Genomic DNA, 70,482 nt, shown 5'->3' with positions numbered 1-70,482 from the left:
GTATCTGACACCACCTCTAATGACTGTTGCAAATGGGTTGTTTCCTGCTCTGAAACAGGAGTCACACATTCTGCAGATCTTCTGTGAAAGACACCATTTTTGACTAGAAATTGGGCTTGCTTTCTCTTTATAACAGAATAGAATCACCATTGCCCACTAGTGTCACAAGTAAAAAGTGGCCACAAATCTCCCCACTCATGCCCTTTGCATTTGACTTTGTAGCTCCTCCTTTCAAGGGGTAGCACCAGTTTCCCCACCCCTTGAATCTGGGCTAGGCTTGACCAATAGAATGTGGCAGACGTGATGCTGTGTTAGTTCTGAGTCTAGGTCTTGAGAGTCTTTGTGTCTTCCGTTTGCTTCCTTGGAAAGTTTCCACTGCCATGGGAATAAGCCTGGGCTAACCTGCTGGAGGATGAGAGCCTGCACCAAGCAGACCACAGGCATCCATCCAACTCCCAGAAACAGGGCCAACTACCCAATCCACAGTTGACTTCAGATGCATGGTTTAGGTCATCCAAGACCAAAAGAACCATCCAGCTGACCCATGGATCTGTGAGCAACAACAAAAGTTATTGTTTTAAACTATTAATATTTGGAGATATTTGTTACATAGCTGTCTTTGTCCTTTTGGGCTTCTGTAACAAATTACCATAGACTGGGTGGCTTAAACAATAAATATTTATTTCTTATAGTTCTGGAGGCTGGGAAGTCCAGGTTCAAGATGCCAACAGATTCTGTGTCTGGTGAGAGGTCACTTCCTGGTTTGTAGACAGCTGCCTTCTTGCTGTATCCTCACATGGCAGAAAGAGTCAGAGCGCTCTCTGGGGTCTCTTTTATAAAGCCACTAATCCCATTCATGAGAGCTCCACTCTCATTACCTAATCACCCCAAAGGCCCTACCTCCTAATTCCATCACATTCGGGATTCTGTTTCAACATACGAATTTTGGAGGGGACAAAAACATTCAGTCTATAACAACAGCCATAATTAACTGATACACCACGGGTTCTTCATTCCTTCTCTTAGTGTGACAATAAAGGTCTTGGAACATTTTAACCCTTTGTCAGCCAGTCCTCTTTCAGAACATTGTGCAGAGCATGAGAAATCTTTTTGTTGTCTGTCCCCACTGCCCAGGAAGCCTGGGGCTCAGGCCTGTGGATGATTAAATAATCCCCTTTCTGGCAGAGGATGGGAGCAATGATGGTAAACACCTAGGAAGTGCTTGGCACTGAGTTTGATAGGGAACAAGGGGAGAGTGTTTCTTGTTATCTATTCTGTTTTCTGATGTTCTAAAATTCCCACTTTATAAAAATAATCAAAGTGTGGTTTTCGTCAAGAGAGAAGAGGCAGCTGTAATTCTGGCTGTCAAATTGATAGACAGAAACAGAAGATGTTGTAAGGAAATGGAGAAGAGGGAGAGACAAGAAAAATGAGACAAGGAAAGACCTGGGAGATGCATAATATGTGGGTTTGGGAAATGGAAATGGAGACTGAGATAGAGACCAAACTGAGATGAAGTCGCTGGAATTCTGAGAGGTGTAAACTGAGAAACACCTAGACAGGTGTGTTGGGGGTCCCCAAGACAACTCTCAGGTTTAGAGACTTACTAGAAGGGCTCACAGAACTCAGAAAGGCTGTCATAATCATGTTTATGGTATGTTACAGTGAAAGGCTAGAGATTAAAATCAGCAAAGGTAAAAGGTGCACAGGGCAGAGTCCAGGAGAGACCAGGCACAAGCTTCCAGTGGTCTCTCCCAGTGGAGTCATAGGACAGTACTTATTTCTTTCCAGTACATCATGTGATGACATGCATGGAGTACTGCCAATCAGGGAGCTCACCTGAGCCTCGGTGTCCAGGGTTTTCACTGGGGGTCAGTCACATAGGCATGAAGAACCCAGGGACCATTATTCTGTCTACCACACTGTACAATGGAAAGTTAGAAAGAAAAAGGTATAAACTCCTGGTAACTGCAATGACATGATGAAACTCTAGAGCATTTTACTGAGTGAAAGAAGCCGGGTCAGAAAAAAAAAATTCCTCATACTGTATGTTTCCATCAGTATGAAGTTCTAGAAAATACAAAGTAATCTACAGTGTCAGGAAGATTAGTGGTTTCCTGAAAATGAAGGTGGAGGGAGTGAGAGATAGATTACAAAAAGCCACAGAGAAACTTCTGGGTATTATGGAAATGTTAGCTAAATTGACTGTAGTGATGGTTTCACATACATATTTCTTTTTTTAAAAAATTTCTTTATTTAATTAATTTATTTTTGGCTGCATTGGGTCTTTGTTGCTGCGTGCGGGCTTTCTCTAGTTGCGGCGAGCGGGGGCTACTCTTCATTGCGGTGCGCGGGCTTCTCACTGCAGTGGTTTCTCTTGTTGCGGAGCATGGGCTCTAGGCGCGTGGGCTCAGTAGGTGTGGCTCGCGGGCTCTAGAGCACAGGCTCAGTAGTTGTGGCGCATGGGCTTTGTTGCTCCGCGGCATGTGGGATCTTCCTGGACCAGGGCTCGAACCCATGTCCCCTGCATTGGCAGGTGGATTCGTAACCACTGCGCCACCAGGGAAGCCCCAGCGCTTCGTATCTTAATCTGTTCAGGTTATTGTGAAATGCTTAGAACAGCCCCTGGTACCAGACAATGGCTTGATGAGTGTTGGCTATTATTATTATTATTGCTGGTGGTGGTGTTTTCCGCCAGCCTTTGAGAGGCCCTCTCCTTGATGCATCCTCCAGAGTTTTCCTCCCAGTCTCCCCGTGGTGCTTACTGCCACCTCCTGTGTCTCAAATTCCACAGTGCCGAAAGTTCTGGTGAGCCAGTCTAGCCAGGATCGGACGCCTGTGTGGATCTGCTGCTGATACTTCACAACATCCTGCCTCAGAAGCCACTGTGCCCACAGCTGAGAGCCTCGGCATGGGTTGCTAACATCTGACTGGCGCTGGGCTTCCTATGGCTGCTGGCAGGCTGGTGGTTGGCCACAGCTATCCCTCCTTGGGGTGTGGTGGCTACAGCCCCCTACTCAGTCCTGTCCCTCCAAATGGGGTCAGCTCTGAACGATCCTAGGGACTTGGGGGTCACAAAACCATGAGTCTATATGCCACTTGGTCACAATCCTTTTCTGCTTTCCCTTTCCATTCTGTAAATTTTAAGCCTCTCAGGGCTACTTAAAACAACAACAATCTGGGACTTCCCTGGTGGTGTAGTGGGTGAGACTCCTATGCTTGCAATGCAGGGGACCCGGGTTTGATCCCTGATCAGGGAACTAGATCCCTCATGCGTGCTGCAAACTAAGAGTTCGTGTGCCGCAACTAAGACCCGGCACAGCCAAAATAAATAAATAAATAAATAAATATTAAAAGAAAAAACCTTTTATTGAAATATAGGACACAGACAGAAAAGTTCACAAACCATAAAGGGGCAGCGTAATGAATTTTCACAGTTGAATGTCTCTGTGGGACCAACATCTTGATCAAGAAAAAGAATGTTTCTAGCCCCCAGATTCCTCTCTGCCCCAGTGCCCCTTACAATTTCTACCCCTCGAAAATTACCTCTATCCTGACTTATGACACCAAAGCCTAGTTTTGTCTGCTGTTGACCTCATGTAAACAGAATTATACAGTATGTACACATTAGTGTCTGGCTTCTTTCATGCAGCGGAATCACTCTGAGATTCAGCCATGTTGTTTGTTGCATGTATGAGTTTTTTTCTTTTCTTTTCTTTTCTTTTGGCCACCCTGTGTGGCATGCAGGATCTTAGTTCCCTGACCAGGGATCGAACCCGCACGCCCTGCATTGGGAGCATGAAGTCTTAACCATTGGACCGCCAGGGAGGTCCCCTAGTTTTTTAAATATTAGTTTTTGCATTCTTCTCTGCTGCTATATAGTATTCCATTGTATGAATGTACAATGTATTTATCCATTCTACAGCTGATTGGATACTTTTAGGTTGGATTCCAGTTGTTGGTTATTATGAATAAAGCTTCTACGAACATTCTAGTACATTATTTTGCTGGACACATGTTGGGTTCTCTATCAGGTAAATACCTAGTAGTGGGATTGCTGGGTCATAGGTTAGGTGTGTATTTAGTTTTAGTAGATGCCATCTTTCTTAAATTAAAGCAGCCCTTCCTGATGCTGTTTGTGACTTCTAATTGTCCTCTAGGATGTATTTTCCCATTTGTCCACTGGAATAGAGTTTTAACAGGACACGGGAACATCCAGCTCAAGACCAGGTTTTTCAGCCTCCCTTGCAGTTAGGGTGGTCAGGTGACCATGTTTCAGGCAATGGGCTGTGAATGGGAGGCCAAGGTACCACTTCTGAGTCTCATCCTTAAAAGGTTTGGGCATCTGTGCCCCATCTTCTTTTTTCCCTTTCTGCTTGGATGTGGTGAGAGCCGGCACAGCCACCTTAGACTCCACAGTGGAAGCCATGAGTTACACTGGTTTGTGAGCGAGAAATGAACTTAAGGGGAATAGTCAGACATGGGTCTCCTGGTCAAATTGTGTGTGTGCCCTGGCATGGAGCGCTGTCTGGAAAAGACACCTCTTTATAATTCACAAGGGTTCTGGCTGGGCTAATGGTGGCTCCAGAGCAGTGCTATCCTATAGAAATATATATTTTACATTTATTTATTTTATTTATTTATTTTTGGCTGTGTTGGGTCTTTGTTGCTGCACGCGGGCTTTCTCTAGTTGTGGCGAGCGGGGGCCACTCTTTGTTGTGGTGCGCGGGCTTCTCATTGCAGTGGTTTCTCTTGCTGTGGAGCACGGGCTCTAGGCGCGCAGACTTCAGTAGTTGCAGCATGTGGGCTCAGTAGTTGTGACTCACAGGCTCTAGAGCGCAGGCTCAGTAGTTGTGGAGCACAGGCTTAGTTGCTCCACGGCATGTGGGATCTTCCTGGACCAGGGCTCGAACCCATGTCCCCTGCATTGGCAGGCGGATTCTTAACCACTGCGCCACCAGGGAAGTCCCTATCCTATAGAAATATAACGTAAGCCATAAATGCAAGCCTCATAGGTAATGTTAATTTTTCAAGTGGCTGTGTTAGAAAAGTGAAAAGAAACAAATGAAATAATAACATATTTAATAATATAATTATATATTAGATTAATATCAACAATATAAACATGTATTAATATATTATAGTCACAGTAAGATGTTAATATTATAACATAATGTTTTAAAAATTAAAAAAAATTATTTAAAAATTTTTTATTGGAGTGTAGTTGATTTACAATGTTGTGTTAGTTTCAGGTGTACAGTAAAGTGAATCAGTTATACATATACATCTATCCACTATTTTTTAGATTATTTTCCCATATAGGTCATTACAGAGTACTGAGTAGAGTTCCCTGTGCTATACAATAGGTTCCCATTAGTTATCTATTTTATATAATGATCTAAAATATGTAGCAATAACAATAATATATAGTTGACCCTTGAGCAACATGGGTTTGAACTGGGCAGATCCACTTACATGCGGGTTTTTTTCCAATAGATATAGTACCTGTACTTTACTTTTACAGATTTTTAAATTAACTAACTGTGGGGAAAAGTTCGTGTTCGATTAGAGATCACAATATGTGGAATCAAAAGAACTAGAGTTCGAGTCCTCATTCTATCCCAACTGTTTCCACTTCCTGCCCTTGGGTGAGTCATTTATCAATTCCTTTGTTTTTGAGGCAGAGAGAGCAGTTCTAGGGTTTTCGACCACATGGGGGTCAGTGCCCCTAACCTCCACTTTCTTCAGGCGTCAACTGTAATTAATAATATATTATACTTAACACAATTTCTCCAAAATTGTATTATTTGAACATGTAATACAAGATAAAAATTGTTGAGATGTTTTACAATCTTTTTTTTTTTTTTTTTTCCAGTAAGTCTTGGAAATCTGGTGTGTGTGTTATACTCAGGGAGGGCACATCTCAAGTTGGACTCACCACATTTCAGTTACTCAGTAGCTGCATGTGGCTGGTGGCCTGCTCTATTGAGCCGCCCAGGTCGGGTCTTGAGGAAGAGGATGAAGAGACGCCAGCATAAAGGTTGCTAATACTGAGGACGATGTATGCACCCCCTCTGCCCTGCAATTCCATTTCTAGAGAGTTATCTGCAATAAGTCCTCGTACACGGGCACCAGGATGTATGTGCAAGGGTGCTTACTGTGATATGGACAAAAATATTGGAAACAACCTAAAGTTCCACCAACAGGGAAGTGATCAAATAAACAGGTTTCAAACTAACAGTGGACTTACGATGCTGTTACAAAAGCACGAGGTGTTTAAATGTACTTACAAAAACATTATTCTGAAAAAATAGTGATAAAAACACATTATTGGAACAATTGATGAAATGTGAATGAGGATGGTGGCTTACATAAGGTGTTATCACATTTCCTTTCTGCTTTTACTATCCCAGCCACTTCCCTTTAAATTGGAAATTACATCAACGTAAAAAGTTATAAGAATTATTCTGAGAGGCAGTTCATAACTTCGCTAAAGGTCCAGGACATAGAAAATGTTAAGAACTCAAGATTTGAAGGCAATGCACAACTTTGGTCCAAAAATCTTTAAAAAATCAAGAGGGTGTGACCTTGCATCCTGAGTCTCCCACAGCTCAGTGGCCCTCTTTTTTTTTTTTTTTTTTTTTAAATTAATTAATTTTTGGCCGCGTTGGGTCTTTGTTGCTGCGTCCCGGTTTTCTCTACTTGGGGGCGAGTAGGGGCTACTCTTCGTTGTGGTTCGTGGGCTTCTCGTTGCGGTGGCTTATCTTTGTTGCGAAGCACAGGCTCTAGGCGCGTGGGCTCAGTAGCTGTGGCGCACGGGCTTAGTTGCTCCGCGGCATGTGGGATCTTCCCGGCCCAGGGCTGGAACCTGTGTGCCCTGCATTGGCAGGCGGATTCTTAACCACTGCGCCACCAGGGAAGTCCCTCAGACGCCCTCTTGAGGTCAGGGTTGGTATAACAACCACGCGTTCTTACCAGCACCAAATCCCCACAACTAGACCTTCAAAATCCTCCCCGAGTCACGTCCACAACACATGGCTTCATTTAGTAGAACAGAAACTTGCCGAACATCGTGCACTCACATATCCATTCCCAAACACAAACACCACATTTGTAAAAGTCTGGGTGAATACACTCCAAACTGCTAATAGGAGTTTCAGAAGGTTAGCAGTCAGGGGATTTTTCAATGCTTTTTTGGGGGGGTGGGGGTGAGGAGGGCATTTCTGGATTGTTCAAATGTTTACAAGGTGCGTGGATCATCTCTGCAATAAAAAGAAAGCTAGATCTTCACAAATTGAAGCTTGCTGGAGAAAAATACTATTTGTGGAGGAATGATGTGGGTGGTCTACAGGAGAGTTGCAGACAAGCATGGGAAAAATGAACCTGTTTCTGCACCCGTCGTAATAATCATGCTCATTGTGATAGACTGAAGAATGGTTCCCAGTGATGTCTGCATCCTAATTCCTGGAACCCAGGGCATGACTTTATATAGGAAAAAGGACTTTGCAGGTAAATTAAGGATCTTGAAATGGGAGATTATCCTGGATTATCTAGGGGGTCCTTAAATGTAATCACAAGGGTCCTTAAATGAGGGAGGCAGAGGGAGATGAGACACACAGTAGGAGGGAAGGAGATGTGACCGTAGAGGCAGAGATTGGAGTGATGTGGCCACGAGCCAAGGAATGCTGGCGGAGACCAGAACTTGAAGAGGCAGGAACAGATTCTGCTCTGGAGCCTACAGAGGAAGTGTGGCCTTGGCAACATTTTGATTTCAGATTTCTGGCCTCTAGAACTGTGAAAGGATACATTTTTGTTGTTTTAAGCTACTCAGATTATGGCGATCTGTTACAGCAGCAATAAGAAACTAAATCAGGTAGGATCCTTCCCTGCCCCAGACTCCAGCATGTTTCCACAAGAACCCAGAATGGGGCTGGAAAGGATGGTGGTGGCTCTGGGGGGGTGCGTACCAACTTCGAAACTTTAGGGGGGAAGACGAAACAGTCCCTAAGTGCTGGGCCACCTCCACAGACCTGCTTTGCCTCTCTGGGCCTCAATGGAACCTGGTTGGGAGGCTGGGTCTCACAATCTCTGTTTCCAAGGTTTAAGCCAGTTGGACCCCTGAGATTTTCCACTGCTACCTGGGGCCATACAAGGAAAGGGAGAGATCATCTCAAATGGGGCAAACCAAGGCCTGGAGAGGGGCCGAGCCTAGATGGGGCGGGGGTCTCTTTCGTCTGGCTTCCTCCCTCCTGGGACCTGGGACTTCCTCAGGTTTCGGAGCCCCTGCCTCCTTCCTGTGGCTGGGAGGAGGTGATCGGGGCTCTCTGGGTGTGTGCCCCGCGGAAGGAGCCCTAGACCAATGAGAACCCCAGAGGGGAAAGACGGGTCATTTCCTTTCCGCCTATCTGCAGACTCACTTGGGGCTTTAAAAACCACAGCCCTCAGGCGGGAGGGAACCTTTGATCAGCGGAGAACCTGGGAGAGACCTGAATATGGTGAGTCTTGGCGGGGGGAGTGGGGGGCAGACACCCTCTACCTGTGCGCTCTCCCTTCTGGGCGCTGTCTGCTCGCCCCAGTCGCCCCTTCTTGCTACCTCTCCCCCTTTCCTTCCTCCTCCTCCCTGCCCTCCATCTCCAGCCCCCCCCTTCTCCCCTCTCCCTCATCTCAGACTCTCCCACTCCAGGTCTGGGAGGCAGCTAAAGAGTTAGATTGTCAAGGGATTATTGGGCCCACGATTAGCTTCGACTTCTTTTTCTTTCTGTTAAATAGCTCCAAATCCCTAAAGGGTATTCTGTGAAACTCCCTTCCCTCCCCAGAGCTTCAGATTCATTGTAGCTTCCCCCAGAGGCAACGGTGGGCACCAGTTTGTGGTGGATCCTTCTGGAAACAGTCTACAGGTGCTCCAGGGCAGCGTAGGGAAAGAAGTAAAGAGTAGTTTGACACGAGGGTCATACTGAAATGGGGTTCAAACCCTGCCTTTCCTGTGTAATAGCGGGCGAGACCCGTCTTTCTGAACCTCCTTCTCCTTATAGCGAAGATGGGGATAGTAACCCTACAGAGCGGAATCTACATCATAGGGTCGTGGAGAGAATTAAATGAGATAATACACAGAAAGCTCTTACAGCAGTGCCTGGCATACAGTTGGCCCTCAATGCTTGTGACGTGTCTATCCTTTCTCCGCCACCCACCCTATAAAGGGAAGTCTCTTTTACACATTATCCTACGTCTTTTTTTTCTTTCATGAATAACATAGTATATTATTGCCCAGCATTTATTGAGCGCTTACTGCATGCCAGGCACTGTGCTAGGCACTTGACATTTACGAATTTTGACTTAAACAATCTGTGAGGAAGGTATCATCCCCATGTATTTCAGGGAAATTGCCTCTTTCCTTTTATCAGCTGTGTGATATGCCAGTGGGAGTTTCCATCTCTTATCAAAGGAGATTTAGGCTGTCCAATACTTTGTCTTTAAAACCAAAATTAGGGAATTCCCTGGTGGTCCAGTGATTAAAACTCGGTGCTTTCACTGCCGAGGGCCAGTGTTAGATCCCTGGTCAGGGAGCTAAGATGCCACAAACCGTGTGGCAAAACCAAACCAAACCAAAACAAAACCCAAATTACATCTTTGGACCCACATCTGGGTTTCCAGAACTGCAAATGCTGAATCCAAGGCATGGGCAATTTTTATTTTAACAGACATTGACAAAACTTGTACCAATTTACATTCCTCATCTACAGAGCATGAGAGTATCTACTTGTCTAGACCCCCATCTGCATAGTTATATGGAACTTTTTTATTTTTGCCAACCTGAAAGGCAGTTCATTGCATCCTCAAAGGATCCGAAGGCTTGTCTTTTTCTCGTGGTTTTTAAAACGCGAGTGCTTATGTTTCTTCGTGCTCAGGGATGTTGAGTCACAAAGATTGCAAATTCAAGAAGATAAATCTGAGTCGAGATGCTCACCTCCACCCTTGTATCCCATGTCTCAGAGGATGCTATAATGGTTTCAAGTGGTTCTGTGTGTGGATTGTTTAAAGACGTTGTGTCCATGTAGGAACAGGGAGAGGGGTGTTCCGGAAAAAAGCAGACTGTGCCTTCTGCGTATTTTCTAGCTCTGACAGCATTCCTATGTGAGTCTGTTATTTCCACTGTAATGGAGGGGACAGTTGGCAGGACTTTCCCGCTGTGAGGATGGTGAGACTGAAGCCCAGTGAGGGAGGGAAGGGGCTGGGGCAGAGTTTACCACCCACCAGCTGCTTGACTGTAGCCATGTCATGCCTCTTTTTTTAATATTTATTTATTTATTATTTATTTATTTATTTAGCTGTGCTGGGTCTTAGTTGTGTCATGCATGCTGAATCTAGTTCCCTGATCGGGGATCGAACCCAGGCACCCTGCATTGGGAGCACGGAGTCTTAACCACGGGACCACCAGGGAAGTCCCCTGTCATGCCTCTTAAGTCTTTCCACTTTTCTTCCTCCCCCGGGCATCACCCCCATCGAAGCCCCCATCTTCGCTGGCCTGGGTCCCTGCCTCTGCCTCCTCTCTGGTCCTCTTGCCTCTAGTCTTACCTCCTCACAGCAGCCAGAGGGATCTTTCTAAAGAGAAACTCTCATCTAGTCCCTCTGCAGCTCCAAGACCATCCATGGCTCCCCATTACCCCAGGATAAAATACATATCCTTTAACACGGCATCTTTGGCTCCTCCAACCTCGTCTTGGCTACCTGCCAGCCACGCTGATGTTCGTTCATTTTTCTGGTGTGTGGACACTCCCTCCCTGTTACCTTGTGGCCTTTTGCCTTGAATGCATGCCCCTCACTCTCAACACACTTGAGGTCTGGTAGCCTCTCAGAGAGGGCTCTGGAGTTGGACTCTCAGAAGTTCTCTCCTACCTCTGCCACTTGCTAACTGCGAGGACTAGGAAAGGTCTCTTAAGCTCTCTGTAGCCTCAGTCTTCTCATCTGTAAAATGGGTGTTGCAATGGCAACGATGCTCATAGGGTCGTCCTGTGGATTAAATGAGATGATACATGGAACTCCCCTGGCGGTCCAGTGGTTAAGACTCCGCGCTTCCACCGCAAGGTGCGCAGGTTCAATTCCTAGTTGGGGAGCTAAGAACCCGCCTGCTACGTGGCCTAAATAAATAAATAAATAAGCGAGCTGTTATGTGAAAAGGACTTAGAACAGAGCTTGGCAATTCTGAGTTCTTTTCTCGTAAGCATCTTCTTCACCCTGTTCTCCTCCGATCCATTCATGACTCCTCACTGCCACCACCGTAGTGCAAGCCACCATCATCCCTCACCGCAGCTAGACAATCCCAACCTCCTTTTCTTGTCAGCTTCTGATCGGGAGCCCTTTCTCCACACAACAGACAAGGGCTCTTGAAATGAGCCTGTGAACTTAGGAACAATAAGAGTACCCTGCCCTTGGGGTTGTTGTGGCATAAATACTGTGCTTAGGGAATTGACGAACTAACACCTGGGAAGCACGGAGAACAGCGCCCGGCACTTAGGAATCACTTAGGAGCCCCAGACCTGTGCTGTCCGAGACGGTAGCCACCAGCCACATGTGGCTGGTGAAATTTAATTAAAATGACGGAAAAGTAAAAGTTCACTTCCCAGACGCATCTGCCACGTTTCATGCACTCAACAGCCACAGGTGACTGGTGGCTTCCATCTTGGATGGTGCACATCTGGAACATTTCCATCAGTACAGAAAGTTCTGTTGAATGGTGCTGCGGTTTTATTTCACCAAGACCCTTCTCCTGGTCCCACACCAGGCTGGATTCTCTATTGAACACACTCAGTTCCCATCCCTGGGGATTAATTTCTCTCTCCCAGTAGACCATAACCTCTCCAAGGGCAGGTGCCAGGTATGTCAGGAACAAATCCCCTAGCCTGTTAATATTTGTGCAATGAAGAAATATTATTAGAATCTTTCCTAGACTCCTAGAATGGTAGAACCATGAATTCTTTTGTATAGTCTATATAACATCCATTCTGGGGGGAAAGGGCGGTGCATTCACTGCTATGGCTCTACATAAAAGAAGAACAAAAGCATATATGGTAAAAGCTTCCTTCCAATGCTTACCCTCCAACCCACTACTTCCCCTCCCCAGGGGGAATCACTGTTACAGATTTCCTCTGCCTGCTTCTGGAACTAGTCTGTGCATACAGAAGCAAGCACACACACACACACACACACACACACACACACACACATACACACACACACGGAGAGATAGAATGATAGAGACAGAGGGGAGGGAGGGGGAGGAAGGAAGGGAGAGAGAGAGGAAAACTGAGAGAGTGAGAGAGAGAGAGAGATTCCTCTTTTGTAGGTAGCGTGCTTCACGCACTGTTCAGTTCCTGCTTTTTCTATTTCACCCTAGATCTTGGAGCTCTTTCCACACACATCCTTACGTAAACTTCCTCATTCTTTTGACGGTTGCATAGTATTCTTTTGCCTGGATGTGCCATCATTAATTTAGTCAGTCCCCTCTTGCTGGATGCTTCGGCTATTCCCATTCTTTGTAGGGATGCTGCAATGGCAGAACTTTGCAAGCCTTTTTTATCGGGAGCATCCTAGAAATCACAAAGGGTTAGAATCAGCATCTTTTTTTTTTTTTTTTTTTTTTTTTTTAGAATCAGCATCTTTTTTCTGCACTTGTGAAGTCAGTGAGAGGAAAGGGCCTCGTGAGTTCATTCCAGAAAAGGAGCTTGTCAGCTGATGAGAGGGGTAATGGTGAGCGTGAGAGCAGGGGGTGGGGAGGCTCCCCTTTTTGGGGTCTGGGTTATTCTGCAGCTAAGCATGGCCGAGAGCTTGTGAAACGAGCAGGGACAAAAGTTAGCTTCATGTATCATGTCTGAGGTGGACATTTAAAATATTTAACATCCTGCTAAGGTGCAGAGCCCCCCTGAGTAGGGTCTGGGGCCTCTTGCCATGCTTGGCATTAACCCTTTCGTGATCCGAGCATGGGAACTGGGAGTGGGGGTCCCAAAGTAGAAAATGGGAGGCCAGGGTGCTGGGAGTGGGGATGGTACAGGTGGGTGGCTCAGGGCAGGGGCTCGTTATCAATGGAAATAATTCAACAATTTTAACTTTTCTGAAACATTTTCACACTTACAGAAAAATTACAAGAATAATACAAAGAACTTCCATATACTCTTTACCCAGATTCTCCAAGTTTGCTTTGTCTGTCTATCTATCTATCTATCTATCTATCTATCTATCTATCTATCTATCTATCTATCTATTTATCATCTACTGTCTTTTTGTCCTGAACCAGTTGAGAGTAAGCTGCAGGCATCATGTCCTTTGCCCCCCACATGTCTCGGTGTCTCCTTCTCAAGAACAAGGACATTCATTTACACGAGCACAGCACAATGATCTATGTCAGGAAATGTACTGTTTGGTGAGATACTATTATCTATATCCAAACGGTGCAATACTAGATAATATTCAAACTTGCTCAATTGTCCAAATAATGCCCTTTAGAGTGAATTTGTTTTTCCTGCTCCAGACTCCGGTCCAGGATGTCACATTACATTTGGTTGTCCTGGCTCTTTAGTCGCCATTCATCTGGAACAGTCCTTTGGTCCTTTCTTGTCTTTATGACACTGGCATTTAAATTTTAATTCTGTATAATTCACGTAACATACAATTCACCATTTTTTAAATTAATTAATTAATTTATATTAATTATTATTGGAGTTTGGTTGCTTTGCAATGTTGTGTTAGCCTCTACTGCACAACAAAATGAATCAGTCATACACACTAATTCACCATTTTAAAGTGTACCATTCAGTACATTCAAGATGTTGTCCCATCACTATCTTTATCTATTTCCAGAACCTTTTAATCACCCTCAAAAAAACCCTGTACCCATTAAGCACTCCCTCCCTGATTCCCTTCCCCCAGTCCCTGGCAATGACTAGCACGTTCCCCATCTCTATGGATTTGCCTATTCTGGACGCCTCATGTAAATGGAATCGTACGATATGTGACCTTTCGTGTCTGACTTCTTTCACTCAGCATAATGTTTACAAGCTTCATCCACGTTGTAGCTTGTATCAATACTTCATCCCTTTTTATGGCTAAATAATATTCCACCGCATGGGTATAGCTACCCTGTTCATCCACTCATCAGCTGACATTGACATTTTCCCTCTGAATAATTTAATCACTACTATGGCTCTACCAGCAAGTACCCTGGACCATCAGCCCGATTGACCCAGTTGACCTTAGGGTAACATAAAGGAACTAGAAATAAAAAACAGTTGTTCAGAGAAAGATCTGAGCTCTTCAATAATTGTAAGATCGATAAATAATAAGAGCATTGCCATTTCTCATCTCCCTATTGTGTACCAGGCATTTTGCCAGGTGCTTGAACATTTTTCATCTTATTTAATCCGCGAGCTGGGTGTTTAGTGGGTATCAACCTCAGCCTGCAAATTTAGGTGCCCTAAGAATCCAGCTCTTATTATTTCTGTAATAATGATTTCTATTTTTCTCTATCTCCTTTCCCTGGGTTGGTGACAAAGTCACCTTAAGGGGTGGGCTCCAAGGGCCACAGAGCTCACCCCTCAAGTGTCCTTACCCCATTGACAGCCCCCCTGGAGATGCCCAGGGGCAGCCTGCCTGGGTTTGCATCCCAATCTAAACAGAGTTGAATTCCCATCTATGTGACTGGAACAGGCTACTTGATCTTCTGGCGCCTCTGTTTTCTCATCAATAAAATGGACATATTAATAGAACCTACTTGTAGGGTCATGGTCAGGATTGAAAGAGCTAATGCTGTGCTTGGAGCATAGTAGATGCTCAATCAATACTGTCTACTTTAGTATGATCATTCCATGTCCTGCATGGGGATTTTTCTGCTGTGTCTGGTGCCTCTGGGTTACAGTTTTGCATCCAAGGCTGTTTGCAGCTCAGCTGCTACCCTTTCTCTCTTGGGGCGGTATGACACTTCCAGGCAGCTCTGTCTGGGGAAGAAGTGCTCAAGACTTTTCTGTTCTTTATTTTATTACGGAAAATTTCAAACACACAAAAATAGAGAGAATAATATTGTGAATGCCCAATGTACCCATCACCCAGCCTCCAGCAGTTATCAACACTTTGCCATTCTAAGTCATCTTTGGTCCTCCCTTCTTCCCTTCCTTCTTCCTTCCTCTCTCCTTCCCTCTAGCTATTTTTTTTCTGGAGTGTTTTAAAGCAAATCCAAAACATCCTATTTCACTTGCTAAGTATCTCTATCAGAAATAGCCTTCCCCCACTTTTTGAAAACATAAGCACAGTATCATATCACCCTCAACAAAATTAGCAATAATTCCTTAGTATCGTCAAATATTCAGTCCATTTTTAAATCTCCCAGATGGTCTCTAAAATATCTTCTTTCCCATATGATTATTCCAATTGGATCCAACCAAGGTCTCCATTTTGCCTTTGGTTGATATGCTTCTTAAATCTCTTTTAATCCATGACACTTCCCGTTCCTTCCCCTGCCCCTTTTTTAAAAATCTTTTGACCGCGCTGCACGACATGTAGGATCTTAGTTCCCCAATCAGGGATTGAACCTGGGCTCCCTGCATTGGCAGCGGGGAGTCTTAGCCACTGGACCGCCAGAGAAGTCCCTCCCCTTCCTTTTTAAAAATGCCATTTATTTGTGAGAGTAACAAGACCATTTGTCCTGTAGAGTTTCCTGAGTTCTGATTGGGCTGATTTTGTCCCTGTGGTGTTATTTATCGTGTTCCTCTCTCCTCTGATTTCCTGTAAACTGGTAGTTTTAGATCTAGAATCTTGATTAGATTTACCTTCATTTTTTTTTTTTGGCAAAAATTACTTCATAGGTGGTGCCGTATCCTTTCTACTGCATCACATCAGATAGAGCAAATGTCTACTTGCCTGTCTTCTCAAGGTGCTGAGGTTGGCTGGAGGGTTTGCGGTGCCAGCTCAACCTATTTATTATATTTATCAGTTTTTCACCTGATGGTTTTATTAGATGTTGTTGATTGTCATGCAGAGCCATGTTTCCTTAAGTCTATCATTCCTTCTGCAAGTATTATTTTTAGATTCTTTTCTAAAAAAGGCCCACCCACATTGACTCTTTATTTCCCTGAAATATACTCTGTACAGAAATGGCAGGATAAGTGCTTGATTCATTCCCTTTCCAGAATAAAAATGTGACCAATGGGTTTATTTGCTTTTATTACCATTATGAACTCATAGATCTTTATTATTAATGTATTTTATTGCATCACAGTTATTATTTATTATTATTATTATTATTATATACTCAAATTGTGCCATCTTTTTGACTAGTGAGAGCTTTTTCAGGCTGTCTCTTTGATATGTCCCTATCATTATTTAAATTTTTTTCTTACTTTCTAGTGTGAGCTGTTCTGGGCTCATCTTGTATATTTTCTGTCCCAGAACAGGAATCAGCCTTTCTCCAAGGAGCCCTGGTTCCTTTGAATGCCAGGTGGTAATTAAAGACCACAATCTGTGCGCTAAGATACCCCTTGTTCTTGAACTCATATGCTTCTCTATTCCTTTCATCCCTTCTGCCCTGCCTCTAGCAAGGTACAAGTCTATTCCTTATTCTTATTTCTTATTCTTCCTCTTGCTGCCCCTAAATATTTTCTCTCTGCTCTGAGACTGAGGTTTTGGAATAATGATAGCTAAAACTGAAGGATTGCTAGGAGTTAACCAGGAATGAAATGGAGGCATGAAGCAGTAATGGAACTTGCAGAGGGCCATGTAGGCTTCAAGTAGGACAGTCGGGATCTGGATCCTAGTGTCGTGCTGAGCCATCCTGGTACCCAGGGCAGAATGACACATGTGTGCCCCTATCTACACTTAGGAAAATATCCTTCCATAGTTTGAACCAAGTAGAAAAAGTAAATAAAGCTGTACCAACCCCCTTCCCAAAACAACCCCTCCTAAAACCCCATGACTATACATAAAGCCCCACATTGCTTGACATGTTTGCACGCCATTGTCAACCTGCAAAAACCCGCCCAGCTGGGAATGAAAACTGTGGACTGATCTGCAGGTTCCTCTTGCATAATAATGCAGGGTCATAAACCAAACAAACAACTGCAGCAGGTTGCCTTTACTTAAAATTAGAATTTTTTTCCACTGTGGTTTTTTTTCTGGGGGGGGCATTCAACTTGATTCTTTAAAATATTGCATTAAGATATTGTGTATCTTCACTTTGCTGTACACCTGAAACTAACACAACATTGTAAATCACCTACACTCCAATGAAAATTTAAAAGATAAGTAAATAAAATTTAGGGAATAGCTCAGAACTTGGGCTATCAATTTTGGATTTATGTGCATATGATTATCAGCTTATTCTCCTCTAAGTATTAAAGTGCAGAATTAACTTTAAAAAAAGATATTATGTATCTTGATGACCGGTGGTCCCTGTCTACCCCGTATGCCTGAGTACATGAGGCCCTGCTGAAACACTGCTGACTCTGGGTAGCTGCTCCCAGGCAGAGCACAGAGCTGCCTCAGTGGGTGGGAGGCAGCAAAAGGGGGTGACGCTGCTGGTGGTGGTGTTGGTGGGAGAACTACCTACTCGGTAATATCGTCTCAGTTTGTTGGTGACATTAAAGATGTCTAACAAGCAGTGTGTCATGCGTACTGGCCAGAGTGGATAGCGACCACAGTATTGTAGCAGGCCTAGGCTTTAACCATTCGGTTGCTAGATTCTGGGGAAGTCCAGGGACTTCAGGGGGAGGTGGCAGGATGGCACGGAGACCCATTAGCATGGAAGGGTTTTCACCACTTTAATAAGTGGTATGACACCCCAGCTGGCTCTCAGCCGGCAGCATCCCCATTTCCCCGGGAGAAACCTAAGACTTAAAGAAGTGGAGTGATGGGCTTTGAGTAGCTCTGATGGGCCCCCCTGCCACCTGTCTGCAGACTTATACCATCCCTGCTTCTCTGATTCCACCCAGGACTCCATGACTAATAGCACCCCTGATTACTACGATTATAGCAACTGGACCGATAACCCCAACATACTGGTGGATGACTCTTCCCAAACCCGCAGGCTGAATGCTCCAGATGTGATCGCCCTGGTTATCTTTGCAGTCGTCTTCCTGGTGGGAGTGCCAGGCAACGCCCTGGTGGTCTGTGTGACGGGGTCCGAGGTCAGGCGAACCATCAATGCCATCTGGTTTCTCAACCTGGCGGTGGCTGACCTCCTCTCCTGCCTGGCGCTGCCCATCTTGTTTGCATCCATTGTCCAGCACAACCACTGGCCCTTCGGTGGCGCTGCTTGTGGAATCCTGCCCTCTCTCATCCTGCTTAACATGTTTGCCAGCATCTTGCTCCTGGCCACGATCAGCGCCGACCGCTTCCTGCTGGTGTTTAATCCCATCTGGTGCCAGAACTATCGAGGGGCCCGCTTGGCCTGGGTGGCCTGCGGTGTGGCCTGGGCCTTGGCTCTGCTGCTGACCATACCTTCCTTTGTGTTTCGTAAGGTCCACGTGGAGCACTTCCCACCCAAGGTGATGTGCGTGCTTGACTATGGTAAGGACGGTTTATATACAGAGAGGGCCGTGGCCATCGTCCGGCTGGTCGTGGGCTTCCTGGGCCCGCTGGCCACACTTACAGTCTGTTACACCATCCTTCTGATCCGGGCGTGGAGCCGCAGTGCTACCCGCTCCACCAAGACTCTCAAGGTGGTGGTGGCAGTGGTGGCCAGCTTCTTTGTCTTCTGGCTGCCCTACCAGGTGACAGGGATGTTGCTGTTTTTTTTCCACAAGGCAAACTTCAAATCCGTGTCCACTTTGGATGCCCTGTGTGTCTCCATAGCTTATATCAACTGCTGTATTAACCCCATCATCTACGTGGTCGCAGCCCAGGGCTTTCATGCCCGGTTCCTCAGGTCCCTCCCCTCCAGGATCCGGGATGTGTTGGTCGAAGAGTCCGTGGGCAGGGAGAGCAAGTCCAACACGTTCTCCACGGTGGACACCCCGACCCTGAAGAGCCAGGCGGTGTAAGGCGAGGCCTCTCTGGCCACCATCTTTCCGGCGCTCAACCAAACTTCCGGTCCATTCACATTGCTTATTGGATCTTGGCGAGGTGGGTGACGGTTGAGTGAATTCGCCTCCATGCCTTCCATCTTTCCCGGCCTTGTCCTTCCTCTTCCAGGCAAACCCTTCTCATCACTCAGCATTTCCAAGATTAGCACGTCCTTCTAGGGACCCGCAACCTTTCTTTCCATCCAAGGCCTTTGGAAAACAAACAGCACCCAATATACCTGGAGTCCTTCCATAGAACAACACGTTCGTGTGCAGAGAGTGTGAATACGTTAGATTCATAGAACCCAGACAAACATTCAAACCTTGAAGAAAAGAGTTCTATATTTATTTTATGGAGAGTTGGCAAAAAAAAAAAAAAAATGTGACTGGCGTCTCAGAAGTTATTCTTGTTTAGTACAAAGCAAAAGTCCACGGACCTATCTCAGCTTTTGGAATTGAGTTGATTTAAAGAAAAACAGTAAGTTAGTATGTTACTTCACTGGGTTAAAAAAAAAAGTATTAAGTAAAAAGATGTTATATGGTTATGGCAAAAAGCAAGCAGTGAGGAAGACACCTAGGGTTGGGAAACATTGGTTGGGCCCCTCCAGGGAATGGGGTCCCAGGGGAATTTGCTGTTTTATGTTGTCAACTGCTGTTTTGTTTGCACTGAAAAAAAAATTAAACATTTTCTTTTGACCTCATTTAAATTCTCATGCCGTTGGGCTGTAAGTAGTAAAACGGAGTGATCCTGGGTACCTTTGACCTGTTTCCTGCAATAGGCACGTCTTGCAAAATGACATTACAATAACACAACCAAGATGTTGACATGAATACAGGTCATTGTCGTCACTGCCAGGATCCCTCGTGACACCCTTTTCTAGCCACTCGCACTGCCTTCTACCCTCCCCAGCCTTGTCCCGAACCCCTAGCAACCACGAATCCTCTCTCCATCTCTGTGATTTGGTCCTTTCAAGAATGTTATATCAATGGACTCATACATATATAACATACAAAACATGTAACCTTTGGACTTTCAAAAAAACTAGTACGCACCAGTTGAAAAATGAAAATAAAAAATAATAAATGTTGAAATGTTGCGTTGTTTATAACTGACTTGGAAATATTCCTGCTTAGTGTTTTGTGTGTGTGTGTGTGTGTGTGTGTGTGTGTCCACATTGGCTAGAAATATTGTACAGACCAACAGAAATATGATGTGAGCCACGTAAGTAGTTTAAAACTTTTTACTAGCCACGTTAAAAATTTAAATGAAAAGGATGAAATAATAGTAATATATTTAATAATGTAATGCAATGATATGTTATATTAACAATGATATGAATGCTATATTAATTATATTATAATAATTTATTATATATTGTATGATTATATGTTACGTGAATATCTATGTAGTATATAATATTATATAATAATTTTGTTTATAATTATATAATATATAAATATGTAATATAACAAAATATATAACATATATCAATACTATATTAATGTATATATGTATGAATATATTATAGTAATATTAGTGCTATTAATATATTTATATATTACTATATATAAAGATATCTAATATAAATTGATAAAATAATAATATAATCAATAATATATTTTTCTTAACTCAGTATATTGAAAATATTTTTATTTTGACATGTAATCAGTGTGAAAAATTATTACTGAGGTCTTTTACATTCTTTTTTTAATTGAAGTATAGTTAATTTACAATGTTATGTTAGTTTCAAGTGAACAGCAGAGTGATACAGTTATACATATATTCTTTTTCAGATTCTTTTCCATTATAGGTTATTACAAGATATTGAGTATAGTTCCCTCCTGTGCTATACAGTAGGTCCTTGTTGTTTATCTATTTTATATATAGTAGTGTGTATATGTTAATCCCAACCTCCTAATTTATCTATCCCCCCACCCCACTATCTCCTCTGGTAACCATAAGTTTGCTTTCTATGTCTGTATTTCTGTTTTGTAAATAAGTTCATTTGTATCATTTTTTTTAGATTCCACATATAAGTGATATCGTATGGTATTTGTCTTTCTCTGACTTACTCCACTTAAAATGATAATCTCTAGGTCCATCCATGTTGCTGCAAATGGCATCATTTCATTCTTTTTTATGGCTGAGTAATATTCTATTGTATATATGTACCACATCTTCTTCATCCATTCATCTGTCAATGGACATTTAGGTGGTTTCCATGTCTTGGCTATTGTAAATAGTGCTGTTATGAACATTGGGGTGCATGTGTCTTTTCTAATTAGAGTTTTATGTGGATATATGCCCAGGAGTGGGATTGCCAGGTCATATGGTAACCCTATTTTTAGTTTTCTAAAGGAACCTCCATACTGTTCTCCATAGTGGCTGCTACATTTTACATTTTTTTTTTTCTTTTGGTACTGTCTTCAAAATCCTGGATGTGTTACAGTCACAGCACGTCTCCATTCAGGCTGGCACATTACAAGTGCCCAGGGAGCCACACAGAGCTGGTGTCCCCTGAATCCGACGACCACATAGATATCGACTCCCTCCTTCTTTTTGCAAGAGCTGGCTGGGTCCAGGGTACAGCCTTCAGCATGGGGCGCTGGGCTGGGATTTTGCCTAATTCCGATGGGAAACATAGCTGAATCCTGCTACTACAGTGTTCTCATGTCTGCCTTGGGGACAACTTTTATTTAAAGATGCTGTCTGAGCACCTAGAGTGACAGATGCTCTGCAGGACTTCCAGAAGAGGTTGTGGGTGGTTTTTGATAGTAAATGTTGGTACCTGCGCAGACCCTCTAGCAGCAAGATTGTTGGGGGAAGACCTGAGCCCCAGCTACCTTCAGGTCTGATACCCGCTGTAAAGATGCTGGCGATCTTGGATGTCCCTTCTACCTGGTCAGCCCACAGCCCTCCTTCCACCCTCCTCCCAGCTGCTTGGGCCTCCTCCCTGGCTGGTTCCAGGCCGGCTGGGTATCCTCTCTCTCAGTGTGATCCTTCCCTGCCTCCTCTGCAGACTTTCTTCCTCTGCCCTGAAATGTTGGCTTTCTAGAGGTCTCTTGAACAGGCTTCCTACTTTTGTGACTTCATCCAGTACCTTCACAGTTCTCTCTCTCTCTTCAGGGTGTGGCCTCCGTACCTACTTTGCCCAAAATGATCTCAGCATCTTCTCTCAAACCTCTCCCTCCCTTTGCATTCCCCAACCCAGGGGGTGCCCTACCGTCCATATAGTCACCCAAGCCTGCACTTGGGACCCATGCTGGACGCCACCCTCTTCCCACCCCATGCCTTTCATGGTCCAAGCCCTCCATCCTCTCCCACTTGGATCCCTGCTCCTTCTCCTGCCTGGTCTCCCAGCTGCTTGGTCTGTTTTTAAAAGACCACCCCTATCGCTATTCTACCTTCCTTTAGGGTGCAGCCTCCTCCAGGAAGTCCTCCCTGACTTCCCACCCCTATGCTCCATCTCTGTTCCTGGCCATCCTCTGGCTTTCCTGGTTTGGGCAGTGGGCTGCAGGCAGTGGGGTCTTTCCTTCACGCTGATTTGGAAAGGAGATGCTTCCCAGAAGCTGGACCCCACAGCGGTCTTCTAGAAACACTTGGAGGCCAACATGTGGGATCCAGGTGTCTTCTTCAAGGCATCCTCAGCCTGGTGTTGATCAGTGCTGCCCAGGAGGGAAGTGGGTTGAAGGGCCAGGCGATTGTGAAATCTGGAGCCTGGGAAATCTGCTAAGTCAACAAGTTCTAAAGAGGAAGTGGGGAAAGGAAGGGAATGATGGGTTTGGCTGAGTTGGCAGTGTTCTTACCTTCACTCCCACCCCCCCAAGTCCCCTGTCACGGCCCCACCCGTTGCTCAGATCTGGCTCCCCAAGGCCTGGGGGGTCAGAGACTCCCGCCCTGCATCTGTGCCATGTGACCTTCCCAAGCACCCCATCTCCAACCTCCAGGACGGTATTACTCCAAATTCTTGTTGTCTGATATGAATATAATGCAAACCACACGCATGATTTTACATTTTTCAGCAGACAAGCAAGAGACAAGCAAAGAGAAACAAAAAGAATCAGGTTAAAATGAATTTTGGTGCTATATTTTATTGAACCAAAGATATTTCAAGCACTGTCATTTCAATATGTGATTGGTATAAAAAGTTATTGAGAGATTTTGCATTCTTTTTTTTTCATGCCAAGTCTTCGAAATTTGGTGTGTATCACAGCATCTTTCATCTCAGATCCAGCTCATTTTTTTTTCTGGTTCTTATGCAATATATTCTTTTAACTCTCTAATTATAATTTATTAATTATAATAAATCTTTTTTCTTTACCTCTTTGCACTATTTCTGTTTTCACACAGTTGTTTGGTTGTCTTGTTTATTTTCATCTCTGGTTTCAACTTAACATTTTTCTTCCTGTGTCCGGTTATCTTTTTTGTTTTTTGAATTTTATTTTATTTATTTTTTTATACAGCAGGTTCTTATTAGTTATCCATTTTATACATATTAGCGTATACATGTCAATCCCAATCTCCCAATTCATCCCAATCCCCCCCCGGTCACTTTCCCTCCTTGGTGTCCTTACATTTGTTCTCTACATCTGTGTCGCTATTTCTGCCCTGCAAACCAGTTCATCTGTACCATTTTTCTAGGTTCCACATATATGCGTTAATATACGATATTTGTTTTTCTCTTTCTGAATTACTTCACTCTGTGTGACAGTCTCTAGATCCATCCACGTCTCTACAAATGACCCAATTTCTTTCCTTTTTATGGCTGAGTAATATTCCATTGTATATATGTACCACATCTTCTTTATCCATTCGTCGGTCGATGGGCATTTAGGTTGCTTCCATGACCTGGCTATTGTAAATAGCGCTGCAATGAACAATGGGGTGCATGTGTCTTTTTCTCTGGGTATATGCCCAGTAGTGGGATTGCTGGGTCATGTGGTAATTCTATTTTTAGTTTTTTAAAGAACCTCCATACTGTTCTCCATAGTGGCTGTATCAATTTACATTCCCACCAACAGTGCAAGAGGGTTCCCTTTTCTCCACACCCTCTCTAGCATTTGTTGCTTGTAGATTTTCTGATGATGCCCATTCTAACTGGTGTGAGGTGATACCTCATTGTAGTTTTTTTTTATTTTTTAATTTATTTATTTTTGGCTGCTTTGGGTCTTAGTTGCTGCACGCGGGCTTTCTCTGGTTGTGGTGAGCAGGGGCTACTCTTTGTTGTGGTGCGTGGGCTTCTCATTGCGGTGGCTTTTCTTGTTGCGGAGCACGGGCCCTAGGAGCGCGGGCTTCAGTAGTTGTGGCACGTGGGCTCAGTAGTTGTGGCGCACGGGCTTAGTTGCTCCGCGGCATGTGGAATCAGACCAGGGCTCGAACCTGTGTCCCCTGCATTGGCAGGCAGATTCTTAACCACTGCGCCACTAGGGAAGCCCTCATTGTAGTTTTGATTTGCATTTCTTTAATAATTAGTGATGTTGAGCAGCTTTTCATGTGCTTCTTGGCCGTCTGTATGTCTTCTTTGAAGAAATGTCTATTTAAGTCGTCTGCCCATTTTTTGATTGGGTTGTTTGTTTTTTTAATATTGAGCTGCATGAGCGATCCGGCTCATTCTAAATGCTCAGTAGCCTCATGTGGCCAGTGGCTACCATATTGGACAGCTCAGGGCTAGAATATCTTGATTAACGTTCAGATCATCTACAGAATTGTAACATCTAACAGCTGGAGTTTTATACTTCTAACACTTGAAGATTCTGGTGTGACATTCTAGAATCCTGTGATTCAAATAGTCTGTGGCTAATGTTGTAGGATCCCTTGGGTCAAATCACCTATGATTCCAACTTTCTGAAAGTCTGCGATGCCAGCAATTCAGCCTTCAGAGTCTTTGAACTAGATCAGGCGTTAGCAAACTCCAGCCTGTGGGCCAAATCCAGCCCACTGCTTGTTTTTGTGAATAAAGTTTTATTGGAACACAGCCATGCCATTCAATCTGTGGCCGCTTTCATTCTACCAGAGAGATGAATGACCTCTTGGCCAGCAAAAACTAAAACATTTACTCTCAGTTCTCTCACTGAAAAAGTTTACCCTTGATCTAGATAGTCAAAGATTCTAAGATGGATGGTGATTTTACAGATGCTAATTTGTTGTACTTTGTACTTTACACAAGTTACAGGCACTCTTTTCTATGCATCGGATATCACGTAATAATATGTATTGTTCAAAAGAGACTGGTTTCCCCATCTTGGCCACTCACTCTCTTGGGCTTCTAGAATTCCATTAGGCTGCACTCCATGAAATTACCAGACTTCATCCTATTTTAGGGTGAGGGGGTATAACAGTTTATTTATTACTTAGAAAAACTTGTAAGATACACATAACATAAAACTCACCATTAGTAGCATTTAGTATATCCACAATGTTGTGCAATTGTCACCACTATGTAACTAGTTCCAGAACATTTTCACCACCCCAAAATAAATACCCCATTCCTATCAAGCAGTTACTTTCCATTCACGTCCTCCCTTCCCCTCAGGCCCTGGTCATCATTAATCTGCTTTCTGTTGCCACGATTTGCCAGACTTCAACCTCTTTTGACTCACAAAACTGGCAATTTCATATAGGTCAATTTAATAACCTTCTAAGGATGTCCTCATTGTAAGTTTCTCCACTGTTGAGGGGCTGGTACTCAGAATCTCGCAGGGTATCTGTAAAACGAATCCCACTCCCCCAAAAGCCCCTCACTTTTCATAACAGGTGTGTCCCTGTCCCCGTTCACAGCATCCCCCAGATCCCCAGGTAAGATCCCCCAGCTCCAGAGACACCAGAAAGCCTTAGCTTCCCAGAATCTGAGAAACGTATGCCCGAGACTCAGTGACCGAGGAGTTTAAGATCAAGTGATCTGGGCTTCCCTGGTGGCGCAGTGGTTGAGAATCTGCCTGCCAATGCAGGGGACACGGGTTCGAGCCCTGGTCTGGGAAGATCCCACATGCCACGGAGCAACTAGGCCCGTGAGCCACAACTACTGAGCCTGCGTGTCTGGAGCCTGTGCTCCACAACAAGAGAGGCCGCGACAGTGAGAGGCCCGCGCACCGCGATGAAGAGTGGCCCCCGCTTGCCACAACTAGAGAAAGCCCTCGCACAGAAACGAAGACCCAACACACCCAAAAATAAATAAATAAATAAATAAATTTATTAAAAAAAAAAAAAAGATCAAGTGATCTGAGAAACACACCCCTGTAAACTCAAGATCAGAGAAGGTCTGGGACTTCCCTGGCAGTCCAGTGGTTAAGACTTCGCCTTCCAATGCAGGGGGTGCAGATTTGATCCCTGGACGGGGAGCTAAGATTCCACATGCCTTGAGGCCAAAAATCCAAAACATAAAACAGAAGCAATATTGAAACAAATTCTATAAAGACTTTAAAAATGGTCCAGATCAGAAAGATGAGAGAAAGTTTGAGCCGATAAAAGACAGTGCCTCACTGGACACCACCCCGCCCCTGCCAATGCCCACCCCCCCACCCCTGCAATGCTTGTTCCATGTTAGTTTCTCTTTCTGACCAGGGTGGGTTCCCACAGGGGCCTGGGGCTGGTGGGATGTGGGGATGAGGAGGCCCCCCCCAGAACATGGTGGAAGGGGGTGGTCTGGGGCCAGTCTCGGCCAAGACTGGGTCACGCAGAGACACCCCAGCTCACGCTGCGAGTTCTAGTCTCTTGACAGAAAAATAACTTCCTTTACCAACATGAGTTTATTCTCCAAACAACAACAAAAGAAATGTATAAATAGGGCTTCCCTGGTGGTGCAGTGGTTAAGAATACGCCTGCCAATGCAGGGGACACGGGTTCGAGCCTTGGTCTGGGAAGATCCCCCACGCTGCGGAGCAACTAAGCCTGTGCGCCACAACTACTGAGCCTGCGCTCTAGAGCCCGTGAGCCACAACTACTGAAGCCCGTGAGCCACAACTACTGAAGCCCGTGAGCCACAACTACTGAAGCCTGCACGCCTAGAGCCCGTGCTCCGCAGCAAGAGAAGCCACCGCAATGAGAAGCCCTCGCACCGCAACTAAGAGTAGCTCCCGCTCGCCGCAACTAGAGAAAAGCCCACGTGCAGCAACAAAGACCCAACGAAGCCAAAAATAAATAAATAAATAAAACTAAAAAAAAAAAAAGAAATGTATAAATGTGCCCCCTCAACCTCTAAAGCATACACACACAGTGGCACAAACACTGAAAACCGCTGAATAAAGGGTTCCGAAGTTGGAATAAATAAGGGTCACTTCCTCTTGCTAAGTCTGTCTTCCTAAAATGTAAGTTTACAAAATTGATAGCATATGCTTTTTTTTTTTTTTTTGCATATGCTTTTTATTACTGCTAATTTAACAAACATGTACACAGCATCTCCTGTGTGCCAGGCGCTGTTGTGTGTATTTTATTTTATTATTATTATTTTTAAAGGTGATTTTCTTTCTTTTTTTAAAATTTATTTTATTTTATTTATTTTTATTTTTGGCTGCGTTGGGTGTTCGTTGCTGCGCGTGGGCTTTCTCTAGTTGCGGCGAGCGGGAGCTACTCTTCGTTGCGGTGCGCAGGCTTCTCATTGCGGTGGCTTCTCTAGTTGTGGAGCACGGGCTCTAGGCGAGTGGGCTTCAGTAGTTGTGGCATGCAGGCTCAGTAGTTGTGGCGCACAGGCTTAGTTGCTCTGCGGCATGTGGGATCTTCCTGGACCAGGGCTCGAACCCGCGTCCCCTGCATTGGCAGGTGGATTCTTAGCCACTGCACCACCAGGGAAGCCCTGTTGTGTGTGTTTTAAATCTCTTTACCCATTTAATGCCCGTAGCTAAAACGTCCATTTCACAGATGAGGAAGTTGAGGCTCAGAAGGGTTGAGGCCCAGAAACTCACCAGTGGGAAACCTGGAATATGTATCTTATCTCTGTGGCTCTCAAATCCATGCTCTCAGCCTCCGTGCTATGCTTGGAAGGAGGTTAGGAACCACTATGCTCAAAATCTTCACATTTTATTTATTATTATTATTTTTAAAATGTTTGGCCACACCGCGCGGCTTGCAGGATCTTAGTTCCCTGACCCGGGATCGAACCCACGCCCTCGGCAGTGAAAGCACAGAGTCCTAACCACTGGACCACCAGGGAATTCCCCAAATCTTCCCATTTTAAAGAGGGAAAACAGAGGCTCCACAGAGCGGATAGGACTTGTTTGTGTTTTGTCTGCCTCTGAAGCCTTAGGCCCTGTGCTGGGCACCCTTGGCCTTTTGGTGGAGGCTGTGACCCTGAGCTGTCTCCCTCAGAACATGTGAGGTGGGAGGAATACTGATCTGTCTTCAAGGCTCTGCAGAGGGCAGAAGGGAGGGGCTGGGTGCACAGTTGGAGTCTGGGGCGGGGATGCGGGTAGCAGACAGTGGGGACTTGGTGAGGAAGACCTCAGAGGGCCCTGCAGGGACAGTGAGTCTAGGCCAAGACCCCCAGGCCTTGAAGGTCACACCACATGTAGATCTGGCTTCCAGGAAGCTGGTGACATTGAGATTGTTGTTGTTGACACTGGGTCAACCCTCCACCCACCCGAGCCCTCTCCAGTCTCCCCTGCTGCCCAGTAATTTTGGGATGTGTGAGTCATGGGAAGAATCCAGGACAAACACACCCTGGGAGTAGGAAAAGGCCATTCCTGTTTTTCGCTGCTTAAGAGCATTGGCTGGGACCTGTGAGGTGACAGTGCCCCGCGGAGTCCCCTAGGAGCCCTGGCAAACGGGACCAGCTTGCAGGAATCCGCTAACTGCCAGACTCGGGGGAGAGACTGCAGACTTCCCAGGTCCTGCTGTGGGCTTGCATTGTGCTCCCAAGTGGTGTTTGGCTAAACTGGGGACCATTCCTCAAGAGACGGTAAGGATGGAGGGAAGGAGGGAGGGAATGATGGTGTGTGTAGGGGGCATTTCCCAATCCTGGCCTTTTATTTTTATTTAAAATTGTTTTCATTTATTCATTTTTTAATCCTGGCCTTTTAGACTCATTATTTTCAGAATCTGGGAATCAGAACTAGAATTTCAGGAGTGGAATCTTATTGCCATTGCACTGGAATCCACATCAGAATCCCAGACTCTTGGAATTTACTTGGGCAGTCCAACAGAAAAAGCCTTTGTCAAATGGTCCCGTCCACGGCCACACTCAGGTGTGTAGGAAAACAGCCCTTCCCAAACCTGCAGCTTCTGGGGAATCCACCAAACAAGCCCTTTGACTCAGCGATTTCCCTTCTTGAGAAAGATCCTTTAACTTTATTTTCACATAGAACACACACACAGAAAAGTACGCACATGAGGCTTGAGCAGTTCTGCGTATCTCCACAAGCTGAGGACACCCAGGGAACAGGCATCTGGGTTAAGAAATAGCCCGAGCCCAGCCCCAGAGTTCCCTCCGCCTGCGCTCACTCCCCATCCCCATAGAATTCTTTTGCCCATTTTTGAACTTGAGGAGAAAGGGATCATTCAGTAAATTCTCCTGTGCGTTTGCCTTTCTGTCCTCAACACCATATTTATGAAGTCCATCCACATTCTTGCATGTGGTTTGTTCATTCTCACTGTTATAGAATATTCCGCGATATGTTTATTCATTCTCCTGTGAGTGAATATTTGGATGGTGTCCCATCTTGGGCCACTGGGAACATTCTGGTACATGTCTTTTGGTGAGCATATGCATGCTTCTCTGGGAAGGGGAAAGTTATCATATGTCTGGCTTTAGTAGATGCTCCCCACGGTTTCCCAGGGCAGAAGTTCCAGCCAGACTGGCTGATACACAAACACACGTGTGCTAAGAGCATGCACAAGGGCCCTTGTGATCGCAAGGAACTGAAGTGACCCCTTTGCTTCTCTGTGCCTCAGTTTCCCTCTTCATTCTTTTTGTTTGTTTGTTTTTAAACATTTAACACATTTTTTTTTAAGTATTTGTTTATTTATTTATTTATTTATGGCTGTGTTGGGTCTTCGTTTCTGCGTGAGGGCTTTCTCCAGTTGCGGCGAGTGGGGGCCACTCTTCATCGCGGTGCGCGGGCCTTTCACTATCGCGGCCTCTCTTGTTGCGGAGCACAGGCTCCAGACGCGCAGGCTCAGTAGTTGTGGCTCACGGGCCCAGCTGCTCCGCGGCATGTGGGATCTTCCCAGACCAGGGCTGGAACCCGTGTCCCCTGCATTGGCAGGCAGATTCTCAACCACTGTGCCACCAGGGAAGCCCCCTTTGTTTGTATTTTTAATGACAGTATCTTTATTGTTGATTTTCTGGCTGTAAAACAAATGCATTGTTTAAAAATATTAGAAGTTTAGTTACGTACTTTTCTCACAAAATAGTATTTCGTGGATGTATTTTCATGTTAATACATACATCATTACATACTGCGTTAAAAATAAAAATAAAATGATGGCATTTTTCAGCTTCTTCCATTAAAGGCAAAACTAACTCTTCTTTTCTTCCTTTCTTCCTTCCTCCCTCCCTCCCTCCCTTTCCTTCCTTTTTCTGTTGAAGTATAGTTAACTTACAATGTCGTTTTAGTTTCAAGTGTACAGCAAAGTGAGTCAGTTATACATACATATACATATATTCTTTTCAGATTCTCCCTCTTCATTCTTTTACTCAACTAATAAATATCAGCTAAGCACCTGCTGTGTGCCACATGCTACTCCAGGTGTCAGAGATACAGCAGAGCCCAAAGCAGGGAACAGCTGACACTCTGGAAAATGAGCATAGTAATTGTACTTACCTTATAGGGTTGTTCTAAGGGGAATGCTTGGTACATGATAGAAGCTTGATAAATGTCATCTATTACCTGAATGCTTATAAAATAATAATAATGGTAATTGTTTTATCTGTAGATGTACATATAGAAATATAATTTATTTGGTGTATAAAATAATAAGAAGAGAATAATGATACCCATGATGATTCTTAAATGTCCTTTAGTCTGAGGCTAGTTAATAAGCACAAAATGCCCAGCCCGTGGATTGATTTTGATGTTATTGTGAAGAAAGGAGTGGGTGTGTCCGGATGGGGAAACAGATCTAAGACATTAAATTGAAAAGATTAAGAGACGGCACAGGGGGTGTTGAACTTTCCCATTTCTGTATAATGTATTAAAAGGGAAATACCATAGACCGACTGAGGTGCTTACACACAGAAAACTCAGATCTGAACCGGAATGAGCTGGAAAGGGCGGGGTCTCAGGGTGGGGGGAGAGGGTGTGTGTGTATCTCTGTACCAGTGGCTAACACACAGTCTAATGCTCACAACGGACTGGGCGGACTGGGCGCGGTGCTCAGCTCTTCACGCCTATTAACTTGAATTCTCGTAGCACCCCCCAAGGTGAGTATACTATTCTCATTTTGCAAATGAGGAAGCTGAGGCACAGAGAGGTTCAGTGGCTTGCCCAAGGCCACACAGTTGAGGAGGGTTTGAATTTTTAAAACCTGCACACGTTTCACTCTAGTGATGAAAATAATATGAAAGCGGAGTGCCAAATTCCAAACACACACACACACACACACACACACACACACACAATGACTTGGCCCCTTAGTATCTGCTTGGCAGGGAGGAGTGCCCCAACTTCCTCTCTGCCCTTCCTGTTGTATCAACTCCAGTTGGTGCTCTGAGCAGCGCCAGTCGGCCACGAAGAATCAGCAGAGAGCTGCAGGGTCAGGTTACTATGACATCATGGGGACATCACGGGGACCGGTCTACCATCTACCAAGTCCTTACTCTGTGCTACGTGCTTTATACATATTAACTCTTCAAGGCCTCCCCAAACTGGTGAGGTAGGCTCACCTCCGTGACTCACTTCTCAGATGAGGAAACCCGGAGAGAGAAAGCCAACCGAAACTGCTCACCCAGAGTCACAGAGCCCAGTTCTGCTTAGGGTCACTGGCTGTCCTGCCTTCCGACTCTCCCGAACCTCAGATTTTTGGATGATGATGTTCCAGGGCCCAGAGTTCCAGAGTGGGACTAACACAGCTTGAAACTCAGGTCTGTTACTTGCTTAGCTGAGTCATCCTCAGGAAGTTCCTTAATTTCTCTGTGCCTCAGTTTTCTCATCTGCAGAATGGGTATAACAATGGTATGAAAATTAGAGGCTTGTAATAAGGACTAAATGATATAACATTTAAAGGGGCTTGGAGCAAGGCCTGGCACATAACACAAAGTCTCAATAGATGGTGGCTTATAGTAATAATAATAATAATAATAATAATAATAATAATAATAACAGTAATAATAGTTATGATTATCATTCCTCAGCACCCTCCCATGGCTCCCATCTCACGCAGAATAAAAGATAAAGAACTTACAATACCTATGTGGCCACTGATATCTCTCTGTTTTTACCTCCCATCTACTCCACACTGGTGCCCTTGCTCTTCCTTGAACATGACCATCATGTGCCCACCTCAGGGCTTCTGCACTGGCTGTTCCCTCTGCCTGGAACTCTCTTCCCCCAGATCCCCACACAACTCCCTCCCTCACCTCCTTTATGGCTTTGCTCAAATATCACCTTCTCAGAGAGGCCCTCCCTGACCCCTCATTTAAAATTCCAACATAGGGAATTAAAAATTCCCTGTGTGACTGTTTTTTTTTTGTCGTAGCACTGATCACCTTCTAAAATACTGTGTATTTTGCTTATTTATTCCTGGACTGTCTGACTCCTCCCACCAGGATGTCAGCTCCAAAGGGAGAGAGGTTTTTGTCTGTCTTGGCCCCCGCTGTGCTTCTAGTGCCTGGAACAGCAACTGTGCTGGAAGGATGGCTGGATGAATGAATGAATGAATTATAGAGAATTCAAAATTTTATTCCTCTTGTTTTCCTAACACTGTCATTACTTTTAAAAACTGCTCTAGCAGGATTCTAGAAATGTTCTGTTCCCCCGTCTGGGTGCCAGTGACACAGATGTGTTGGGGTGAAACTCAGTGGGTGTACCTGCATGATGTGTACACTTTGCCATCTGCATGTTTTACTATGATCTAGTTTACATTAAAAAAACCAAAGATGACAAAATTGCTTCAGAGGTACATTTTTGTTGTTGTTCCAAGATTCGAAAGTCCAGATGAGGAAGAACCAAGACAAACACTTTTGCTGTGAAGACATATTAACCTTTTCCCATCTTGATGGATATTCAGATTCCAATAGTTTAGATTCTAGAATTCCAGGTTACTAACGGGCTAGTGTTCTAACATTTTGATGCTCTAGAACTTCACTGTCCAATAAGGTAGCCACTAGCCACGTGTAGCTATTTAAATCAATTAAAATTAAATAAGATCGAAAATTTAGTTTCTCAGTCACACTGGCTGCCATTTCAAATACTCGGTAGCCACATGTGGCTGGCAGTTACTGTACTGGACAGTAGATATGGAACATTGTAATATTTCAGAATTCCAAGATGCTAGTAAGCTGATATTCTAGAATTCCAAGATGCTAATAAGCTGGGGTTCTAACACTAATATTCTAGAATTCCAGGAAGCTGATCAGCTGGGTTTCTAACACTGTAATATTCTAGAATTCCAGGAAGCTGATCAGCTGGGTTTCTAACACTGTAATATTCTAGAATTCCAGGATGCTAAGAAGTTGGGGTTCTAACACCGGAATATTTTAGAATTCCAAGATTCTTATGCGCTGGAGTTCTAACGTTGTTCTATTCTGGTTTCCAAGATGCTAATGCGCTGGGACCCCAGCCCAAGTCCCAGCCCATTAGCATCTTGGAATTCCAAGGATCTAGGATCCAGGATCGAGATGCTAGGGTCCTAGCATCTAGGATTCCAAGGGCCTGAGAGTTTTTATCTCTGAGGTTTCATGCCATTTCTCACCCGTCCAGGTGTCTGGGGCTTGGATGGAGAACTCTTCTCTCGGCTATGAGTATGGGGATTACGGCGAGATTCCAGATCTCCCTGTGGACTGTGTTGATGGCACCTGCGTCTCCATTGACCCCCTCCACGTGGCCCCACTCCTGCTGTATGCCGCCGTCTTCCTGGTGGGGTTGCCAGGCAATGCCATGGTGGCCTGGGTGACCTGGAAAGAGGCCCGCCGGAGGGTCGGTGCCACCTGGTTCCTCCACCTGGCCGTGGCGGACCTACTCTGCTGTTTGTCTCTCCCCATCCTAGCGGTGTCCGTCGCCCACGGGGGCCGTTGGCTGTATGGGGCCGTGGGCTGCCGGGCCCTGCCCGCCGTCATCCTGCTGTCCATGTACGCCAGCGTCCTCCTCCTGGCCACTCTAAGCGCTGACCTCTGCCTGCTGGCCTTCGGGCCCACCTGGTGGGGTGCAGCTGGGAGGGCATGCAGGGTGCAGGTAGCCTGTGGGGCGTCCTGGACGCTGGCCTTGCTGCTCACCGTGCCCTCAGCCATCTACCGCCGGCTGCGTCAGGAGCATTTCCCACACCGGCTGGAGTGCGTGGTGGACTATGGTGGCTCGACCGTGGCCGAGAACTCAGTGACCGCCACCCGGTTTATTTTCGGCTTCCTGGGGCCACTGGTGGTCGTGGCCAGCTGCCATGGTGCCCTCCTGTGCCGTGCTACCCGACACCGCTGGCCACTGGGCATGGCCGTTGTGGTAGGGTTTTTTGTCTGCTGGTCCCCCTACCACACGCTGGGGCTGGTACTCACCTTGGCTGCCCCACACTCCGTGCTCTTGGCCCGGGCCCTGCGGGCTGAACCCTTGGTCGTGGGCCTGGCCCTTGCTCACAGCTGTCTCAATCTCATGCTTTTCCTGTATTTCGGGCGGTCTCAACTCCGACAGTCTCTGGCAGCTTCATGTCGCTGGGCCCTGAAGGAGTCACAGAGCAATGATGAAAGTGTGGTCAGCAAGAAATCCACTGGCCAAGACCTGGTCTCAGAGATGGAAGTGTAAGCTAGAGGGAAATTGGTTTGTATCCTCCTATCCCACTTTACAAGGCTGGCTTCAGGCATAGCTGGATCCAGGGGCTTAATGATATTGTCATTTATTCCTTGATTCATTCAACAAACATTCATTATGCCCCCTGCCATGTGCAGTGCAGATATAGGACATTTCCATCATTGCAGGAAGTTCTATTGGACAGGGCTGCTCTAGAATCTCACCTGCTCAGATCTTTTAAATCACATAGCAGTGACACCTTCACGTAGAGTCATTACTCCAGGATAGCACTTTACAGATAGTTTCTCCTTTAAGGTAATTCTTACAATAACCCAGGCAGGCAGGGGGAGATGCTTCTTTTCATAAGCTGAGGCCCAGGGAGCAGAGGTCATTTGCCCAAGATCACACGCAAGGAAGTTATAGAGTTGAGGTTTGACCCCATGTTTACTTGACTCCAGTGCCCATGCTCTTGATCACCAAAATTTTCCTTCAATGCCTTGTTCAAATAATACTTCCTCCAGGAAGCTCTCCCTGATTCATCCCCCTCCCAGGGAGGAAGTAGTGTTCAGTTGTCCAAGTTTCTGGACCAAAAATTCCCAGCTAAACTGTAAATTTCCTAAGGACAACATCTGGGCCAATTTAATTTCTGTCTCTCCTCCACCCATCCCAAGCCTTAAAAAGAGACAAACTATATTTGTCTATACCCTGTTTTTTTCCAACTAGATTGTGAGCTTCCCACTGGTGGAGATCTCTTTCTTTCTTTCTTTTTTTTCCTGCCCATTTAAATTTTTTAATTTTTATTTTTTTGTGGGGGGGAATCTCTTTCTTGCTATCTTTTTTTTTCTTTATCTGATACAGGGACACTTAGTAGGTCCTCAACAAGACACATTTTATTTTTTGATATTTTATTCAGAACTCTCACACGTGAATTATTAAGACCAAGACTGCCTTGTAGAATGAATTATGTCCTGTGACAATTTATATAACTTCATGAAAAGTTGGGAGAAATCCTGCTGTTAATCCATTAGGGACAGGTGCCATTTAGGAGCGTTCTTCTTTGATACATTTACAAAGAGTCTTTTCTGTTTTTTGAAATTTATTTTCCTTTCTTATTGCATCAGCCTTATTTTTTGTTAAGAAGAATCAATTTCATGAAAGCTTTCAGATGTATTTCTGTGGAATTTTCCATGGAAGTCCCTTAATCATTCAAAATAATCCTGTGGGCTTCCCTGGTGGCACAGTGGTTAAGAATCCACCTGCCAGTGCAGGAGACATGGGTTCGAGCCCTGGTCCGGGAAGATCCCACATGCTGCAGAGCACCTAAGCCTGTGCACCGCAACTGCTGAGCCTGTGCTCTAGAGCCCACAAGCCATAACTACTGAGCCCGCGTGCCACAGCTACTGAAGCCCATGTGCCTAGGGCCCATGCTCTGCAACAAGAGAAGCCACCGCAATGAGAAGCCCGTGCACCACAGTGAAGAGTAGCCCCCACTCGTCCCAACTAGAGAAAAGCCCGCGCACAGCAACGAAGACCCAACGCAGCCAAAATAAATAAATAAATTTATTAAAAAAAGAAAAATCCTGCTTTTTGTTTGTTGTAACTTCCCCGTTTTGTTCTCAAGTTTGTTGCTTTGTTTTTGTTTATTGTTAGCATGGATATATCGAGTTCCTTAGGTTTCCGAAGAACCAGGTCTTAATAGTTTTTCCAAGAACTAGTTTCAAGTTTGCTACTCAATCTTAGTGTCGGTAGTTTGTGATTTTCTTCCTGATTTCATATTTGTTGTTTACTTCCTCCCATTTTCCTTTTTAAAAAAAAACTGTAGTTCTCTTTTGTACATTTTAAGCAGATGTTAGTCAATTTCTTCCTCTTCTTTTTTTGATAATGAGGCAAGAATTGGCCTATGTTCAAACTGTTTCCCAAGGGTTTGATAGTTACATGCAACTTTCCACTTGACATCCCAACTCAATGTACAATAAATAACTCAATATGCTCAAAATGGAACTCTGGATTTTCTCTGTCAGCCATCCTCCTGCATCTTCCCCATCTCAGCTGATGGCAACTCCGTATTTCCAGGAGCTCAGGCCAAGAATTATGGGGTCATCCCTGCCGTCTCTCTCTCACATTCCATGGCCAATCTGGCAGCCAATCCTGCAGATTCTATCTTAAAATATCCATCTTCTCTGCCATCGTCCTGGTCCAGCCACCTATTGCAGTAGCTTCCTCTCTGGTCCCCTTTTCTCATCTTGATTCCCTATAGTCTGTTCCCCACATGGGAGTCAGAGGATTCTGTTAAAATCTAAGTCACATGGAACTCTGCCCAAGGAGCCCATCTCACTCAGATTGGAAGCCAAAGTCCTCACTTTGGTGTGTACGATCTATCCTCTTCCTCTCTCCCTACTATTCCCCTATGCTTCATCCAGTCACACAAACCTGCTTGCTGGCCCTTGAACCCTCCAAGTTTGTGGTCATCTCAGTCTTTGCCTCTGGGGCTTCCTCTACCTAGAAGGTCCCTGCCCAGGGATCCCCATGGCTTGCAGCCCCACTATTTTCAGCTCTCTGCTCAAATGCTACTTTCTGGGAGATGTCTTCTCTGACTGTCACTGGGCCAAAGAGCATCACTCCTTGCCCCTTCCCTGCTTTGTTTTTCTCCGTAGAGGATGCAGTTCTGCTTGACAGTCTATGTATTTTAATCTATGCGTCTGTCTCCCCCACCAAAATATGAGCTCCTTTGTTTTGTCCGTTTCTGTATCCTCAGTGCCTAGAACTGATTCCAGAAATGAAGGTTGTACCTCCTTAACTGCAAAGTTATCCAAAGGTAAGAGGAGAATGACAGGAAGGATATAAAAAAAAAAAAGAAAAAAGAAAGATCTAACATTTATGAAGCGCCTATATGTACAGTAGTGAAAAAAGTTTATGTACCTTATGTATACTTTTGCATTTATTTTTCCCAACGATCTTGAAAAGTAGGTATTATACTCGTGTTATAAATAGGGAAACTGAGGCTCAGTGCTGCAATGAGTGGCCCATCAAAGACTAAAGAGGACTGACTTTTCTCGTTCATTTAGTCATTCATTCAACAAACATTTAACGACTATCTAATCCCTGTGGTTGTTGCTGGAAAACATAGGACCTCCAAGACAGAAGGCTGGGAAGTTGAGTTGTATTATTCATTAGTGAGTTGATAGGGTGAATTATACATTGATAGAATTATGTATTAATAATTATGAATCATAATAAGTAAATAACGGGACTGTTTTAATAGTGTCTGGGCTCCGGCTAGCTTCCTAGTTCGGCTAAAACCCCAGTGTCCGGGCGATCCCCAGATGCAAGTACTAGCTGTTCTAGCGTAAGGTAGAGCAAGTCTCCACCGTCACGCCTCCACCGACCCCTAGAGGGCGCAACGTCACCCGAGGCTCCGCCCGAAGCGAGGCGGGGCCTGAGCGTGCTGTACGCAGGCGCAGAGAGAGTCTTGGGCGTCCGCAGCTGCTCACTGGTTTATGTCTACAGTGGGGCGGGGCTGGGCTGTGAGGATGGCGTACGCAGGCGCAGGACCGGTTTCGGGCTCGTGAGGGATCCTGCGGACCGGAAGTTGACGCGTTCGCGGCGGTTAACGAGGTGAGGGGGTGGGGCGGCTGCGCAAGGCGGTGGCGGCGGCGACCGGAGTCCGATCGGGTCCGGGAACGTGTTGGGAGCGAGCTGAGGGGGGGAGGGAAATCCCGAGATGAGGCAGTGTGTTGGAGGAGGCCGAGCAGCCGGGAGAAACAGACCGAGGTGGAGTCTGAGCGTTCCTGAGAGAACCTGAGGGTCAGAGAGGCTGAAAGAAATGGAGGCACGGAAAGAAGCTTCGAGAAATTGAGGGACCGAGAGACGGGGAGGTTGAGAGAGGAGGGAAGCTGAAGACTGGAGAGGTCGAGGGCAAGAGGCTGATGGGTCCTACCGAGAGAGGCTCAGAGGGACTACGAGAGAAATGTGATCGCACCGGGAACTTGGGAAGTGGAGGGAAACGTAGAAAGATGAGAGTGGAAAACCAGGGTTGCGAGAAAAGTGTGTATGTGTGTGTATGATGTATATGTATGCATATAAATATATATGAGTGATTTAGAATAGTACCTGGTATATGCGTCAGCCCTAAGTAAATGTTAGCTATTGTTAAAACTTCAGACAACTGAGTGACAAAATTTTAGGGAGAAGTGGAGAGAAATGAGAGAGTCATGATGGAGGAAGAGAGTGATGGAGAGAGACGAAAACGGAGAGTCAGAAAAAAAGATTCAAACAGAAAATGAGACAGTCAGATGGAAAACTGAAGTGGAGTGGCGTCGAATGGACAGTTCGAGAAAGACAGTTGGAGAGAAAATCAGACTAAAGAACAGAATCAGAATGGGAGCACATTAGATAAATGAAAAGAGATGGGACCAGGCAAGGAAAGGGAAGAGAGATGAGGGTGGTGAGCAAGATGGACCAAGAAAGACAAGAGACCTGAAGATGGAGATCCAGACAGGAGAGAAATAGGGAAGCAGAGAAAAACTGTAAAAGCCTTAAGCCTAGGAAACACAGGCCCAGAGACCAAGAGATGGTCCGAGACACAGTTACAGAGAAACTAGTAGATCCAGGAAGTCTAAAAGGTAGTCTTAAGAGAATGGATTCCTGGAGAGTCATGAGAATGCTCTCAGTCTGGCCGACGTGCAAGGATAGGCAGTCAGCAGTCTGGGAGGAATGCTCTCCTCCATCTAATTGTCCCTGCCTTTTTCTGAGGAGCACTGGCTCAGCGTCACGGCAGTCTTCCAAGGCCTTTTCCTTCCCTTCCAGAACAGGAATTCCCTCTGAAGGTGCTGTGGCATCACGCAGCCCAGGTGTTTACCAGGAAGTGATGTGCACTCCCCAGACATCCCCACACGTGGCTACTGCTTCTGTGGGAAGCAGCTCTGCCAGTTCTCAAGTTCTTCAGCTGAAACCCTCCCCTGGCTCTAATAACTCCCAGGGTTGGTCTGGGTCCCTCTGAGGCTACAGAGATGGAACCTCTGGACTCTTCCGTGATGGCCCTCAGAGACTGAAGGCAGAGTAGGTGAAAGCACTGCTAATGAACCAAGGTGAATTGTGGCCATTTGAGTGTAAATTTTTTTTCCCAGGTTATATGCCCATGGTTCCTCTCACTGTTTTCGCTATTAGTCATGGTGGAGAGAAAGCACTGGACTTGTGTACCAGTTACCTGTCTAGCTTCTCTGTGCCAGGCTAGGTGATAAACATTGCAGTGTTTGAGATGGGTATTGTCCCCATTTTATAGATGAAGAAAACCGCAAAGGGTTTAATTTGCCAGTGGTCACACATCTGATAAATGATAAAGCTGCGATTCAAACCCAGATCTGCCTGACCATGAAGTCTTTACCGTGGAAGTCTCGGGACCCTTTTAAGATCATAAACTCTTTTAAGAATCTGAGTGATGGGCTTCCCTCCAGAAAATTGCACATACGAGGGGATGTGCTTTGTTAGTTAGGACTTATGCAGCTAAGAGTCAGAAACCAAACCTTAAGAAGAAGACATTTTCTTGTGTAGCCATGAAGTGGAGGGTTGGAGGGAACTAAGCCTCAGGCACTGAACGATGATGCCAAGCTTCTCCCCGTCCCTCTTCCACTTCTCTCCTTGTAGTTGCTCGGTGACCATCCTTGTGTGTGCCTCATTGTGCCCACGTGCAGGCTTTTCTGTAGGATAGATTTCTAGGAAAGACTATTTAAGAGCTACTGCAGACAACTCCCTGTTTATATTGTCCTTGCTTAGCCACAGTAAATAAGCTTTTCTCTCCTAATAACAGTGTAAATTCCAGGGAAAGGCCCTGATTGGCCCTCCTCGGGCCAATGTGTCCACTCCTCAGACCAGTCACTGGTTAAAGGGGGAGTAGGCTACTGTGATTGGCCAGGCCTTTGTCACTTGCCCAACCCGTAGGAATTCTCTTAACTTAAAGGCAGTGGGAACCATGTGGATTCCAACAAGGGCTGCTCTCCAAAGGAAAGTGCATACGTTTTTCTGAAAAAAAAAAAAAAAGAAGTGCCGGGCAGGCAAAAACAAAACATACATAATGTAACACTTGCAAAACTGTGCACTTGATTTCAAAGGGTCCTCAGGGGTCCTGAAACTCAGTGGACCACAACTCTCTCCTGTTATTACCTCTCAGGACCACGTTCTGCTGTTGACTGGCCACGTGACCTACCTTCCTTCAGGTCAAACATTCCCTCGTCCGGAGATCCTTCCCTGACTCCCTAGCACGGTCAAGGAAGGCTGCCGCAGCCCCCTGGGCTTCCTTTATCACAGCCTCCATCTCGGGATTGTCCGAGTCTGGCGAAATGACCACCTGTGGGACTCTGTGCTCGTACTCCTCGCTGCCCCTCCCCCTAGTCCAGTTTACTAACAGCGGGCTCTTAGTAAACGTTTCTAAAAATGAATGAATGTCCTCTCTTCTCTCCCGCAAACATTCAGGGCCCGAAATCCCAGGATGAACTTGTGTCCATCCCAGAGCTCACCACAGGAGTCATGAGGTGCCCTGCGTGTCACCAGCTTGACCCAGGCCGCAGGCCGTTTACTCTGCCAGCACCTGCCGTGATCCTATCCCACCCCTGAGGAGGAAATTAGCTCCTTGAAGGGAAAGTGCTTCCTTATTGCAGGCACTGGCCTCTCACCGCAGGAGGTGGGGAATGGCTGAGAATATCTGGTCCAGGTGATCAGAACTGAGGCCAGTTTTGTGACAACACTGGAATTAGCCACAGCATGCCACCTCCCAGAACAAGGGAGGGCAGGGGTCCCCGAGACCGATCCCCGGCTCCCCATCAGGAAGAGGGCCCAGAGAAATGGGACTGGAATTGTCCAGAGACACGTCGCCTCTTCGAGGACGCCTTCTTCGGTGATGAGGATTATATCCAGCAGGGTTCTGAGGAGTGCCAGAAGTTCTGGACCTTCTTTGAACGCTTGCAGAGATTCCAGAATCTCAAGACCACCAGCAAGGAGGAGAAAGACTCTAGGCAGCCCAAGCACAGCATCCCGGCACTGGCCGACCTACCTCGCGCTTATGACCCACGCTACCGCATCAACCTCTCCGTCCTTGGCCCCGACACTTGGCGCTCACGGGGGCTAGGCAGGCGCCTGGCCCCGGAGAGAGTGTCTGAGTTCCGCCAGGCCCTGCTGCACTACCTGGACTTTGGCCAGAAGCAGGCGTTTGGGCGGCTGGCCAAACTGCAGCGTGAGCGCGTGGCGCTGCCCATCGCCCAGTACGGGGACCGCATCCTGCAGACGCTGAAGGAGCACCAGGTGGTGGTGGTGGCAGGTGACACGGGCTGCGGCAAGTCCACTCAGGTGCCCCAGTACCTGCTGGCCGCTGGCTTCAGTCACGTGGCATGCACCCAGCCCCGGCGAATCGCCTGCATCTCACTGGCCAAGCGGGTTGGCTTTGAGAGCCTCAGTCAGTATGGCTCACAGGTGAGTGGGACAGAACAGGTTTCCGGTTTTTCCCAGTGACCTTGCGGAATAAGTTGGTTGCCCTATGGCAGTATTGTTACGAAAGCACTTACCCTTTGACCCAGTGATGATTCTTCTAGAAATTTATCTATCAGTTGGCCTGGAGATGGTCCAAATGACAGAGGCACTAACATTACCCAGTGTAGCACTTTAACAGTCAAAAATCGGAAATGCCTCAGTGTTTATCAGTCTTCTTCTAGGCAGTCACAAAAAAAGAATGAGGATGCTTCCTGCTAATGAGTTCTAGGGTTCTAATCCTGGCTCGACCACTTAAACATTTTTGTTATTGAAGTTATCATACTCTCAATACAGAAGAATGCACGTATCATACGTATATAACTCTGTGAATTTTCATAAGTTGACTGCATTTTTGTGACTAGCACTCAGGTAAAAAAATCAAACTTACCGGCACCCCAGAAACCTTCTCGTTTCGCCTCCCAGTTACTGCCTTGAGGCCTCAAGAATCATCACTATTCTTAGGGATAGATTGTCATTTTAGTGCTAGATTATTTTCTCCTCTTTTCGTACTTTTCTGAAAATTTATTTATTTGTTTGTTTTGGCTGTGCTGGGTTTTAGTTGCGGCACGCGGGATCTTTTAGTTGCAGCATGCAGACTTCTTAGTCGCAGCATGCATGCGGGATCTAGTTCCCCAACCAGGGATTGAACTGGGGCCCCCTGCATTGGGAGCGCAGAGTCTTACCCACTGGACCACCAGGGAAGTCCCTCTTTTTCTTACTTTTTATAAATGGAATCAAAAAGTATGTTCTCTTGCTCACTGTTGCCAATTATGGCCTCTGTTGCTCAATATTAGTTTTGTGAGACTCACCTGTAGTATTATCATGTAGATGTACACCATTCATTCACACTGTTGTATGGTATTCCACTGTGAAGGCACCACAGATATTAGTTCCTTTTACTGTTGATGGGAACTGGGGAGAGTTCTAGTTTTAGGCTCTTGTGAATGGTACCACTACGAACATTCTATAACATGCCTGTTGGTGTGTTTTGGTACATATTTCTGTTGGGTATATCTAAGAGTAGGATCACTGGGTCATACCAATACTTGTTATGGTTAATCATTTTCATTTTAGATTTTCCAGTGGGTCTGTAGTGATACCACATTTTAATTTGCATTGTGAGTTTTGTTTTGGTTGCGTTGGGTAGTAGTTGTGGCATGCAGGATCTTTGTTGAGGCATGCAGGATCTTTCCTTGTGGAGCGCGGGCTTCTCTCTAGTTGTGGCATGCAGGTTTTTCTCTCTCTAGTTGTGGCGAGAGGGCTTAGTTGCCCCGCGGCATGTGGGATCTTAGTTACCCGACCAGGGATCGAACCCGTGTCCCCTGCATTGGAAGGCGGATTCTTTACCCCTGGACCACCAGGGAAGTCCCTGCATTGTGAGTTTTAATTTGTGTTTCCTTGATGACTAAGGACGTTGAGTGCCTTTTCATGTATGTATTAGCCATTTGGAGATCCTCTTTTGTGAAGGGTCTGTTCAAGTCTTTTTCCCATTTCGCTTTTGTGTTTTCTGTGCTTTTGTGCTTGATTTATATGTCTTTATAGAGTCTGGATATGAGGCCTTTGTAGAATTTATGTATTGTAAATCTTGTCTTCTATTCTGTGAGTTTCCTTTCATTTTCTGAATGGTGTCTTTTGATGATGGTGTCTTTTCATTTAAATATAATACAGTCTGTCATTTTCTTTTCATGGTTGCCACTCTTTGGGTTCTGTGTAAGGAATTTTTGCATACTTTAGGGTCATGAAGATGTTCTGTTTTTTTCTAAAAACCTTTACATTTAAGACTGTAATTCATCTGAAATCAATGTGTGTATGATGTGAGGTAGGGGTTAAGATACATTTCCTCTCAGTAACACTTTTTAGCGGTTTTACTTTGGATGACTGGTGTCAGTTTCTCCATTTCTGAGGTGAGGGTAATACTAGTGCTTATATTGTGTGGTAGTTGTAAGGATGAAGTGAGTTGATATACATAAAGATTTAAAGTAGTTCCTGGTACATAGAAAGGACTCAAAGAAAGGTTAAGCATTACTATTATAATTAATTAGTATCATACATCAGGCTCTGTGCCAAGTACTTTATGTGCATTAGCACATGTAATTCTCACAGCATCTAGGCGGAAAAAATATGCATCTGTGGGATGGAATTGCCCAAGTCAACAGCACTAAGTGGCAGAGATGGCACTTGAACCCAAGCCTGTTGGACTCTAGGGTCTGATGTGGGACATTTGCTCCGATTTTCAGTTTGGGGAGGGCGAGGGGCTGTGGCCCAGGCCCAGGTCCTCTCCTGACCACACGCTCCCACTGCCCCCCACCCCCAGGTCGGCTACCAGATCCGTTTTGAGAGCACACGCTCGGCGGCCACCAAGATCGTGTTCCTGACAGTGGGGCTGCTCCTGAGGCAAATCCAGCGGGAGCCCAGCCTGCCGCAGTACCAGGTCCTGATCGTGGATGAAGTCCACGAGCGGCACCTCCACAACGACTTCCTCCTGGGTATCCTCCGGCGCCTGCTGCCCCAGCGACCTGACCTCAAGGTCATCCTCATGTCCGCCACCATCAACATCTCGCTCTTTTCCAGCTACTTCGGCAATGCCCCCGTGGTACAGGTGCCCGGGAGGCTCTTCCCCATCACGGTCGGTGCCCCCCTCCCCCCTCCCCAGACTTCCCACCTGGTCTCTGGCCACCCTGGACATGTCCCTTCTCTTCTCTTCTCTGTTTCCCATCTCTTTGATTAATGACATTCTCCCTCTCTCTTTTTTAAAGTTGCTGTTTTTGGAGCATTTTCAGTGTGCTGGATAGAGTGCTAAGTGCTTGTTAGAGGAGACCCCAAAATTTAAAGGCTCAAATAACATAGAAATAAATTTTTCATATATAACCCAAGCCAGCCAAGTGTGGCTGGTCCAGGCTGATGGGCAGCTCTGTTCTACGTGGTCATTCAGGGACCCAGGCTCCTCTTTTCTCATTGCTCTACCATCTCCTAGGGCAGGGTTTCTCAGACTCATCACTTTTGACATTTGGGTCTCGATAATTCTTGGCTGCCCTGTGCATTACAGGGTGTTTAGCAGTTTCTCAGAAGTGGCAGAGCCAGGACTTGAATCCCACTCACAGACAGACATGGCCCTGTGCTCGATAGCTTCTGTTTGCCCTTCCAGATCTCCTTGTCCCTTCCCCACCTTCCTGTCTTCCCTGGGAGGCACAAACGGACCCCTTTCCCGTCTGCCTTCTGGTTGACCAGTGGGAAAAGGAGAGTCAGCCCCCTCCCCCGAGGTCTCCAGTGAACTGTGACCCTCACCCGCAGTCACAGCTCCTTTTCGAGATGTCTCCCCACACAGCTCTCTCCTTTATGGTTTTGATAACCACTACTTCCTCTTGTTTTTGGGCCCAGGAATTGCTAAGAGCTCTGAGGTTCCTAGCACCAGGAGATGCACTGTCCCTTGTGGTTTCTGGGTCTAAATGCGCATCAGTCTGTCTTCTAAGTAGCCATTAGAAACAGTGAGGATGCTTTCAGAGAAGTGATTTCTAGAGTTTTAATCCCAACTCTGCCCCTTAAAATTTTGTTCTTGTTGGAGTTACACTCTGGATACAAAATAGTACCCATATCACAAGTGTACAGCTCAATTAATTATCACAAATTAAATACCTGTATAGAGCCAGCACCCAGATTAAAAAACATGAACATTACCAGCACCCCAGAAACCTTCCAATTACCTTGATACTTTGACCTTTTATTACATCCTCCTCAAATTATCGTCTTTGAGTGTGCTGTCTGCTGCCTGACTGATCTGTGTCTTCTCTGTCAGCCTGTGACCTCCCCGCCCCGTTGCTCGGGAGCTGGAGTGACAAGGTATGCTCCTGCCTGGGGCTGTCTCCTCACAGGTCGTGTACCAGCCGCAGGAGGCCGAGCCGACAACATCCAAGTCGGAGAAGCTGGACCCGCGGCCCTTCCTCAGGGTGCTGGAGGCCATTGACAATAAGTACCCACCCGAGGAGCGGGGTGACCTCTTGGTCTTCCTCAGTGGCATGGCGGAGATCAGCGCCGTGCTCGAGGCCGCCCAGACCTACGCCAGCCACACCCAGCGCTGGGCGGTGCTGCCGCTGCACAGTGCCCTCCCTGTGGCCGACCAGGACAAGGTGGCGCGTGCAGCCAGGCCGCCTGGGGCAGATGCGGGTCTAGGAGGGGTGGAGGGCGGCCAATGCAGGACTGATGTGACCCCACAAGCCAGGGCTGTGGGCTGCAGAGGGGCTGCTCCCACCTTTGAGTTCCTGATGAGGTGGGAGGCATTGGAGCTGAGCTTTGGAGGACAAGGAGGGTTTTGAGTAGGAGAAGAGGGAGGAAGGCAGTCCAGGTGGGGGGAAGCAGCTTGAGCAAAGGCCTGGAGGTGGGAACCTGTGAGTGGGGTGTGGGGAAAGGTGAAGAGACCTCCTGGTTGGAATGGAAGGGTGCTGGGAGAGAGGCCTTTGGGTCACTGTCTTAGTTATTGATTGCCGTGTAACAAATTACCCCCAAACCTAGCAGCACGTTTACTGTTACATTCATTATCTCACATAGTTTCTGTAGATCAGAAATCTGGGAGGAGCTTAGCTGGATGGTTCTGGCTCAGGGACTCTCATGAGGTTGCAGTCAGATGTCAGCTGGGGATGCTCTCATCTGAAGGCTTGACTGTGGCTGGAGGATTATCCTGTCAGATGGAGCTGGCTCTTGGCTGGGGGCCTCTCTAGGGGGCTGTTTGAGTGTCCTCACAATATGGTGGCTGGCTCTTCCCAAGAGACCAAAGTAGAAGCCACAACACCTTTTATGACCTAGCTTTGGAAATCACAAACCATCATTTCTAAAAAGGATGAAAACAGTTTCCCTTAGTTTTTTTGGTTTTTGTTTTTTGTTTTTTGTTTTAATTTCCAGATAGTAGATAGTTTTATTTTATTTATTTATTTTTATTTGTTTTTAAATTTATTTATTTTATTTATTTTTGGCTGCGTTGGGTCTTCATGGCTGCACACGGGCTTTCTCTAGCTGTGGCGAGTGGGGGCTACTGTTCGTTGCAGTGTGTGGGCTTCTCATTGCAGTGGCTTCTCTTGTTGCGGAGCACGGGCTCTAGGCACGCAGGCTTCCGTAGTTGTGGCTCATGGGCTCTAGAGCGCAGGCTCAGTAGTTGTGGTGCACAGGCTTAGTTGCTCCGCGGCATGTGGGATCTTCCTGGACCAGGGCTCAAACCCGTGTCCCCTGCATTGGCAGGTGGATTCTTAACCACTGCACCACGAGGGAAGCCCTATCCCTTAGTTTTTAACCCGGTCTGCCCTGTTCAGGGGGAAGGTGCTGGGTGAGGGTGTGAATCCCAGGAGTTGAGACTCCCCCAGGCTGTCCTGGAGGCTGACTACCATAGTCACCTCCGGAAGAATCCCTTCAGGTCAGACTTGGTTGTTTAGTGATTAAAGAAACAACCTTTGAGCACCTCCTTAGTGCCCCCCTTGCTCCCAGGGGCCTCTCTGGGACACAGTGGGAGCTGAGATATGGTTCTTCCCCTCAAGCTGCTGGGCTGCTGAGGGGCGATAGACAAGTAATTGACAATCCCACAAGTGGTAGAGGAGAACTCTGGATACTCTGAGAGCAGAGTCTTGGTGGATTCAGGAAAGGCTTCCTGGAGGAAGGGACTCTGCACGTGGAGACCTGAGAAAGCCCCATTCTGGGAAGCGGGTGAGGAAAAGCGTGTCCCAGCTGAAGTGTGTGGAGCACTTGTTTTGTGCTGGGCGGAGTCCTGAGCTCTGTGTACTCGTTGCCTCTGATCTTCACAGCTGCCCTGTCTGCCAGGTCCTGTTGTCCCCATTCAACAGATACAGAAACTGAGGTGTAGGCACTTATGCAAAGTCACATAATTGGCAGAGCCAGGCCGTAGAACTTGGTAATTTGGTACCAGAGCCCATACTCTTAACCAGAGGTTGGCAGACTTTCTGTGAAGAGGGCAAATTTTTAGTTTTTATGGGCTCTATGGTCTCTGTCGTAACTACTCTACTATTACAGGTAGAAAGCAGCTGTAGACTGACCTGGTGAGGCTGTGTTCCATTAAAACTTGATTTACAAAAACAGGTGGCAGGGTAGATTTGGCCTGCAGGCTGCAGTTGCTGACAGCCACTCTTAACCACTGTGCTTGGCTGTCTCTTGGGTCCATGAGAAGTGCTTGTGCAAAGGGCCTGGGGTGAGAGAAAGATGGGACAGCTGGGAAACTGCACTCAAAGTGGCTGGGTCCAGATTGTGAAGGGGAAGTCAGGAGAGATGGGACTGGAGGGGTGGGCTGGGTTAGACCACCAGGGACCTTGAAGACCCAGTGTGGTGGTGGGCTTTGTCCTGAGGGCACTGGGGGGGATCATGGGAAGGTTCTGAGCAAGGTGGCGGGCAGTGCCAGTTTGTGCTTTAGCAGATCCCTCTGCTGCATGTGAAGGCTGGATGGGAGGGGATGAGACTAGAGACCAGAGACCAGGGAGGAAGCTGGAGCGGGATTGGGGTGGGAAAGGAGGGGCGTGGAGCAGGGCAGGGGCTGTGGGTTTGGGGAGGAGGGAATGAATTCATGAGATGTTTAAGATAATCAGGTGTGGCTGGGTGGGTGAGAAGGGAGGGAACACCCAGGACAGCCCAGGTTTCTGGCCCCGGTGATGCAGTAGATGATGAGCCATCTCTAAGATGGGGCCCCGAGTAGGGAAGGGTTCAGTAGAAGGTGCTGAGGCTGTTTTAGACATATGGCTGTGAGGTGCCCATGGGACATCCAGGAGGCCACTGGACACATGGGTTAGTGAGTGCCGAGTTAGTTGTGCGAAGGGCCTGGGGTGAGAGAAAGACAAGGCACTGATGCCGCCTCTTCACTATACCCCAGGTGTTCGACATGGCCCCACCTGGAGTCCGGAAGTGTATCCTCTCCACGAACATCGCTGAAACCTCAGTCACCATTGATGGGATCCGCTTTGTTGTAGATTCTGGTAAGCGCTGCCCCGCAGCTACCTCAAGGATCTGGTGAGAAGTGTGGGGTTTGGAGCTGTGCACATGTAGTGAGGGAACTCCGGACCACAGCAGGGAGGAGGTAGTGTTTAGGGCTGTGGAGCAGTGGCAGCATCTTAATCTTGCTCAGGCCTTCCTAGCTTGCTCCTGCCTCAGGGCCTTTGCACTTACCGTCGTCTGTGCTGACAGCTGTCTCTCCCCAGATTTTTACATGGCTCACTCCCTCACCTTATTTCAGGACCTGTGCAAATGTCTCCCCATTAGAGAAGCCCACGTGTTCACTTTATCTAAGTGATCTGCTTTCACTGTCACTTCCCTTATGAGGCTTTATTTTTCTTCATAGTATGGGCATTATATTTTATATATCTTAATCTATTTATTGTCTGTCTTCCCAACTAGACTGTTCTCTGGAAAGTCAGCATAGCCTAGTGGCGAGGAGACACTGGGGCCAGCCTGCAGGTACACTGCCGGCTGTGTGACTCTCAGTGCGTCAGTTTGCTCATTTGTAAAATGGCAATAATAACAGCACCTCCCTCAGGTTGTGAGGATTAAAGAAGTTAATATATTTGGGGGCTGAGGCTGGTACCTGGCACAGGGTGAATGCTCAATAAATGTCAGCGGTTATCTTATTGTATTGAATCTGATGCCACTGATGACAAAAGATTCCATAATTTTATGTTGGATGACTGAACCTCTGAGTAAGAAAAGGCTTGAGAAAATAAATGAAAAGATAAGTGAATGAGGAAACTAAAGAATACATTAACAAAATGGTAGGGTGGGGCCAAGAGTAAGCTCTCAGTTAGTGTTACTGGAACAAAGGAGTAAGTGAGGGTGTCAGTGAGTGAACGGCTGGGTAGAGGGCCAGGCGCATGGAGGGCCCACGTGGCTCCTGCACACACATTCCCTTCCCTCCCTGCTACCTTCCTGCCTACCCAGGGAAGGTGAAGGAGATGAGCTATGACCCGCAGGCCAAACTGCAGCGGCTGCAGGAGTTCTGGATCAGTCAGGCCAGTGCTGAGCAGCGTAAGGGCCGGGCGGGCCGCACGGGCCCTGGTGTCTGCTTCCGCCTCTATGCCGAATCGGACTATGATGCCTTCGCCCCCTACCCTGTCCCGGAGATTCGGAGGGTCGCCCTGGATGCGTTGGTGCTGCAGGTGAGGCAGGGGCTGGTAAGGGACTGGATCCTGAGTGCTGGTGCCAGAGAGGAACCCAGGAGGCATTTAGACATGGTTTCAGGCTCAGGAAGGGCAGGGCTGGCCAGGCCACTGAGTGGAGCGCATTCCTTCCAAATGTCAGATCCTGTATTGAGGGGAGAACTATCCCCCCAAATCCACAGGATCATGGGAAGAACCTTGTGACTCAATCAGAATGCTTTCAGCTGTAACAGAAAATCCATCAAGAAGTGGCTTTAAAAAAAAAAAAAAAAAAAGAAGTGGCTTTTATTTATTTATTTTTATTTATTTATTTTCTTTATTTTTTTTTAATGGGTGAATTTTCTTTTTATTAATTAATTAATTTATTTATCTATTTCTGGCTGTGTTGGGTCTTTGCTTCTGTGCGAGGGCTTTCTCTAGTTGTGGCGAGCGGGGGCCACTCTTCATCGTGGTGCGTGGGCCTCTCACTATTGCGGCCTCTCTTGTTGCGGAGCACAGGCTCCAGATGCGCAGGCTCAGCAATCGTGGCTCACGGGCCTAGTTGCTCTGCGGCACGTGGGATCTTCCCAGACCATGGCTCGAACCCACGTCCCCTGCATTGGCAGGCAGATTCTCAACCACTGCGCCACCAGGGAAGCCCCAAGAAGTGGCTTTTAAAACCAGGGTTTTGGGCTTCCCTGGTGGTGCAGTGGTTAAGAATCTGCCTGCCAATGCAGGAGACATGGGTTCGAGCCCTAGTCCGGGAAGATCCCATGTACTGTGGAGCAGCTAAGCCCGTGAGCCACAACTACTGAGCCCGTATGCCACAACTACTGAAGCCTGTGCGCCTAGAGCCTGTGCTCCACAACAAGAGAAGCCACTGCAGTGAGAAGCCCTCGCACCACAATGAAGAGTAGCTCCCGCTCTCTGCAACTAGAGAAAAGCCCGCACACAGCAACGAAGACCCAACGCAGCCAAAAATAAATAAATTTATTAAAACAAAAACAAACAAACAAAAAACCAGGGTTTCTCAGTACATTTTATGTCATGGCTCGTATCTCAGTAGTTAGTTTTGCTTAGATTAGGCTGCTGTGACAAATAGACCCACTCACATAACAGCCAACACAGCAGAACGTTAGTCCTTGGGTTGGTGGGCAGTTTCCTTTATTCAGAGACCTAGGCCTTTTTCCTCTCATGGCTCCGTCATCTCCTTGGGGCCTCTTCATCATGTGTGTCAGCCAGCAATGGGGAGAGAGCGTGGGACTTACGTTTGGGAGGGTGTGAGGGCCACGTCCACAAGCAGTGTACTTCCCTTCCACTCACCCTGGTGAGAGCTCAGTTCTGTGGCCACACCTCGCTGCAGGGGAGGCTGGGAAGTGTAGTCTCTGTGCTCAGGAAGAAGCAGAAATTGAAAGTGGGGAACAGCAGGTGGCATCTGCCTCAGGCTCACACGTGCCCAGGTGGGAGAGAGGCATGAACCAGCCCCCTTTCCTATGGGTGATGCACACTGATTGTTTCTGCTCATTTGATTTCCTTTTAAAAAAATGCCAGTTGTGACCCATGTCATGGAGTTCTGACTCACATAACCTGCTGTTTGAAAAATGCTGACTTGAACAATACAGAAAACGTACCGTTTCACATAACAAGAAACCTTGAGATAGGGAAATTCCAGGCTTGGTTATTTATTTATTTATTTAATATTTATTTATGTATTTAATATATTTTGGTTATGCCAGGTCTTAGTTGCGGCACGTGGGATCTTTTTTTAGTTGCGGCATGCGAGATCTAGTTCCCCGACGAGGGATTGAACCCGGGCCCCCTGCACTGGGAGCGTGGAGTCTTACCCACTGGACCACCAGGGAAGTCCCCAGGCTTGGTTATTTAAATAGAATGGTGATGTCATAAAGGACCAGGGTTTTTTCTAGCTTTCCAGCCGCAGCTTGTCAGCAGCCGTTCTAATGACGATGATCATGATGATGATGAAAAGCACTTACCTAGTACTTCCTGTGTGCTAGCTCTGTTCTAGGTGCCTGAGTTACGTATATAACTTTTGCTCCTCACACAATCTCTGTAGTAGGTAAACTTATTCCAATTTATGGATGAGAAAAAGGATGCAGAGAGGTTAAGTAGCTTGATCCATGTGGTATGGCTGGCAAGTGGCAGAGCCCGGATTCCATCTGAGGCTTCAAGCTCCAGAGCGTGCCTCATGAATGCCACCTGGCTCTGGTAGCCATGGGCAGCACCTCCTCCTTCTTTACTATCTGGCTGCAGAGGCGATGAACTGCCCCTCTTTGTGAATCTCATTTTTTTTTTTTTTTTTTGGCCGTGCCAAGCAGCTTCCAGGATCTTCGTTCCCCAAGCAGGGATTGAACCCAGGCTCACGGCAGTGAAAGCGCGGAGTCCCAACCACTGGACCGCCAGAGAATTCCCAATTTGTGGGTCTCATTTTTAAGGCCGTGGGAACCTTTTCCAGAAGCCCCCTGGCTGGTCTCCCATCCTGTCTTGTCAGCAGAACTGGGTCACGTGTCCACTCTGTGACCTGTAATTGTCCGGGGGTGGGTGGCATTGCCCGACTGGATCAGAGCAGTGATTCGCAGTCCCAGCTATGCGTTGGAATCACGAGAGCGCTTAAAAAAACAAAAAACATCCGTGCCCTACCCCTTACCCAGAGCTTCTAGTTCAAAGGTCTTTTAATGAGTATTAGTGATCTCCCAGACAACACCACAGCTTCGTGAGCAGGGAGGAAGGTGGTACCACTGGTTGCTGGGTGGATGCCAGAACTTCCGGTGCCCTCCAGATCAGGCCCAGGAGAGCAGGGCACCTTACGCAGAGACTTTGGCTGAACCCCTAGGCTCTCTGAGCGTTGTTCTCACCCTCTCGTGGTCACGTGAGCCGCATGCCGGCCTTGCCTTCATCCACTCACCAGAGAGGTGCTCCTTCCCTATGCCATGCCAGGCCTGGTGATGGTACCTGTTTCACTGCTTCCTCCCCATGACCTGCTACCCCTCTGGGCCTTTGGATCAGTCGGGATGCTTTGGTCAAAAGTGAGAGAAACCCAACTCAAACTGTTGTTAGCAGAAAAGGGGATTTTATGGATTTGTGTGTCCATGTTGCGGGGGTGGGGGTCTAGCTTAGGAAAAATTAAGGATTTCTCCATCTGCTGTGAATGGGCTAATTTCCAGGCAGTGGAAAAACTAACCACAATAGCTCTGGGCTTCCATCCTGGCCCCTCACAACCAGAGAGGATGCTGGAGCTTCTCTCTCTCAGCTCCAGTCTGCAAAGTCCCAGGGAAGGATTCTGAATGGCCCAGCTCAGGTCATGTGCTCATTCCTTAGTCAGTCGCTCTGACCAGAGGCTGAGAAACCTCAACTGGTCCAGCTTAGATCGTCTGCTCACTCCATGGCCAGGGTGTGGAGAAGAGCTGCTAGACAGACAGACAGATAATGGCCCTCCTTCCCTGCTTCTGTACAATGGGCCTTGACATTGCGCATTTTAAAGTATCACAAGTTTGTGATCCCTGAGTCCCCCAGTGTTCCACAGTGGCTCATGTGTTCCCCATTCCTGACAGGGTTTGGTTCTCATTCCAGATGAAGAGCATGAGCGTGGGGGACCCCCGAACCTTTCCCTTCATCGAGCCCCCCCCACCAACCAGCTTGGAAACGGCCATCCTCTACCTCCGGGACCAGGGGGCCCTGGACAGCTCAGAGGCCCTCACCCCCATCGGGTCCCTGCTGGCCCAGCTGCCTGTGGATGTCGTGATTGGTGAGGACCCCCCTTTGGGTGATCACATAGGGTGCTGGGAATGGGTGTGGGACACCGCTCGCTCTGAGTGACCCGGGGGCAAGTCTGGTCCTTCTCTGGGCCCTGTCCATTCATTCTCAGGTCCTCTGTGTCAGGTCCTGTTCTAGCGCCAGGGATACAGCAGTAAACAAAACAGACACTTCCCTCCTCTGCACAGCCTGTCCCCAGCTCCACCGTGGTACCCCCTCTCTTGCGGTTGGATGTCAAAACCGCCTGCCTCTTCCTCTTGCTCTTCCTGAGTCATCCCTGCCCCTCCCGAGGAACTTGCTGACCGAGGCATATTCATCTTGCCCAATCCTCCTGACTTGAGACATTCTGTGTCTACCAGCAATCCACGGCCCAGAGAATATTCCTAGCTGAGTTCTACCACCTGGGGCACCACTTCCCAAGCATAATGCTCAGGAGAGCTTTCTGCCTGTGTCAGTGTCGTGAAAGTCTCCATCACTGCGGCACGCTGGAGCGTCAGGACGGGCCGCGGGCTGGATACCACCAACCCTGGGGGCCACCCACAGCTATGGAAATGGTTATTTTTGTTTATTTTAGAAGGAAACAGGGCTAGTGCAAGGAGAATCAGATCTGAGAAGAAAGGGAACAGTCTGTGAGCATTTGCTTTGTGTCAATGGAAGACTTTGTGGCCCTTATTTCATCTTCACCTGGTGAGGGGAGGGCCTCTGGGCGCTCGTGTTGTACAGTTGAGGAGAACGAGGCTCAGAGAAAGGCTGTCCCTCGCTCGCCAGGGAGGCACGCCCCAGTCAGGCTGGCACCATCGGTCCCCAGGCTCTGTGGAGCAGGAGACATAGATGATACAGTGCTGGGCAGTTCTGGGCCCAGGTGGCTCAGTCACCGTTCTTGCTCTGTGCCAGGTGGAGCTCCCAGTGCTTCACAGGTGAAACACAGTTCATCTTCACAGCAGGTAGATGCTGCAGTTAACCCATTTCACAGATGGGGAAACAGAGGCACAGAGAGGTGGAGGGACTTGCCTGAGGTGACAGAGCTAGGGGGTTCTGGGACAGCCTTGTTTTACTGCCCTACTTTATCTTATGAGGCTACATGTGTAACAGGAACTTTCTGGAAACGTAGGCTAGGGGAACAGTGAGGGTGAGTCAGATGCATGACATACAGGCCACTGACCTTGGGGCAGGTGGAAACAGTCTTCCATCACATTGGGATCCGATTCTGGGTTTGATTCTGTCCCTCTGGCTCCCGAGGCCCTCTGTGGGTGAGGTGGAGGGGGGGTCAGGGGTCCCAGAGGGCTGGGGGAGCTGTCAGGCGCCCAGGAGGCTCAGCGCGGCGTCTGCCCCCAGGGAAGATGCTGATCCTGGGCTCCATGTTCCACCTGGCGGAGCCTGTGCTCACCATCGCCGCTGCCCTCAGCGTCCAGTCGCCCTTCACCCGCGGCGCCCAGAGCAACCCCGAGTGTGTGGCGGCGCGGCAACCCCTGGAGAGTGACCAGGGCGACCCCTTCACGCTCTTCAACGTCTTCAACACCTGGGTGCAGGTGAGGTTGACAGCAGGGTGCCCCCGTCTGGCTGTCGTTCTGCACGGGGCCAGGGCCTCCCTGAGGCCGTGGCTCCTCCTTGTGCGCCCCACCCCCACCCCAGGGACGACCACTGAGCCCTCCGCAGGCCGGGCCTGTCTGCGGAGGACCCCGACTCCATTCATGGGACCAGCACGTGCAGAGGCCCCCGCCTGAGGGGGAGCCTGCGGTTTCTAAAGCACTGACGAAAGCCAGTGCCATCTGGAGAGAGTTTAGATGCCTTAGGGTGGGGGCTCTATCTCGAGCACACGTTCCCTGACCGGGCCGGGTCCTGTTCTGGGCAGTGCTGGCCCGGCCCTCCTGGGCTCCCAGTTCAGTGCAGGAGAGAGACCGTGCCTGGACAGTGACCACCCAGAATGGGCTGTGATGGGGAGTCCAAGGGGCTGGGAGAGCCCAGGGAGGGTGTCTGACCCCATGTGGTGTCTGGGAGGGCTTCCTGTAGGAGGGGGCTGTGGGGCTGAGACCTGGAAAAAGGAGGAGAGCAGGTGGTGCTGAGGGAGGGCCGGCAGGCCTGCCTGCCATCCTCCCAGAGGCTGGTGTTTGGGCTCACACTGGGTTCGTCTGGGCAGTGGGTCGGCACCCCCATCCCTCCTCCCAGCTGGCCAGGCCCTGACCCTCTGGTGGCCGGACCTCCACCCAGGTGAAATCTGAACGGAGCAGAAACTCTCGCAGGTGGTGCCGCCACCGGGGCATAGAGGAGCATCGGCTGTATGAGATGGCCAACCTGCGGCGCCAGTTCAAGGTGAGGCCCGGGAGGAGGGGTGAGGGCCGGCCTGCCCAGGCAGACAGGGCCAGGAACAGACCTGGCGAGCGGGGGTGGAGGGCGCTGGAGTGGGGTGTGCATGAACACCTTCTGCGGCACGGCTTCCCATCCTCTGACAGTCATGAGTCCCACCCTACACGTGCCTCCCCTACCGTCACATCACCAGGTGTGGGGTGGGGCCCGGGCAAAGGGGTAGAGATCCAGGAGGGCTTCCTGGAGGGGTGGACAGGGTCACAAGCCGCATCCTCACAAAAAGCCGCCTTCTCTGGAGTGGGGGAGCCGAGCTGGCCGAGTGCCGGCAGGCTGCACGGGGCACCAGATTTGGAGCCGGACGTCCCAGCAGTGAATCTGAGCTCTGCTGCTTGCTAGCAGTGCAACCCTGGGCGAGTTACTGGGCCTCTCGGGGCCTCAGCTCCTCGCTCTGAAAACGGGGAGGCTAAAAACAGCCCCTGCCTCCCAGCGTTGCCATGAAGATTAAATGAGTTAATACACGTAGAGCTATTTAGAAGGGCCTGACACACAGGTGTTCCCATACAAATGTTTGCAGTTTTCATTGTCATTATGAGGATGTGGTTCTACAGCTTGCTTGTGTCGTTAATATTCCACGGGCATCTTTCCATTCGAGCACAAAAAGATCCAGTGCCGAGGACTTCTCTGCGGTCGTGTAGCGTGCCACGGAACGAAAATAACGGTGTAACCGTTCCTCTCGGCTGCAGGAGGGCAGATTGCGGCCCAGAGTGGACGGTCACTGCCAAGGCCTCCCACGCAATCGCAGGGGTCTCCACGTTGGCGACCACCAACATCCCAGCTGTTCTCGGCATCTCTCAACATCTCTGACTTTTTTTTTTTTTTATACATCTCTGACTTTCTAAAGAGCGACGGTTCAACCTTTGTTGAGCCCCAGACGCTGAGAAACTAATGAAAAGTGTGGGTCCTTTTCTCTCTCTCACTCTCTGAGTCACATATGATATCCTATCTCTCCTCGTTGATCGGGGCTCGATGAGAAACAGAAGGTCCAATCCAGTAGGTCCCTGGGAGACTGCTTCCAAAGGCGTGGGCAGTAGGTCTCTAATGTGCATTGGAATCACGGGGAGGGTCCGTGATATCCAGATTCCACACCCACCCCCCCCTGAGATTCTGATTCAGTCATTCTGGGACGGGGCCCAGGTCTTGGCATTTCTGAGCGTACCCGGAGCCTGCTGACGACTCTGTGGAGAGGAGGCCCCGGGGAGGACCCTGGGTGGTGATCGCCTGGCCTCCTCTCCTCCCTCCTGGCGGCTGGCCCAGGTGTTCCGTTGGCTGATGACAGAGACCGCTCTTTCCCGGAGCAGTCATGTGCCCGGCACCATGCAAAGAGTTGTTCTCATACAGCCCCTTTCAGCCCTAACAGCCCTAGCAGGGAGGTCCCAGGAAGGGCCCCGTTTTTCATTTGAGGAAAAGTGTGGCTCTAAGGGTGAGGTCTTGTGCCAGCCAGCAGCAGGCCCCAGACCGGAACGTGCGTCTGCATCCAGAGCACGCCTGGCCTGCCCCGTGTCCCTCACTCGGGCCCCACCCGCCCCCAGGAGCTGTTGGAAGACCACGGGCTGCTGGCCAGGGCCCAGGCCTCAAAGCCGGGGGACAGCTACAGCCGGTTACGGCAGCGCCGGGAGCGCCAGGCGCTCTACCAGCTGAAGCGCCAGCATGAGGAGGGCCAGGGGCGCAGGCGCAAGGTGCTGCGGCTCCAGGAGGACCAGGACGGCGGCTCCAGCGATGAGGACCGGGGCGGCACAGCCTCCCAGGGGGCTGGCGACAACGTGGACATCCAGGTGAGGCGCCGCAGGGCTGACTGGTGCCTGGGGTGGGTGGGGATGGAGTTTATCAGAGTGGGGATGTGGGCTGCCCTGGGGGTCTTATGGGACATGGCCCTGCTCTGGGGTCTGAGAGGACACAGCCCTGCCCTCATTCAGGAGGCAGGTTTCCATGGACAGGAGTCTACAGAAACCCTTGGATCCACAGATTGCAGTACAAGCCCCTGGGGTAGCGGGGAGGGCCCTCAGGAACCCACCTTCCCCCGTGTTGCCACCAGGATGTGAAGTTTAAGCTCCGGCACAACCTGGAGCAGCTGCAGGCGGCCGCCAGCTCGGCCCAGGCCCTGACTCGGGACCAGATGGCCCTGCTCAAGCTGGTGCTGGGCCGGGGCCTCTACCCCCAGCTTGCCATCCCGGACCCGTTCAACAGCGGCCGCAAGGACTCGGACCAGGTGGGTCTCCTTCCCTCTCCCCGTCCCCGTGTGTGTTTTGTCATCTGTCACCCCTTCCCAGCACCTGCTCTGTGCTGGGGATACAGCAGTGACTGAAACAGCCTTGGCCATTCCCTTGTGGGGCTGCAGTCTAGTGGCAGGGGCAGGGGATAGACTCGTTCCCAGACAGATGACCAGAGTGGTTGGGGTCGGGATGGGGACCCAGGGGCGGAGGGGGACCTGATCAGCCTTGGAGGAGGTCAGGAAGGGCTTCCTGGAGGAGGAGACTTCTGAGTTGAGATGAGGAGGAGGGAACCTGGCAGCGGGAAGAGCAAGTCTGAGGGCCTCTGTCACCCAGCGCCCGCCTTCGGCTTCTCCAGATCTTCCACACCGAGACCAAGCAGGGCGCCGTGCTGCACCCCACCTGCATCTTCGCCAACAGCCCTGAGGTGCTGCACACACAGGAACAGGAGGCCAGGGGCGGCGATGGGAGCCGAGGTACCGTGAGCCCAGGTAGGGGTGGGGAGAATCCCTCCATCGGGGACGTGAGGGGCGGGACAGTGACCTCAGGGTGCCCCTTGCCATCTGGGGTTACCCCCTCGCTCCTCCCCACATTCAGCTTCGCTGGGGCTTCTGACGTGGGACCTGCAGGTCCCAAGAGCCAGACCTGGCTGGGTGGCCTTGGCAAGTCCACCCCTTGCTGAGCCTTGCCCTCCCACTACGTGCTGGCTGCCCCGAGCCCCGAGGCCTGAGGTTTTAGCAATTGAGCGGCGCCTGCCAGGAGACCTGTCCCGGGAGCCCCGTGAACTTCAGGGCTTGGTCCTGCCTGGGGGGCTCCCCCAGCCCCAGCATTCAGGCAGTTGGATACGGTCTGCCTTCTAGTGGGATCCAGGCCACAAAAGTCGCCTCAGCTGAGGCTGCACTCAGGCCAGGGCAGTCCCACCAGGGTGCCCTTCCCCAGGCGCAGGCCCTGCACTCAGGAGCGGGCTTCACGTCTGCAACGTGAAGGACTAGTTGTGTGCTTTGCCTGAGCGCTGAAACACAGCTCATCCTTCTCCTGTTTGTAAAGAAAGTAACACACTGCACTAAAATGGTAAACAGTAACCCCAAAAGGTAAGGTTTATGATTTAAAATATCAAAGATAGAATTTGAAATTTTCTCTCTAATCTTTAAGTGCTATAAATTCCAAGTGAATTTACCCTCTTCCTATTACATTGTTTTACTCCTTTTTGAAAACATTTTGAAAGTTCCAAGCATCTTCCAAGTAGAGAGAGTGTGAGGAACCCTCCGTGCTCTTACCTAGCTGTAGCTGTCACCATTTTTCCATCCTTGTTTCTTCTGTCCCCTTGATTTTTTTTTTTTTTCCTTTCTGCTGGAGCATGTTAAAGCAGGTCCCAGACATCTTACCAGTTAGTAATAATAATAAAAATCATATTCTTAAGGATTGTTTTTTTGCATCACCACAATGCTGTCATCACCCCTGGCAAAAGTAACAATAGCTCTTAGTATCACTGAATAGCCAAAATCACATCCAGCCTGGCAAAGTATTTAAGAATAAGCCACAGGCATTTTATCGTTACACACGTGAGCGTGTTCTTTGTGTGGATGTGTGAATGGCCCGGGTGGGGCAGGCAGCCGCTGGGGGATGACGGGTGTGGGAGGGGGGGGAGCTGAGCCGTCCCCTCGACCCGTTCAGATGACAAGGACAAGATGAGCAGCAAGCACCAGCTCCTCACCTTCGTGTCCCTGCTGGAGACCAACAAAGCGTACCTGGTGAACTGCGTCCGCATCCCCGCTCTGCAGGTGCGTCCCTGCCCCAGCCTCCCTGCCTCCCGGCTCCCGGTGCCATGGCTGTGTCCCAGGGCAGGGGGCCCCGGGTGGGCCTGGAGGAGCCGCCTTCCCCCAGGCTGGCTGCTGCCATTCATTACTCGCTGAGTGCCTGCCGGGTGCCAGGACCTGTGGAAGGTGCACAAGGCAAGACCCGGTTCCTGCTCTCCAGGAGCTCACATCTCGCGGGGGGAGGGCGGGCAGTAGCACTAAACGCAGTGCAGCACTAAGTGATAGGGTAGAGGGCGATAAGCGTTTGGGGAAAATGAAAATAACAGGTAAGGGGATTGGGGAGGGGTGGGTTGAGGGGGGAGGGGAGGGGACAGGTTCTAGTGTGGAATTAGGCGATCCGGGTGGGCCTCATTGAGAAGGTGCAGTCAAATAAAGACCTGAGGGAGGGAGGGAGGGAGCCGTAGGGATCTCTGCGGGAAGAGTGTCCTGGGCAGAGCGAAGAGCAAGTGCAAAGGCCCTGAGGTACCACGTGCCTGGTGTGGACACGGAACAGCTGGAGCAGAGTCAGTGAGGGGGAGCGTGGCTGGAGAAGAGGTCAGGGAGGCAGGTGAGACTGGATCCCCCTCCGCCCCACCACCAGAGGATTCTGAGCAGAGCTGGGACAGGGTCTGACACGGGGCAGAGGCCAGGAGCCCAGCAAGGAGGCGACTGCGGTCGTAGGGCAGGAGCGGGTGGCGCTGGAGGCTGAGGACGTGCTCAGGTTGCAGATATACGTGTGTATATGTGTCTGCAGCCAGCAAGGGGGCTCCTGACAGCAGTAGCTGCCACGCCTGTGTGCCCAGTGTGGCCGCCCTGTGGCTCCAGGCCTGGCCACAGTTCTCACTTCATAGGGGAGAAGAGGGGGCTGGGGGCAGGGGGCAGTGAGGAGGAGCGCGTGCCCCTTGGCTAAGCCCCACAGCGAGCAAGTGGCTGAGCCTGAGCTCAGGGTCACAGGCCACACCTAAGGCCTCCCCCCCTCAGGTGGGCGTCCCCGTTACCCCGACCCCCTCGCTTCCATCCCAGGGAACATAGAGGGAAGAGAGAAACCCTTCCTAGAGCCCTGGGAGATGTTGTTGACGCTGATTTCCACTGGCACCAAGATAGCGAACTCTGATCTGCTCCGTTATGTCTTCGTTCAAACGTGTACTGAGTGGCCACCTGGCACCAGCCGCTAAGTACTCTTCCGGGTGCTGGGAATGCAGTCGTGATCAGAATGGACAAGATTCCCTGTGTTCGTGGGGCTCATGTATAAGTGGGGGAGGCAGATGGTAAAGAGAAGCACAAATGTAAGAGACCACACCAGATGCCGTACCAGCGCCGGATGGAGGAATGAGGTGGGGCGAGGGCCGGAGCACTGGTGATCAGCAGGACCTCAGGACGGAAACACGGCTTTGCTGGCCGAGATGCTGCCTGATATTTTAATCCGCCCCACCCTGCCCCTGTCCCTGCCCCTGTCCCTGTCCCGTACAGTTTCTGATGATGGAGAATTTTAAACATGCACAAAAGTAGACAGAATAGCACACTGAACTCTCATATTCTATCACCAGCCCCACAGACCCTCGACCCGTGGCCAGTCCTGCCCTATCCACTCACCCCCGCCCCATCCCATAGAATTTTCCCCAACGTGTTATCTTGACAGTTTTCAAAGAGAAAAGTTGAAAGAAGTGTAGAGTGAACACTCAATATTCCTACTCCCCAGTCCTACAGCTAACATTTCGGTCTTTGCTTTATCACCTCTCCACTCATCAATCTATTTTAATAGGTGGGCTTTCTTTTGAATTTCTTGATGCATTTTAAAGTAAGTTGCTGACATCAGTACCCTTCACCTGTAAGCACTTCAGCATGCTTCCCGTTAACTAGCATTCAATATTTGTGTATATATTTTGAGGATAAAAGGTATAGAGAGTGACGCATACACATAGTAAGCACACCATTTGACGAGTGTTGACAAAGACACACACGTGTAGCCCCAACCCTAAGGAGATGGAGACGGCCGCTGGCCCCCAGCACAGGTGACGACTCCCCTGACTTCTTGGAACCTGCTCTGTGTTTTACTCTTTAGTCTTCGTTAGTCTCTTTCTCCGAGTAGAATTTCAGCTCCGTGGGGCGAGGCCTGAGTCCATCTTGTTCACGTTGTGTCTCTGGCACCCGGAAGAGTGTCTGGCACAGAGTAGGCGTGTGGCCAGTATTTGTTGCAGGGCTGGGTGGACGGCTGCGCGGGTGGGTGGATGCTTTGGAGAGACAGGTGGACGTCTGGATGGGTGGGTGGGAGAGTGGGGGGTGGGCAGGAGCCCAGCCAGGTGGGGGGCCCCTCTATGATGGCATCCTGCCCCTCCTGCCACTGCCTGTCTCCTGCCCCTTCTTTTCCAGTCCCTCCTGCTGTTCAGCCGGTCCCTGGACACCAATGGTGACTGTTGCCGTCTGGTGGCCGATGGCTGGCTGGAGCTCCAGCTTGCGGACAGTGAGAGTGCTGTCCGGCTCCTGGCGGCTTCCCTGCGGCTCCGGGCCCACTGGGAAAGCGCCCTGGACCGGCAGCTGGCCCACCAGGCCCGGTGGCAGCTGGAGGACAGAGATGAGGAGGAGGAGGCCCCCGTGAACCGCAAGGAGGTGGCGGCCCTGAGCAGGGAGCTGCTGCAGTTCACGGCGTCCAAGGTACCCGCCTCCGGGGCACCTGCACCCCCTTGGCCAGAGGGGCCATCAGCCATAGGGATGAAAGCTCTGGAAGGCCTGGCTTCCAGCTCATCAGTATGCACACATTTGGGGGTTTTCAAACCAGAGAGGTTGATGACAAGCCCAACGTCACACAGCTGGTAAGGGGAGAGCCAGGGTTTGACCCCAGGAGCCATGCCATTAACCCCTGCGGCCCTCATTCAACAGATATTCATGAATACATACTGCATGTGTGGTGCAGGTTACCCCTCGTTTGCAGTTAAGGGCGTGCAGGGTGTGAGAGGGAAGCTGTAAGGTATCTGTCTATTTGTGGAGGACAGACAGGAAGAATTCGGACGGAGCAGATTTGAAACTGATCCCCCACCTCTTTTAGTGGTGGGGAGTTGAGAATTGCTCCTGATTCTATTGCTATTACCCGTGGATGGGGTGCGACCCAGTGGACCAGGGAAAGGGGAACAGGCTGACGTGCTGGAGGAGAAGGGGCAAGGTGGCCAGACTTGCAGGTCACACTTAAGGTCTGGATGTGTTCCCAGCAGTCATAAGGAGAGAAGGGGTCTGGGGAAGGCAGGTGAGATGGGGGATGGGGCATCAGGGAATGTTCTTGACAAGCCTGTGGTCATGAGTATCTGAAACCGTGTTGTGATTGGCTTAAGCAATTGGCCCCCATAACTGAAAAGTCCAGGGGTGGACTTTCGGCACGGCTGGATCCAGGTGCTCCGATCATGTCTGCCTGAGTCTCTCTCCCCTATTTCCTGTCTCTCTTTGTTCAGGTTTCCTACAGCCTCCGGCGGCTCACAGGGCTGGAAATCCAGAACCTCTATGTGGGACCCCAGACCATCACTGCTGCCCCCAGCCTCCCTGGCCTCTTTGGCTGCTCTACCCCGTCCCCCCATCCCACCAAAGGGGGCTACGCAGTCACTGACTTCCTCACCTACAGCTGCCTCACGGTGAGCACGGACCCCACCTTGGCCCCTCATCCTCCTGCCCCTGAAAATGTGACTTCAGTGACTCCCCCCACCCTCTGCCCCCAACCACACTCCAGCTTAGTCCAGGGATGCAGTTTCAGAAAGGGGCCTGCCAGCCCCGAGGGGTTTTGGGAAGGTCCCAGGCTGGCGGCGGGGTGCGGCGGGGAGCCAGGCCTGACACAACCTGCCTGTCGCAGAGCGATGCGGACCTGTACAGCGACTGTCTCCGCACCTTCTGGACCTGCCCCCACTGCGACCTGCACATGCCCTTCACGCCCTTGGAGCGCATCGCCCACGAGAACACCTGCCCCAAGGCCCCACAGGACGGTCCCCCAGGTGAGGCTGGGGCGGTGGCGGCCGGGGCGCCTGTGTTTGCCCAGCTGTCCGTCCAGCCTGTGGTTGTTGACTGTGCCTCTGGGCACTTGCTCGACACTCTGGGGACCCACGACCTCAGCCAGCTGCCCTGGCTGGGGCCACGTGCGGACCCCGTCACAAGGGCCCAGAGCCTGGGACCAGGAGGCCCTGGCGCCACCTCATTCTCAGCTCGTGGTGTCTGTCTCGCTTTGGTCTCTGTGTCTCCGCCTGTCCGGTCGGCCTGTGTGTTCCTGTCTGTTTCTCTGTCTCTCTCTTGCCGTGGCTCTTGTTCTTTCCTCTGTCCTGCAGCTGTCTCTGCCTTGGCCACGTCCATCCTGTTGTCAGCCAGGGGACGCTGCAGTGGGCAGACCCGGGCACAGAGTCTGCTGTGGTGCCCCACACGCCACACGCTGGCGCTTGCTGGGGAGATGGCTGTAGGGCCACGTGGTCCCACCCCTGGGCTCTATTTGTCTCTTTCAGTCTCTGTGTCTCTGCTTGTGTCTTTCTCTGTGTCTCTCTCACCCCCTGGGACACAGAGTAAAGACTCGCCTCTGTGTCTGTATTGATCAAGGAGGGCTTCCTGGAGGACACAGAGCTGGAGTCCCCAGAGGCCAGGAGAGAGCCTAACCCCGCCAGGTTTCTGGGATTTGGGTGGGGGTGAGAGCATGCAATGGCGCGTCCCCCTCACAGCCTCCCGTCTCCTCTCCCTTAGGGGCTGAGGAAGCTGCCCCCGAGCCCCTCCAGAAGGCATCCGCCCTGCAGAGGCCCTACCACTGCGAGGCCTGCCAGAAGGACTTTCTGTTCACGCCCACGGAGGTGCTGCGGCACAGGAGGCAGCACATGTGAGCCCAGCCAGTCCTGGGCCAGGGCCAGGGCCGGGGCCGGGGCTCCCGCCCAAGCCCCCGGCCTACGCGGGGAGGGAGCATAAATATGTGAATAAAGTCTCACTGATGGAACTTCCCTGGTGGCGCAGTGGTTAAGGATCCGCCTGCCAATGCAGGGGACATGGGTTCGAGCCCTGGTCTGGGAAGATCCCACATGCCGTGGGGCAACTGGGCCCATGAGCCACAACTACTGAGCCTGCGCTCTGGAGCCCGCAAGCCACAACTACTGAGCCCGCGTGCCACAACTTTCGAGCCCGCGTGCCTAGAGCCCGTGCTCCGCAACAAGAGAAGCCACTGCGATGAGAAGCCCGCGCACCGTAACGAAGAGTAGCCCCCGCTCGCCGCAACTAGAGAAAGCCCGCGTGCAGCAAGGAAGACCCAACGCAGCCAAAAAAAACAAAGTCTCACCGATGGACTCAGATCTTTAAGCCTGCTCCTGCCCATCCAGAAAGTAGCAGCTGCTTCTTGTTGGTCCTCCTCATGGTCTGGCTCTCATCCCTCCTGCTGCAACAGGCCATCTGAGGTGTTTTGGGGTAGATCCGGGGAGTTAAGGCTGAGCAGGGACCTCAGAGTCCAGGTGCAGGATCTGATCGCCCCTGGCGACTGCTCTCTCCTGAGTCTGTACTCATGGCCTCTGCTTTCCCTTGAACCCGGGAGACGCTGCATTGGCCCATGTACGTGTGCCACTTTGAGAGTTGGACGGGGTGGGCTCAGTGTTCCTGTGGACCCACAGGCTGCCTGCTCACCAGGGTCGTTCTGCTGCGGGGTCCGCGGGCAGTCCTCAGCCGTCCCCTCTGGACTCCCTGGCCATGTCTCCCCGACACACGTGAAAAGGGTAGGGAACGCTGTGAACGAGGATGATGCCAGTAAGTTCCACGACTCAGCTGAAATCTGGCTGACAACAGGATGGACGTGGCCAAGGCAGAGACAGCTGCGGGATAGAGGAGAGAACAAGAGACAAGAGACACAGCAAGAGAGAAACAGAGAAAGACACAAACTACCAAAGCTCACTCAAGAAGAAACTGCACAATGCTATGAACCTATTAAGAAATTTAATTCATAGTTACAAACACAGAGGACAGGCTTGGGTGGGTTCACTGGTGACCTCCAGCAGACGGGGAAGGGACTCAACAACGGCTCATTCGCAGTGTGGAAGGCGACACCTCTGGGCCAGCATTGCCCTGATGCAAAACTTGACTCAGAGGACACACAGACACAAAACTTCCTAAAAGTTCAGCAACTCATTCAGCAACATATAAAAAGAACAGTAGTACATCATGGCCAAGTGGCATTCTTCTAGGAATACAAAGTAGGTTTAACATTTGGAAGTTAATCAGTGTGATTCACCGTATTAAAAACAGAAAATGTGTTAGACGAATTTTAACAACACCTTGTGGCCTTGTGTAAACCCCCTTGACCGCTCTGCTCCAACATTTCTTTTCTCTGACAAATGAACACAGCTATACTATTTTCCCCAGAGGTTTCATTTTGATATAGAAATCTTGGGTTTAACTTTATTTAATAATAAAATAAATATAAAAATAAGAGAAATACAAATATAAAAATAAAATTTAAAATAAATAAACAATTAAAATCAATAAAATAATAAAAGTTATTTAAAAGTGCAAGTAATAAAAGAAAATGATAATCGAACTTCATCAAGATTAAAAATTTGTTCTGCAAAAGATACTAAGAAAAAGAACAACAAAAAAAAAGAATGAAAATGAAAAGGCAAGTATAGACTTTGAGAAAATATTCACTATGTATATTTAACAAATACATATATAATAACTATACATATTACATAAATATATAAACTATACAAAGAATTCTTTCAAATCAATGACAACTGCTTTATAAGAGGCAAAATACTGAATATAAACTACAAAAAGTAGATAAACAAATGGTTAATAAGCCCATGAAAAAATACTTGCAATCATTAGCTGTCGTGGAGATGCAATTAAAACTGCAATGAATATCACAGTAAATATCATTAGAATGGCTAACATAAAAAAATACAATACTAATTCAATATGTGGCACAGTCAGAGCTCACATATGTTGCTGGCGGGAACATTAATTGGTAAAACAACTCTGGAAAATAATTCAAAGAATCTGCTAAAATCGAACCTGGGCACATTCTGTGACCTGGCAGTTCTGCTCGTGGACACACACTCCACAGAAATGCACGTGTGTCCACCAAAAGCCAGGGTGTGTTGGCAGCAGCATTATTTGTAACTGGAACCCAGCCAAATGCCTATTGACAGAAGAATAGTTAAATAATTGTGATGAATTCATACATTAGAAGGACTAAACCACAGCTCCGTGCAACGCAGTGGGGGCGGGGGCAGCACCAGGCGGGCTGCGGGGGGCTGCTCAGGGTTTGTTTCTTGGTCTGGATGCTGGTGGCGCAGGTATGTTTCGTTTTCTGGGAAAACTCACCAAACTAATGATTTGTGCACTTTTCTGTATATTAAGCTTCAAGAGAAAGTTTTAAAAGGTTATTGAATGAATGCCTACGCACTTTGTATTTAGAAAGATCTTGCTAAATTGAAGTTGTACAAATTCCCCTCAAGGAAGATGAAAGGGCCCATTTCCCCGACAGCCTCGCCAGCAGTGAGCGTCATCTTTTTAACCTGGGTCAATCTGATGGGTGAAAAATAATGTCACAACGAGGGTTATTTAAGGCAGTTGAGAATGGCAAAGGCACAGCCCCACCTGGAATTTTTGTGCACGTATTGGAACAGACATGTTTCCCCAGGTAATTAATGGATAGTAAGAGCTTCTGGAACTGTTAAGGGCTATAGAATTCACCCCTGAGGGGCTGTGACCTCTGGGCCCTCAATTCTGACAGATGCCCTGATGGCCGTCTCTGGGCATTTAGAGTTTCCTCCCTTCGTCCATTTATTTCTCTGTTTTTAATACCTTGAGTTGGGAAGTCATTTTCGGGGGCCATAACAGAAAAGGGATAGAGATTTGACAACCAAAAAATGGAAACATTTTGAGAGGGTAAAGTCACCATAAAGCCAAAAGACAAGCAGCAAACTGGGAGAAGTGTTTGTAATATCTATGATGAAGCTTAAGATCCAAAATATATAGAGAGCTGCTACAAACCAATAAGAAAATGATAAAGAGCCTAGGAAGGACACAGTCAAAAGATTTGAACCCACACAGAAGAGGAAATAGAAATGGCCCAGAATAATTTGCAAAGATGCTCAGACTCACTGGCAATCAGGGGAAATTAATGTAAATCAGTACAGCCTGTTTGGAAAGACATTTGGGAGAATCTATCGAATGACCTGTGAAAAATGCCCCTTCCCCTGGACCAGTGATTCCACCTTCAGGAATTTATCCTACAGATACACATATATCTGGAAATGACGTGTGTAAGGATATTCACACCAGCTTTGTTTGTAGGAGCAAAATAGGGGAAACAGTGTAAACGTCTCTCCATATGGATCTGCTTAAATAAAACCCATCCATATAATGGACCACTTGTGCAGCCATGCCAAACAACGAGCAGGTCTGTATTGATACAAACAATATTTCCAAATTATACTAAGTGAAAAAAAGCAAGTTTGCAGAGCCATGTGTGATATCCCAATTTTTAAAAAATTGACATTTATGTTTCCATATGCTCACATAATTGAATAGAATTACACACCAGATACAATAGATACACAGCAAACTTGAATGATGGTCATCTCTGTGGAGGGAAGGGCAGGGGATAGGAGGGGTGGGGACGGAAGACAGGAAAGGGTGATTTTTCTTTTTAAATCAAGATTATTGAGGTCTAGTTTACATATAATAAAATGTCAATACATTTTGGCAAACACACCCGTGTAACCACCATCTCAATCAAGACACAACATTTTCTTTTTTTTATTTCATCATTTTATTTTTTTTAATTTTTATTTTATATTGGAGTATAGTTGATTTACAATGTTGTGTTAGTTTCAGGCGTATGGCAAAGTGATTTAATTATACATATATATATATCCATTCTTTTTCAGATTCTTTTCCCATACAGGTTATTACAGAGTATTAAGTAGAGTTCCCTGTGCTATACAGTAGGTCCTTGTTCGTTATCGTTTTATATATAGTGGTGTGTATATGTTAATCCCAACCTCCTAATGTATCCCTCCCCCACACCTTTCTCCTTTGGTAACCATAAGTTTGTTCTAAGTCTGTGAGTCTGTTTTGACACAGAACATTTTCAACACTCCAGAAAGTTTCATGGTTCCCCCCTCTTCGGGTCAATGCCCTACCCCAGCCTCAGCCCCAGGCAATCACTGATCTGCTCTCTGTCACCATTTATTAGATTTCCCTTTTCTAGAATTTCACATAAATGGAATCATACAGCACGTCCTTTTTGTGATAATCCAGTGTCTGAATATTCTACAGTCTCTTCATTCTCTAGATGTTTGGGTTGTTTCCAGTGGGGAGCTATTTATGAAATAAAGTTGCTGTGAACATTCATGTATAAGGTTTTATGTGGATATGTTTTCATTTCTCTTGGGTAAATACCTAGGAGCAGAATTGCTGCCTTAGGTAGGTGTATGTTTATGTTTAAAAGAAACTGCTAAACAGTTTTCCAAAGTGGTTCATCCACTTTACCTTCCCGCTCACAATTCGAAGGTTCCGGTAGATCCACTTTGTGGTTTTTAATTTGCATTACCCTGATGACTAATGAACTCAGGCATCTTTTCATGTTCCTATTGGCTATTTGGATGGTCTCTTGTGAAGCGTCCATTTAAGTGTTTGATCTATTTTCTATTGCGTTGTCTTTTTCTTCCTGGTTTGTAGGAGTTCTTTATATATTCTGCATACAAATGCTTGTTGAATGTCTGTACTACCAGTATCTTCTTATTTGTGGCTTGCCTTTCTATTTTAATGATGTCTGCTGACGAACAGGAGTTATTCATCTTATACTTCAGTT

The 70,482-nt window shown here is 48.2% G+C and overlaps 3 protein-coding genes across 7 annotated transcripts in view; all 3 read left to right on the top strand.

Annotated features, from left to right (window-relative positions):
- Positions 1-21,580, top strand: part of C5AR1 (complement C5a receptor 1) — a 29,177-nt gene extending 7,597 nt beyond the window's left edge. For 2 of the 3 annotated variants that reach the window (XM_082437506.1, XM_082437504.1), the window contains exons 2-3: positions 1-8,495; positions 17,970-21,580. The exon at positions 1-8,495 is cut by the window's left edge and continues 3,596 nt beyond it. In XM_082437506.1, the coding sequence (XP_082293632.1) occupies positions 8,493-8,495; positions 17,970-19,019 (1,053 nt within the window). In that variant the 5' untranslated portion in view covers positions 1-8,492 and the 3' untranslated portion in view covers positions 19,020-21,580. The remainder of the gene's footprint in view (positions 8,496-17,969) is intronic. The other variant, XM_082437505.1, reaches the window with a different exon arrangement.
- A 6,929-nt stretch (positions 21,581-28,509) lies between these two features.
- C5AR2 (complement C5a receptor 2) lies at positions 28,510-37,793 on the top strand. Its single transcript, XM_082438403.1, has 2 exons — positions 28,510-28,930; positions 33,891-37,793. The coding sequence occupies exon 2, from the start codon at positions 33,906-33,908 to the stop codon at positions 34,917-34,919; it is 1,014 nt and encodes a 337-aa protein (XP_082294529.1). The 5' UTR covers positions 28,510-28,930; positions 33,891-33,905; the 3' UTR covers positions 34,920-37,793.
- Positions 37,794-38,398: 605 nt separating this feature from the next.
- Positions 38,399-65,620, top strand: DHX34 (DExH-box helicase 34). Of its 3 annotated transcripts, none has more exons than XM_082438380.1 (17): positions 38,399-38,519; positions 41,373-42,365; positions 44,737-45,048; positions 46,292-46,546; positions 49,279-49,381; positions 50,337-50,554; positions 54,122-54,296; positions 55,640-55,833; positions 56,513-56,614; positions 58,198-58,440; positions 58,701-58,874; positions 59,234-59,351; positions 60,550-60,656; positions 63,042-63,323; positions 64,112-64,288; positions 64,504-64,642; positions 65,373-65,620. In XM_082438380.1, the coding sequence occupies exons 2-17, from the start codon at positions 41,661-41,663 to the stop codon at positions 65,504-65,506; spliced, it is 3,438 nt and encodes a 1,145-aa protein (XP_082294506.1). In that variant the 5' UTR covers positions 38,399-38,519; positions 41,373-41,660; the 3' UTR covers positions 65,507-65,620. The 3 variants fall into 3 exon arrangements, with proteins under 3 accessions (XP_082294506.1, XP_082294504.1, XP_082294505.1); XM_082438378.1 differs by having other exon boundaries at positions 59,234-59,366; XM_082438379.1 differs by lacking the exon at positions 38,399-38,519 and adding an exon at positions 38,969-39,991 and having other exon boundaries at positions 59,234-59,366.
- The last annotated feature ends 4,862 nt before the right edge of the window (positions 65,621-70,482 follow it).

This window comes from Balaenoptera physalus, assembly GCF_965194825.1.
Source record: "Balaenoptera physalus genome assembly, chromosome: 19".
NCBI lineage: Eukaryota > Metazoa > Chordata > Mammalia > Artiodactyla > Balaenopteridae > Balaenoptera > Balaenoptera physalus.
Note: the sequence above shows the minus strand (reverse complement) of the source record. Positions and strands in the feature narration are given on the sequence as shown.

Coding starts and splice junctions, on each gene's coding strand:
- C5AR2 (XM_082438403.1), top strand. CDS start 33,906: ATGGAGAACTCTTCTCTCGGCTATGAGTATGGGGATTACGGCGAGATT.
- DHX34 (XM_082438378.1), top strand. CDS start 41,661: ATGCCACCTCCCAGAACAAGGGAGGGCAGGGGTCCCCGAGACCGATCC. Junction 58,441..58,700: donor GCGACAACGTGGACATCCAG/GTGAGGCGCCGC, acceptor TGTTGCCACCAG/GATGTGAAGTTTAAGCTCCG. Junction 60,657..63,041: donor TCCGCATCCCCGCTCTGCAG/GTGCGTCCCTGC, acceptor CTTCTTTTCCAG/TCCCTCCTGCTGTTCAGCCG.